Source organism: Gordionus sp. m RMFG-2023, chromosome 2 (assembly GCF_954871325.1).
Source record: "Gordionus sp. m RMFG-2023 chromosome 2, tfGorSpeb1-WG-v2, whole genome shotgun sequence".
Classification (NCBI taxonomy): domain Eukaryota; kingdom Metazoa; phylum Nematomorpha; class Gordioida; order Chordodea; family Parachordodidae; genus Gordionus; species Gordionus sp. m RMFG-2023.
In genome coordinates, this window is record NC_088776.1 from 51,089,570 (window position 1) to 51,161,658 (window position 72,089).

General features: G+C 24.3%; 2 protein-coding genes across 3 annotated transcripts; both read right to left on the bottom strand.

Annotated features, from left to right (window-relative positions):
- Nucleotides 1–2,277: 2,277 nt before the first annotated feature.
- On the bottom strand, nt 2,278–19,592 carry LOC135924430 (plancitoxin-1-like). Its single transcript, XM_065459487.1, has 9 exons — nt 19,529–19,592; nt 19,361–19,472; nt 15,887–16,070; nt 13,555–13,627; nt 13,117–13,308; nt 11,467–11,670; nt 7,211–7,374; nt 2,868–3,023; nt 2,278–2,394 (listed from the first exon to the last, which is right to left on the bottom strand). The coding sequence occupies exons 1-9, from the start codon at nt 19,590–19,592 to the stop codon at nt 2,278–2,280; spliced, it is 1,266 nt and encodes a 421-aa protein (XP_065315559.1).
- A 3,008-nt stretch (nt 19,593–22,600) lies between these two features.
- On the bottom strand, nt 22,601–38,668 carry LOC135923883 (plancitoxin-1-like). 2 transcript variants are annotated; one of them, XM_065458873.1, is made up of 8 exons: nt 38,534–38,668; nt 28,677–28,860; nt 26,204–26,276; nt 25,885–26,052; nt 24,752–24,961; nt 24,483–24,621; nt 24,070–24,220; nt 22,601–23,066 (listed from the first exon to the last, which is right to left on the bottom strand). In XM_065458873.1, the coding sequence occupies exons 1-8, from the start codon at nt 38,620–38,622 to the stop codon at nt 22,929–22,931; spliced, it is 1,152 nt and encodes a 383-aa protein (XP_065314945.1). In that variant the 5' UTR covers nt 38,623–38,668; the 3' UTR covers nt 22,601–22,928. The 2 variants fall into 2 exon arrangements, with proteins under 2 accessions (XP_065314945.1, XP_065314944.1); XM_065458872.1 differs by having other exon boundaries at nt 22,612–23,066; nt 24,070–24,223.
- Between the last annotated feature and the right edge of the window lie 33,421 nt (nt 38,669–72,089).

The following is a 72,089-nucleotide window of genomic DNA, read 5'->3' on the forward strand; positions in this document are numbered from 1 at the left end:
TAAGGTAGTAAAAACTATTTTAGATATAAATACTAATAACAATTATGATTCATAAAATGATCATCCATTACACAAATATTATATTTGCCCAAATTTTATTAAAAGAAAGGAGATAAGAAGGTTTGTAACATTAAATAAGGGCCATTTTTATTATGCTATTTGGCCTAGGATACGAGCGAAATGAAGAAAATTATATTATAGTAATAAAATGATTATGATACAATGAAAATAATATTTATTTAAAATATGTCAGTGGTTGGTATAGGAGAATAGAATCTCATCAAAATATTCGTTTTGTTTTATACGAATGGTGTTCTTAAATAACTCGATTTGAGCCGATTTTTAAAATCCTGAATAATATTGTATAAGTCTTGAGATTTAGCCAATAGACGTTCAAACCTTCGTAGTCCATAAGCAAAATCTTCAATCTTGCTTTAAATTTTTCTGGTGGATAAAATATTGATGCCGTTTATAAAAGTCGGCCCTAATTGAGCCGTTTAACAACACTATATATGAATATCATATTTTATATATTTGAATATGAATAATGTTATATATTGGATTCGATTTTCAAATTGTTTGATTTGAGTTATTCTATTTGCTCAAAATTATTTTATTTGAAACGAAAAATTAAACGATATTCCAAAAGATTGAGTTCAGATTTTTTTTTTAAATAAAAATTTGTTTTGGGACGTATAAATTTTAATTACCTTTTTGTCCTATATTGTCCCGAAAGCAATCAAATCAAGGTTGACTTTTTATAAGTGCATATTTTACATATATATTTATTATTAAAATATTTTGATATTTTTAATAAGTTACTTTTATGGGTAACAAAGTTATTTTCTCTTTAAAAAAATCTTGTATCTTTTTCATTTTCTTGCCAAAAGATACAGATACAAATTTACTATTGGCTTCGTAACATTTTTTCCCCTCCAGATTCTTGCATTAATTTTGTTGTTTTTCTTTCTTTCCTTCCTCTCTTTCGATTTTTAATTAATATTCATTATTATTTTATATTTTGACATAACAACTTTACTGTTTATACAATTTTAGGATTTCTTGTCCATATTTATACTAATCATTATATTAAAATAATCATTATTATCTTATTTTATAGGGTGAAAAAAATATATTTATTTATTATTTCAATGTCCAACATTTTGGGTTGCCCTTTGGACACAATACTGGCTATAAAAATAGTAATTGCAATATGTTGATTATATATTAGAAATCTGCAAAAGTAAGCCCGGCCCGTCCCGGGCTCGGGCCTTACATTTTTAAGAAAAATTCGATCCGGGTAAAGGGGGGGGGGGGGTCTTGGAAATTTAATTAAATATATTTTGATACATCAATTTTAAATTGAATTTTTTATGAAAAATAAAAATATTTGATTTTATTTATAAAACTAGACGCCATATAACATATGTCTTTTATTTTGATTAATTATAAAAATTAATTTACATATTTAAAATAAAATCGGGCCGGACCGGGCCGGTAAAACTTTTTTGAAAAAAATTTCGGGCCGGGCCGCGCTTGAAAAATTAGGCCCGATGCAGATCACTATTGTATATACTTATTTTTTAAAAAAAAATTTAATAATGATTATATAGTTTTTAATGATATCATATAAATGATATAATAAGAATATTTTATTATAGTTGTCTAATATCATGTGTTTGCTATTAAATAATTTTAAAGATTTTTTCTAAACGATTTAAATTTTGAGATGGTATTCTTGAGGAATAAACTATAGAATTCAATGTTTATCATCAGCTGGTTGAGGTATTTTTCTCTATGTGTTATGGGTTGGCATCCCTCTATTTCCCCTCTTGTTACTTGATCTTGCAATTCTTCTATAGAACATGGGTTCAAGGCGATGATATCGATTTTTCTCAAATCTCAAGATTTCTTAACTTTCTCATTAACGTTATGGTTTTTTTCCGAATAGCTAAAACTTCGTTAAAGATACCTTAGACCTAAAAAACTCTTATTTAGCAAAAATACAGGTATCTTATATCTTGTATGCTAGATGCTTAGTATCTGTTTCGAAGATACATTTTTTTATAAGTAATTTATGGGCCGTATATTATATTGAAGACCATGAAAATAACTGTTAACCTTGACCAAAAATACATATTAAATCATTATTTTTAATATTTTCAAATATCATTAAGAAAATAATTATATAAGATTGTTAATTATATCTTACATACAAGAATTAACGTTAATAAAAACTTATGTACTTTAAGAAATCGAACTATTAATATATTAAAATCAATGTTTTGGCTTGAGAGGGCAGGCTTCTATATCGCTGATAATTTTCATAAAAGACTTCCATAACTCAAGATTTTCCGTGCACACCATTCCACCCGATCTTTTTTTCTGAGGATACTAAAAAAATATATATAAATTAAATAAATGAAAGTTTTCCTTTCCAGCATTCCTAGTCATAAAATTTGCATTATAATTTAATATCCAATAATTAACTATACCTTGTAAAGCTCATTCTAATTATATTTTTGGTTATATGGCGTAATCGTGGAATTTTCTTAATTATAAATTAGCTACTCTGCATCTGACCAGTTCGCAATAGTCTGTCTTGGTGCAAAGATTAAAAGATTTTTGGCTGCTAAGTATGTGACCGTAATCTTTCGTTAAAAGAGATTAGAATTCGTCCACCCAGAATTTCAAAATAAAAAAATAAGCCCGATTCCTTCCAGAATCCGCTTAGGGATCGTTTGCATAATTATACAATCCACTTAAACTCATTATTCTAAATGTTTGTATATGCTTTTAAATTTCAAGCAAATTAACACTCAAAAGCTCAATTGGGCAGGATGGTCAAATTATGAAAATTTATTTACCCCCCTATTCAAATCCCCGATACATACAACCGGTCTGCTATCGCCACTGTTTTTGTCGTTTGTTTTAACAGCGTTGTTTGTATCAAATGAAGTTATGGCCCATTTGGAATGATCATTGAGTTCGGAAAAGGATATTTTCCTTTGACAATCTAATACCTTGATAAATAGATTTGATTGTAATGGAGTTAGGGTAGAATTTTTGTCCAGCCTTTGGAGAAAGCTGGAGAATGATTGAAAATAACCCCCACCCCTTCGCACCCTTAATCTTTTTGAAATATCTAGTATAACAAATAAAAATTAATAACCATACACCATCCCCTCTTTCCTCCAAAATGGATAATTAGTTATAATAAACAATTTTTTTAAATAATAAGTATATATTATATACTTATATATAATTTAATAAAATTTTATAAAAATGATTATAGTAATTATTATTCAAATTTTTGAGGGAAAAGTAATTATACCTTTAAAATTAACCAAATATAACTAGCTCTATATATTCGAATTAGCCCTATTCGAAATGAATATTAGTTGAGTAATATATTATTACCATTCGATTCGTTAGCATGCGATCAAGTCATTGAAATTAAAATGTATCTTATATTAATTTATATTACTGAGCCAATTTTTAAGGGGAAGGAGTTTTTTCTATTGTTTCTTCTTTATGCTACATGCGATTTTTTGACAGAAAAATTAGTTCCAACTGAGAAAAGCCTCAAGCTGTTGATGAACCTGTCAGATTGACAAGCTATCAAGGGAAATGAAAAATACAATTTGATTTGAATATTCGAATTATTTCTTTTAATAGAATAAAAGTTTATTCGTATTCAAACAAAACTAATAATATCCTTATTCGTTAATTCCATTTAATTAGGCTTATTTTGCATCATTGCTGGAGGAATAAATAGATAACAGCACGTGTGGTCCGTAGCCAACCCGCAATAAAAAAGTTTTTTGGGTTCGGGCTCGGGTCAGGTTGTAAGAGCTGTCCGACCCGAAATCAGTCCCGAAAATAAATATTAATATAAATACCATAATTAATCATTATAATTTATATTGTCAACTATAAAACCATAACATTTTTTTTGATCATCTTTTTTATCCTCAAAATGTCAATCAGAATAACATGTCATTTTTAATAATATTTTATAATTTACTTAACAACCAAATACCAAACTATTTTATGTGATTATATTTTAGTACTTTGCATTGCATAGTTAAAACGATATTATTACATACTTTACTTTCATCATATTCTAGTTGAATAAAACATATTTTACTAATATCTATTTAATTAAGTAGCCTCATATTTTTATATTAAAAAAATTATTTTAACGAATGCCAAATTAAAAAAAATTGGTGAAAAGATTAAATGCAATTATGAAGTGAGGGAAAATGCCAATGGCAAATCTGAGGTCTGGAAAAAGTTATCATTTATATATGATGAAAACTAAGAAAAACTTAATTATGTCCGTTGCAATTTTTGCAAATATATATAGGTTTATAATTCTATAACAGGTTAATATATTTATACACTAAATAGATGATATTATTAAATTATTTTAGGCACAAATCAAAAAGGCATAAATGTGTATTTACAATAGAGAGTAAAAAGACTCAATTAACAATTGATAGCCTTTTTTGGTACTGATCGCAGAAAACTCAAAAGTTGTAACAAATTAAAAAAAAGAGTTTACAAAGGTGCTTGCCATGTTTTATGGACTTGATTAAAGATCATTTGATACATTCATGGGGAAAGCTTTGTTGCATGTTGCCAATATTACGCCAAAATTGGCTCAATATATTAAAATATTAATGTTAAAAGCATCATTCCAAATCCTACGACAATTTCTAGAGTTGTATATACTGCTGATAGTATATGCAATAAATATTTTCCAAAATTAAGCGCATATATGAAAAAGGGTTGATGTCTGGTATCAAATATATGAAAATATGTTTAAATTATTTTTAATTTTTATAACAACCACAGACCTTTGTACTGATAACTATAAGAAAGTATTCTATGTAACTCTTACTATTAATTTCTTAAATGATTCTTGGAAACTTAATAAAGTTGTGTTATTTACATGCAAGTTTGAAGAAGAAGAAAAGACGGGTGAAAATTTTAAAAAAGAAATTATTAGAAATTTTATCTCATTAGATATTGATTTCATTAAAAATAAACATAAAAATCAGGTATTTTCTATGTCAGGATATGTTAAATCAACTATTTATTAAAATATAGCATTAGATTAATCAACTTGGCAAAACACTCCATTTGTGTATTGAATCTCGATGGAATAGCAGACTAAAGATGTTTGAACCGATTTTTAATCAATTCAATGAAATATTGGAGATTCTCAGTTATAGAGGCTGCAAATCTTATAATGCTTATAGATTCAGCAGATAGTTCTTTTAAATTCAGGTAATTATTACTTGTATTTAAAAATTAAAAATACGATTAGGCTTGAAAATATAAACTTAAAAATCATGAGGGACCATAACAATTTTTTACGCCTTTGCGAGTGATGAACTTGAAGGTGATTTAAAACCTACCAATCACAAAAGTTATATTGTGTTATCACAAAATATTGAGTTTTTTTTTAGCTCATTCAAACTTAAGCTAGCAGCTTAACCAGCAGTAGCAATGATGTTGTGAAATAATGATAAATTTCAAATAAATATATTCCACCAACTTTCGATATTTTTGTGCCCAAAATTTCTTGATACGAAACTGTTATTCCGAGAACATTATAAAGATTTGTGCCAACATATTAACATGTTGATTAATGCAGAGAAGATCAACAGAGATATGATTGGGCAAAAATCTATAAATACAAAATCGCCATCTAGCTCCTACTCAACTGATAGAGTAGTGAATAAAGAAAGGTTCATTAAATAAAATTATAGATTAAAAAATAATAAAGCAAATATGGTTCCCGTTCTAAATCGCTAAAACAAAAATCGCTAAAAATTGGGAACCTGGCTTATATCTCCTAGAAAATTTTTAAAGTAAATTTGAAATTAATATTAATAGATACTAGGGGATTAAATACTTGTATTTAAATTGAAAATTTAAAAAAAATCGCTAAAATGGAAGAAATATCATCCAAATTTTAGTATCTATTAATATTAATTTCAAATTTACTTTATAAATTTTCTAGGAGATGTAAGCCAGGTTCTTAATTTTTAGCGATTTTTGTTTTAACGATTTAGAACCTATCCCAGTAAATATATATTTTTTAAAATGATTATATATTATGAATATTTATTTTCTTAAGAAAATACTGAGGCAGATACTTTTTTGAATTTATCTCTGGCTGACAATACGTTTTCTGATGCTAGCGCTGAAGTTGACGAATTTCAAAAATACCTAGATGCTAAATTATATATTGAAGATGATAATATTTTAAATTGGTGGAGAAAACCATAATGACTTTCCAAATTTAAGTATTTTGGCTCTTAAATTCCGCTATCCCTGTTTCGTGGGCTAGCAGTAAAAGAGCGTTCAGCTGGTGGTAGGGCCTTTGAAAAGAAAAAGATTCTTTAGTCAGATTTATTTATATATTTACTTATATGTCTTTATTAAATTTTTTAGTCACTATATTAACTATTTCGACATAAATCATGCATATTATTTTTATATAATCGCTGTAATTTTTAAATTCGATTGTATTTCAACTTTTTTATAATATTTTTTACAAATTAAATAAAATGCGACTTAATATATATTTTGATTAGATTATGGCCATCAAATTAACTTTTATTTAAGGTGGCGATGAATTAAATACATATATATATTTATGGATATTATAATATTCAAACTCAAATTGTAAAATTATATTCGGGCTCGGGTCGAGCTCGGACATAAATTTTTTTAAATTCGGGCCCCTGCGGGCTCGGGCTACGAAAAAATCACTTTACAGACCTCTAGGAAGAAATATCATTGCAAGAATTTATTCAATTATTCCTGTCGCGATTAGTTGGAATTGCGCCATTTTTAGATTTTGGCTAGCTGAAAAAGGCTAAACCTAGTACATCACTAAACTTCGGGGTTCTTTTTAGAATATAAAGACTTATTTAAAGGAAGCCAATAAATTAACTCACGCCTTATTGCTTAGAAAATTTTCTTCAGTAAGCCCTTGAAGACTGAGCAGCCAGCTATTGTCCAACTATAATTGTGGGTATAAGCTTTTTATAACTAAGAAAGGTCTATTATATATTATATTTATATAAATAACACATTATTGATATCACCGAACTGTAGAGAAATCCCCATTACCTGAACAAGATAAATAATTGTGGTGAATGAGCAACAAAAAAATTTTTTTTAAATTAACTTGATTAGTATTATTGGATATGATATCGAAAGAAATTTCTTTGATATTTTGAACAGTAGGTTGTTTAAGGCAGGAAGAGTTGAGAGCCTGTTTGGAATTTAGTTGCCAGGTTTCGGAAAGCAAGTTAGAACCATAATAAGGAGCTATCATGTCACTGTAAATATCTTTATTTATAATAATAAAACAAAAAATTGACTAATGTACCTTTTAGTGTTCCCTTTTCAAATAAATCTCCTCTCTATTCTAGAAAAGAAAAAGACCAATTTAAAAAAATTTAAATTTATGGGATGCATTTTAGTTATATTTTATACCAATGATACTCGAGTTATTAAACAGGCAGAGGATACCCCTCCCCTCTCCCCACCCCCCGTAGCAAATTTATTTGAAAATATATAAAAGGGCTCAGGCGCGTAGCCAGCGGGAGGGGGTGAGAGAAGGGGAAAAATCCACAGGCTCATAGCATGAATATTTGGAAAAATATAAAAAGGTTTCATGAATTGTGAATTGTAAAGTATTCTATTTCAAATAGGTTATATTCTATAAATATTGGTAAAAAGTTAAAATTAATTTAAAAATTTATTTCTTGTATATTAATATTTTATCTCACGAAAATTTAGTTTATTTTTTTAAAATTTTTTAAATCTTAAATACTGTAAGATATAAGAAAATTTTATTGACCAAAAAAAATTATTTTAATTTATCTGTATTAATAACTTTGATTAGAAAATTTATAGAGTGTATGAAATGTTCAGATATTCAAATAGACAGAATTTGCTGAATATAATTATTTCGAAACTTCTTGTGCTACGGAAAAAAACCTGCAAAGGGCCTGCACGACAAGATGGAGCCCTGGATATCAAGCTGTTACAACATTTTTTGGATCTAGAAGAGCCTATTTTGTGCCCTTAGTGGAATATCAGGAAACACTTGAAAAACATATTTCATCTGAGGTTGATATATTATTAGATTTAATATGGCTGTCGATTTTTCATTGGAATGTATTAATAAATTTTTTATTCTGAAGTTATGAGAATAGTAAACATTTTTATATTAGAACTTAAAGGACCAAGAGATAATATCGACCAGAAATTTCTCGAGATTTATTTGATTGTTGAGGTGAAAGCGAAATTATATGATTTTGAGATTCACAAGCCTCGACTTTCACTAACAAATAAATCGTTCTAATAATAACGTGCACCCAATTGAGGATCATTATAAAATAAGCGTTTATATTCCACTTTTGGATTTAATTTTGACTCAAATAATGAACGATTCGTTATTTAGCAAATGGCTATATCTAATTTACAAATACCATATCTCATATCTCCTTCTTATCTGAGGATATATCAAATCTCGATATTGAAAAATTAAATATTTGGCTAAATCTTATTCAGAGGGTATAAATGTATCTGAAGGCCAATTAATTTCAGAATTTAAATGGTATAAAAAATTCATTTTTATAGATGATTCTCCAAGAAATACAGTGGAAGCATTGCATACTGTAAAATATATTTTATAAGTTTTCCAAAAATTTTAAAATTTATGTATATTTTGGCTATTGATACCAATTAGTACGAGCACAAATAGCTTATAAAATGTTAAATTTTATATTTTATTGTGATTTACATACCGGTTTATATAGCTATGATATTTTTTAACTGTATTATATTCGCTCTTAATATTTTGTATTTTCCAATATTTTATTATTTGTGGAAATTGTCATATTAAATTTTATATGATGATTAGTTCTAAAAAAATTTTAATGTTCCAAAAAAAATTCTTTCAATATAAAAAAAGGACTTCACCCCCCCCCCCTGTAGAAAATTTCTGGCTACGCGTCTGTAAACAGGTATGGCATAGTTTATATTTTATATCCTGCTGAGAATAATTTGTATAAATCCCCTCCCCCTAATCTTGATTAGAAAAGCCAGGTTTTGGACTTTTAAACGGTATTATTAGTGTTTGAAAATTTCATTTAAAAAGTTTCCTCTTTCTTTTTCTTTCATTCGAATTAGAGGTGGGCGCGGGCCTAATTCTCACGGTGGTAATAAAAAAATATCACGCCCATTCACGCTTAACACTAAAAAAATTTCGACCCGATCGGCCCGCTCACGACAAGCAATATTTTGATTCACGCCCGTCACGCCCGAAAATTCACGGTGTTTTTAAATTTTTCAAACCTATAGCTATAATTTTACACTTTTTTGAATTCATTCTATTTATTTCTCTAATTTCACAACCCATATTAATAACAAAAAATAAATACAATCTATAAATCGAAATTTATTTGGAAAAAGAAGAATGTCTATCTTTTTTTTATTTCAATTGTGTACGCCTTTCCTCTAGTAAAAGATTGGCTACAGAAAATAACCTTTCACTAGAAGCCGAACTTGCAGCTGATAATTTTTACTCGATAATTTTCTCAAAAAAGGAAATGAATATTCCTGCTTCCAAAACTTCAAAATAATGTCTTGTTATTTATCTTATATGAAACTTTTAAGTTCATCCTCACAGCTTTCATCGGTGTTGTTGATGCTTCATCAGAATCATCTAATAATATACGGTCTTTTATGAGTGTAGGATGAATTAAGAAAGTGACAGTTGGTATTGATCATTTAGAATATACGGTTTTTTATGAGTTTAGGATAAGTTAGGAAAGCTATAAATGGTAGTTGGCATCGATTATGCATATCATCTAATTTTATATCATTTAGCATTTTTAAGATTGTTTTATATATATCATTTTCTTCTTTTATTAAAAACTTAAGTCTTTTGAAATTCGGATCTAGAATTAAGCCTACTATAGTGACTGCATAATAATCTTTTAAATGAAATCTTGTTCTGAATTTTAAGGTTTTGATTATTATTGTATCACGTTCAGAAGGTTAACAAAATTTTATTAATTTTTGTTTCCATAAAAAAACTTTATTTATTGTGGGACGAGAATCTGCTCTCAGATTATCCGAGCATTCTTTAAATATTGATAAAAATTTATCTAACTCGCGTATGATGCTGATATCAATTGTGGCTAATCTATTTAATTCTTGCTTGCTAAACAAGTACACCTGTATTTCAGAATATGATTTTAAGAAACTCTGTATCATGATATATACAGAGTTCCATCTCTGTATCATGATATATACAGAGTTCCATCTCGTTATTCTCGCTATTACATATTGTTTAAGGGTGTGGCTTAGTTTGCTATTAGCTGTGTTTGAAATAGTACTATTTTTTTTTACACCATTTATATTTAAGGCTATTTCAGTTAAACAATTGTCAAAAATATAATCTATAATATTATTTAGTATATGGCAAACACATGCTAGCGTTTCGTCATCTTTGAATGCACTTATAAGATTTGCTCCGTTATCACTCACAACTATACATTTATTTAAGTAATTTTCTACTACTGTATATTCTCCTAAAATTGAATTGACTAAAATTTTAATTTTGACGTTTTTTTCATCCATTGCCCTTGTGGCCAAAACAAATGTTTTTAATTAAAATCCTTAATGATAAAATGTCCTATAATGGTTAAAAAACTTAGATTTTTATAGTCATCCATCCAAATATCAGTGATTATGGACAATGATCATGCTTTTAATCTTAAATTTTATTTCATGGTATATTTTTGGACCTATAGTATTCATGAAAGTTTTCCGGTTCACAACTTTTATATTTTGTTATCCATATGTAACACCAACATTTATCTCTCGGCCTAGCTTGTAAAATCCTTCACTTTCTGTTGCATTTAAAGATTGAAGATCTTTACAAATAAAATATAACTGACTTTTCTGTAAAAAATTTAAGCAAAATTTAGCATATAGTCTCGCGATAAAAAACACCTAAACATAAAAAGAAAATAGAACTAACAAAATGATACCGGATGTTGTTTATAAAATGCGGAAGATTTTTAGTTTTCATAAATTATTCTTTTCTAAAAAAGAACTAAATTAAATAAGAAAATATATAATATTATTATAAAATTACAAATTTATATTTATAAAAAACAATTTTAAAAATTAAAATTTCCGTGATTCACGGAAAATTTATGTTCACGCCCGATCACGCCCGCGGAAAATTTTGGGAAGGCCCGTCACGCCTTGGAATTTAAAATTTATTCACACTCACGCCGTGACCCACAGTGACACGATAATTTTACGGCCCGCGCCTACCTCTAATTCGAATTATAAACCTATTTCTTGAGAGGGGTTATTTTCGATCAACATGTTTAATATATAATAAATATTTCAAACCAGCATCGAATTTCTTGTATTTGGCGAAAGCCACGAATGGAGTTTTATTCCACAAGGAATAAAAGATCTTTGTAAAGGCCCAAGGTGGTTTCTTGTTAATATTCTTCTTTTGGCTTAACCATTGGAGATACTGATTTTCTGACGTAAATTCTTTGGGTAAGTTCTTGTCATAAATGTATGGAGAGTTGTAGTATATTAATTGGCCTTGTTTTTTTTTAGAAAAAATTAAATTGAAAGAATACTATTATTATTTCGTAAGTAAAATAAAACAACTAACAGGATATTTAAATAGTATTACAAGGTTTGCCAAAAAATGACGGTTGAGGGGGAGGGACATGCATGTCTAGGCATACAAAATAGGATCATTCAAAGTTCAAAGTTCCGAAAAAATTAAGGAATTGGTCCTTAAAGAAAATAGGTTTAGAGTTTATCAAAATTATTAAAAACGCGATATTCGAAAGCCAAATATAATATTTTTAATTTTTTTCTTTTATTCGATTTTCAGTGGGACCAATTTTTTTCTGAAATCAATCTTAGCGTTAAAAAAAGCCATAGAGATCTGAGTTGATGGCTTAATAGCTACCCAATTTATAGATTATATTAGGGGAGACCGGGGATCTTATGAGCCCTAGGTTCTTGCAAGTCTTGGTGGTCTCATCTAGAATTAACAACTAGAATGGTTAATTTTTTAACCAAAAATATAAACGAAATTATGCATATTGCTGTAATTTTTTTTAAAATATCGGATCACATATAAAATTTTTACAACATAATATACGATTTATACCCCCAAAATTAAATTTTTTAAATTCTGCAATTTATCAAATAATAAATAGTTAATTATCCAATAACTATCTTATATAAAAGATTAAACCCTATCATCCTATTCTATATAAAATTATTCCTTATTCGATTAAAAAATATTTTTAAACTACCATAAAATTAAAGTTTAAAGATATTCAGGGTCTGGAGCTATTTTTCAGCGTACGAGCTTTTTGAGCGTCATATTTTAAATTTATATTTGCTTATTAGAAAAAAGAAATAACTTACACGTGATGAATGAATATATTTAATGAAAATCCGTTTTTGCTAGTTGTTATTGAGAAAAACTTAAGTTATGCAACATTAAAAATATTGTAAATCAAGATTAATGAAACAACAAGATTTTAAATTATCTTCATCAAGACAGATAATTAAGAAATAACTAGAAACTATTAATTATTATATCTTATTATCTAATATGCATCTAAAATGAGCAATGCCGGAAATGCTTTTTTTAGGCATATAGATCCTATTGCAATTTTAATCCTTTCTTTATTTGTTTGAATTGTCAACAAATCAGTAATTATTTTTCATCATACCATATTTTTATCAATAAAGTAGACACAATAATATAAATAATGTTCAATATTTTACAGCTCAAAAGCCCCATATGGGAAAATTTGTCCTTTCAAGGGTGTAGCTCATTCTTTCCCAAATTTTTTCAGAAAAATTATTTTTATGTATACATAATAGGTGGAATAAAGTGAGAAATATATATTCATAAAAATCAAGTCGTTTTCATTTTATTGCCGTTTGCCTTTTAGGACTTGCATGCTCCCCGGTCTCCCCTACTAATATTTTTTAAAGCACATTTATATAAGATTCAACTTATATTGAGCATTTGAGAATAATCGAAGGACATGCACAGGAAATCTTGCCCATTAGAAGCTCCGTTTGGCGGATAAACATATTGGTTTCGTTTATTGCCAAATAACCGATATTTCTTTAGAACTGGAAGTGGAAAACGGGGCAAACTGTGCACCAACCAAGCTCCCGCGCTGTGATTGGACATCAGAACACCTAAATTTTTGTTGTTATAAAAAAAATCAAATTAAAATGATAAATATAATTTCTCAGCGATAAATTCAACACATTTATCCGATTTTTTGCTTCATTTAACTTCATAAAAAAAGGTGTTCTATTGTTATTTTTTAAACAAAAAATTTAGGGCTTGGGCCGAAATTAGAAATACTTCTTGCCAGATAAAGATAATAAGAAATTTCAACAAAATAATTGGTTTAAAAAAAATCGTTGAACTAAAAAAACCTTTGGTGTGTCCTGTTGATGAGTGAGATTTTTTGTCAGGAGTTTGGTCGTTGTAAGTTAGAAACATAAAATCCTTTTTTTTTAAGATTTGATTTTATAAGATGTTATGTATATAAAAAGGTTCCATTTCTATTCCGTAAGACACTTTTTCTTGAAACTTTCGTGAATGTTTATTATAGCGAATAGATTTTATACGTAAAACCATTACCACGAACTCTTTTTGAGTCGATTTTTAAAAACGGCCAACTCAATATTTCATCCAGAAAAATACTACGCAAGCCTGAAGATTTGGCTCATAGAGGGAACAAAGGTATAACGAAATCTCGAGCCTTCGGCAATATTTTTCTGGCTAAGATATCGAGTTAGCCGTTAAAAAAAATCGGCTCAAAACGAGCCGTTTAACAACACTTTATTACAGCTAAATTAATATTGAAAAGACAACATTGTGAATCGAATTCCGTGATAATAGTAACTATTTTATTTTGAACTATTTATTTTTTAAGACCATATTAAAAATAAATTTTGATTCAAAATATCTTTATTCCTTTTTTTTAAAATGTATTTAAAAGTAACATCAAAAAAAATTTCAAAACAGACAAATCTGACTGTCGGTGTGAATAATATCACTACTAAGTTACCGATAAAAAACAAGGATTTATTATATATGTTAGCGACTATGTGTTTTTTCATGCAGATTTTTTTTAAATTTAAAGATCTAATTTTACCGGAAATGTATTCCTGCAAGAATATCTATCCTATGAATTGTAGACAATTTTGCCATTAACCTTTGACTCATTTATAATTTATATAAGAATTCTATGGAAAATTAATATAAATCTTTTTTTGAATTGCGAAGTTCATGTTAGAGGGGAGAGCAATGCTACATATATACCAATAGATTGGCAATTCATTCATTACATACATTTAAAAGTGACTACAAATACAAGTCAGGTGTAGAGCCATTTTATGATTAGCAAGTCGATAAAATTATATTTGATAAAAAAAGACAATTAGTCGACGTGCAAACCTCAAATGGTGTTACAGCTTACTCTTATGTATGGACTCTTTTAATTAATCTCCATTACATCATTGGGATAGAAATGAATTTATCGGGGTAAAAAAAACTTGAACCCAAAATATCCCCTCCGTATTTACGACTATGAGTGAGACACCGGAAAGAAATTCTAAAGTTATTATTTTATCAAATCAAAATCGCATTTAGGCAAACTCTTATACTTGCTTTAATAGCCAATAAATAACATAATACGTGCAAAAGATTTCGCGCTTATGGTTTAAGAACTTATGCCAGCAATTTAGTATGTGTATTAAGCTATTTTTCTATTAGTACATTCGCAATATATTTATTATTTCGCGAAAATACATGCTGTAAAAAAAGAAATCGATATAATGGGCTTGCGATAAAAGTTCTGCTAAAAAATATTCAAGATTTGAGTTTCTCAATATTAAATTCGTGCTAAAAGTGTCGCTCTAATGCTTTGTTTCTAAAGTTTTCGCGGTTCAGGTTTCGTGAATTTGCAATAATGGGTTTTCGAAATTATCTTCGCTGTAAAAGTATCGACGAAAAAAATAATTGCGAAATTAATTTCAAAATAATATCTTTGCTTTAAAATATTCGCTTAAACGGCATTTGCAGTAAAAATATTTTTGTAAAAGTATAAAAATTACCACTGATTTGAGATGATACGATATAAAAATGAACGTTCAATTAAAAATATACTTTATTATAATGTGTTTTGATAATAAAATATACCTTATCTATCTAAATTATAAAGTGAAATAATATTTAATATTTTAGCCTATTTTTATATTTTTTTCTAAATGAAACATATTCTGACGCCATCAAAAATCCTTATATGCGGTTAGGATATTAAAAAGTTCATCCTTCTAGAATACTCTTAATGTTGCCTAGAGTCCATTTAAAAAAATGTCAGTCTATCTTCAATTTATAGAATTAAATCTGATCGCATATTCCGAACGATCCAAAAAAAATTAGATCATTTAACGTATAGCTATAAAAAAAACTACAAATTTTGTCTAATAGAAGCATTTCGAGGTTCTTCACCTATGAATATATAGTTAATGCGACGAATACCATTGACAAGCTTAAGAAAATCCTAAAACCCCCTCCCCCTCTCACCCTTAGATTGAAAATAATTTATCTGTAAAATGGATATTGACTCTGTTGGCTGCTAAGGGTCTTCCTTCACTTCGAATTAACCCTCCTAAAATTTCAATAATATAATAGTATGTCTTTAAAAGCAACAATTTCGGGCTTACATATTGATATAATATAAAACTTAAAATAATGAACTTTCGGATCATTATTGTCGTACAATTGCTTCATTGTGTAAGCTAAAGCGTTATCGCTATTTTCGATGGATTTTTTTGGGTATTTCCAATTAACATCCTCGCTGTCCAAATAAGCGTAGCCTAGTCCTTCTCTCAATACATTATCTTCGTGCCCTTCTATTTTCGGTATTTTGTAGATAATAAACCTTAATATTTTATTTTTAAAAAATAGAAGAAAAAAATTCGACTTTCGAATGCTATTTTATTAATCAAAATAAGTGTATTAAAATTAAATGGTAAATATAAAAATAATTTGGTAGGATTTATAATATAAATTTACAAAATTTTTAAATAATTTTAATGGAAGATTTTGGACATGTTTCGTAATTTTTTTAAAGGTATAAAAATTTTAAGATTTTTTAAAAAATATTTAGGACATACATAGCTTAAATAGATTATAATTGATACTTTTGAAAAATAAATAAATTAAATTATAGTTCAATCAAAATATTATTCTAGAACATCTTTTAAAAATAATTTTATCTAAAATTTGATCATTTTACACCCAATAATTTTTAAAATTTGAAATGGTTAATCTAAAATATCGCTCTGTACCATGTTTGTAATTTTTTTTGACAAGATCAGGATTTTTCAAAGAAAATATTTTCGGCTCGTTTCAGGCCTTCCAGTGACCCCTACAACGGGGGGGGGGGGTCCGAAGCAACTGGTTCAGTAAATTTGAGTGGGGGTACTTTTTTTTTTTTAAAAAAAAATTTTTTATAAATTTTTTATTTTAAAATTTTGAGTGGGGGGTACTTTTTTTTAAAAAATTTTTATTTTAATATCTGAAAATTTTTTTTTTATTGTTTTGCTACATCCATCCATAACCAATTGATTTCTGGTTTATATATGTAATAATAAGACCCCCCCCCCCCCCCGACTTATTTATTAATTTAATATGTATTGACGGAAATTTTAGATCGATGTTTAGTAAATTAGGTTGTTATCCGAGATTTCTTGTCATAAATTATTTTTCCAATTTCAAAATATGCCAAAAAATATTAACCAAAAATAATAAAATGTTGTTAGAAAAAAATAAAATATCTGACTCTTTTCATGATCATGAAATTTAATAGCGATATTATTGTGCATGAACACAGACACATATGATGGCCGATTATAGCTTTCACACACAACAAAAATTCTATATTACAATTTATAATACCCCAGAAAGAATGTGTGGATAATAACCGTTCTATCGTAAGAATATTAATAAGATGTCTAGGTTATTTAATATCTCGTAACCAAGCCTTCTGGGGAACAGGCTACAAGAAGGCAATATGACGGGCCTTATTAAACTCATTGCAGATTCTGAACCTGTACTGGGAGAAATACAATAAGGGATTAAAAACGAAATCATATGCAAATCTATTAACATATAATAACATAAATATTCTCATTAAACCATGAAAAATATGGTTATAAAAAAATTCAAAATGAGATTGAATTTAACAGGTGCTTTTCAATCATAGTTGATGGCACATATGATGTTTCGAAATCAGAAGCAATAGCTTTGACTAAGATGTGTTGAAAATAGTGAGATGCCGAAGCCTGTTGAAAGACTGATTGACATATATTGTACTGGAAATACCACAGGTCTCGATATTAAGGATAATATAATGTCCAAACTTGGCTCGATGAATTTACCCCTTGAATTCCTAGTTGGGCAAAGTTATGATGGCGCCTCAAACATGAGTGGAAGAATCAATTGTTCAGGCCTTGATTAGAGCAGAGGCACCAAAGGCAGCTTTTATTTGGTGTTATTGTCATTGATTAAATTTAATCATTGTTCAATTATGCCAATCAGTTAAAGAACTTCAAATGTTCTAGGAATACTAGATGAGATTTATATCTATTTTAATGGTGTAAAAAGATATGAGGTACTCAAAATATTTCAGTGTAATGATCTGAAAAAATCGCAACGATTTCTACGCATCAATAATACCACTCGGTAATAGTACCTTATTTATTTATATTTAAAATGTTTTTTTATTTAGAAGCTGATCGTCATATAAAGCTATTGTAAATTTTTTTCTACTTTATGATGCCTTGAGGGCAGCTTTAACAAATTTAAAGGATTCTGAAGATCCTGCCACTTCCACTATGGATAGTGCTATAGTCTTTAGAATATAAAAATTTGATTTTATCTTATCACTTAGTGTTTTGGATAAAATATTGTTAATAACAAATTTGGCTTGTACAAAATTGCAAACCATTTCGAAGGATATAGGGTTTGCAATAAATCAAATTCAATTGGCAAAAGATTGCTTGATTAATTTTAAAAGTATAATATAAATTATTGTCTTAATTATTTTTTAATCTAATAGATAATAACACTGAATTTTTGGATGTTTTTTCAAAGGCACAAGATTTTATGAAGAAGAGAAATCTACCTTTTGATTTTAAAAGTTCTAAACTTCAAACATTACAATCCAAAAAGGAGAGGAGGTATATATACTTTCATCATTAAATATAGAAATTTTTTTTAGCTTTAAAATAGGTGTGTTTTATGCTGCACTCGATTTAATTATTATACAGTTTAACGAAAGATTTAATGATGATTCGATAAAATTTTTACATCAAACATCATTTTTTACGCCAAATAATGTGGCAGAAAAATCAATTATTAAAGAAGATATCGAGGATATCTGTGAATTTTACAATTTAAATTCAAGTCAAATTTTCGAAGAAATGTTGAAGTTTAGAAATATTTATAAGATGGCCAAAATAGGGAATGTAATTATTACTCATAACCTAGAGGTTCAAGAATCTAAAGATTTGTCAGATTCTGATAATTGTAAATTTATTTAATTAAAATATTTTTACCAATACATTATTTAACTTCTTCTGATGATGATGATAAATCAGGGGCTTACGATTCAGATTGGAAAAACTATTCATTTACTTTACATTGTCGTCTACTTTTAAATTTTTCTGCTTTCCTTAATTTAAGAATTTTATATAAATATTTATTAACCATTCCTACAACCTCATGTACTGCCGAAAGAGTCATGAGTAAAATTAAATTAATTAAAAGACTTCGTAGTACCATGAAAGATTCATTTCTCAATAATTTAACCATATTATCAATAGAAAAAAATTTATTTAAACAATTAAATATTGATGAAATTATAAATTCTTTCGCTTTCTCTTTCCCTAATTTATCTAAATTACTAATTTAAAAATAATATTTATAAAGTATATATTTTTTGCATTTTATTTATATATATTAAAAATTGATGCAAAGAAATTATTTTTGAAATTTATGGGTGTCATAAAATAATTATAATTTTTTCGAGGAAGGGGGGGGGGGTACTTTTCAGGGGAGTATTCTGCTTCATTCGCTCAGAAAGTGTAGGGGCCACTGAGGCCTTCAGGTTTCGGATATATAAATGAAACAACATTTAGAAGAAAAAAAAATATATTTATTAATTACCAATCTACATCATTATTATATTCATTTTTGCAATTCGCGGCTTGAACATGCTTGCCAAAATTTGAATTAAAAAGCCCATTTATCGCTAAAGATACTAATGTCAATGTAATAGCTTTTATAATGGTTATTTTATTATATTTAAATTTATACTATCGCATGATTAATTACCTTTGTTAACTACTTTAGATATGCAGTGTTGTGCTTGTGAATTGAAATTAGCCACTTTCTTCATTTTTAAATAAAAAATATTATTATGAATAATATGAGGGTCAAAACAAAAAAATCATTGAAATAAAACCATTAAAATTAAATAAAACATTTTATAAAAAATCCTTAAATTTAAAATTATTAAAAATCTTTAAAATAAATAAATAATAATTGTTTTTTTAGAACCAAAACCAATATTTCGAACCATAATAGTTGCAACCTAAAGGACTCATTTATAGTAAACGCGTTATGTTAAGCGTAGCGTACAAAATTAAGCCATTAAACAGGTATAAATTTATAAATATGAAACGTTATGATATAAACTCTATGAGAAAGAAAAACATGTTGCTATGCGTTGATAAAAAACATGCGATACGATTATAAAAATAATTATGAATTCGATAAAAAAGGTATATGATTTTTCATATTAATTATTTTATCACTATTGCTTTATCTTAAATTAATCGTTAATACTGAATCAGCTGTAATAACATTGCATTAAATAACAATGCTTAAAGATAGCGCGTTTACTATAAATGAAGCGCAAATGTGCGTCGTTTCGTAATGCAAAACCCACACAATGCATTTTAAATGGTATCGTGCAAATTGAAAAACAATTTATAAATGTTAATAAAAACGCAAGCTGGTATTCTTTTTTTCGAAAACGCTCATTTCAATTAGGTCACTATATTGATTTTTTTTTAATTGTTTTCCTTTTTTTTGGCGCAATAATTTTTTTTTATTGTTTTCTTCTTTTTTTTGGAGCAATAATTTTTTTTATTGGTATTGTAATTATTAAATATATTAAAATCTCGAAACTCATTTTAAAAAATAGTTATTCCAAAATTTAATGAGTTTCAAAAACTTATATCATCTAAGCGGTTCCCAATAAAATCTAATATTAAATTTTTTTTCCTTTTAATTGCCTAGAAATATTGATCTGAAAATTATAAAATTTATTATTTATAGAAATAAAATAAATAGTGTTGGTAAACAGCTCATTTTAAGCCGATTTTTACAAACAGCTAACTCAATATCTTAGCCAAAGAAAGATAGCCTAAGGCTCCACTTTTCGCTAATAGATGTCTAGACCTTTGTGCCATCTATGAGCAAAATCTGTTGGGTAATATTTTTCTGAATAAAATATTGAGTTCGCCCTTTTTAAAAATCGGCTCAAATCGAGCCTTTTAACAAAACTAAAAAACTATTATGTAAAATACCATGTTATCGCCATCCATTGTTTTAAATAAAATTTGGTTATTTTAAAATGAAATAAATCCACAGGCGTAGATATGGAGGGGGCTAGCAAGGGGAAATCTCTTACCCTCAGAAATATGTCTTTTTGTGAGTATCATTTTAGGGAAACAAAAAATATCATATTTAGCAAATGTAGGCAATTTTTAATAATAATTTGAAGGAAAGAATGTAAATATTTTTTTTAGGAAAAGCATTTATATATAAAAAAAATGATAAACAAAAAATATTATTTAAGAAATAAAATATAAACCAAAGGCTAATATTTAAAGTGTCATTTTAATTACTCTTAATGTGTCCTTAAAATCACGAAATAATTAATATATATAAAATTTAATTTTTATTCTAATAAAAGTAAAAACTTAATTAGTTCCAGGTTTAGATTAGTTTTTGATACCATTTAAAAAATGGCCTGATTGAGATATATGCCAAAATAATATTATGCAAGCCTCTATATTTGGCAGAGGCCCAAACCTTTGTGTTATCTTAGAGCAAAATCTTCAGGCTTACATAATTTTATTTTGGCTAAAATCTTATTCGTTTAATAATACTACTTGGTAACCAATTTCGTACATGTTTAAAATAATGATATGTTGTTAAAATTAAGCTCTTATCCTGTAAAAAATTTTCAAGCTATAATACTTAAAAGCTAAGAAAACCTGGTCGAAGGTTGGGCAAAAGCGGCCGAAAACCTGTCAAATGGCGCCTAGAAATCATTAATTCCTCCCCTGCCCCCTTAAGAAAATCCTGGCTAGGATTAAACTCGGACATATTATTATGGAATCCTCGTCAAATTTGCAGACATTATATATGGATAAGCACATCATTGGAATGCAAATTAAATGAGGATGGATTCCAAATATATAAGAATATTCCTATTTACTAAAACTGCTCATAATAGTCGATCAAAAAAAATAATTTGTTTACAAGTGGCTGTAATTTTTTATAAAAAATAGCAAGCTCTTATTTATAAAATTAATCTATTATTCGTCAAAGATTTAATTAATCTTAATATGTATTCCGAATTTTCAAACAAAATAATTTTCGATAGGCCTAAATTACTCGAGAAAATAAGGGATTTAAAGTCAGAAAATTTTATATCTTAGAAATACCAATTTTGTGATGGTGTTATTGATGCATCACTACTAAGTACGTTTTTTTAACAATACTATAAAATTTTTCCTATAATGTTGGAAAAAAAAGATGCAGAAATTTAAAATCAGCTTGAAGCCAGCATCCAAATCATGAATTGTAACAAATTTGGAACCCAAAACCAGAAGCTCACAGCCGGAAACTATTTTATAATTTTCAGCAACGGGTTCCAACAAAAGTGTAAGTAAAATAAATATATATTATTAAAATGTTGTGATTCCCTTAGATTTATTTATTGTATTAGTTTAACAGAATTTGAAACCGGAAATAGAAACTCTAGGAACTGCGTCAAATTTAAAAAGAGGAAACAGAACTAGCTCTTCAAAATATTAGGAACTAGAACCGGAATTACTATTTTTTAAAAAATAGTTAGAACAGTAAATCCTTTTAATCCAGGTTTAGAGCTATTATTTTAATTCTAGGCAGGCGATATTTATAATTTTAAAATATATTTCGTTAAATTCTTATATGAAGTAGCAGGAAGCTACTTTTAATATTATATAAATCATTACGCAAATATCGAGAAAAGATTTTAATAATTTCTAATTTTAAGATTCAATAATATAGTTGTCAAGATAAATAAATGATAAAATCAATCACATAATTATAATATTATATGTCATGTCACATTCCAAATTACAGCATATACAAATAAATTAATTCAAAAATAATTTTAAAAAAGTGTATAAAATGGTGAATTTTAATAATAATGCTTCAAATTTAGAAAAATACAATAAATATGTAAAATAAAAGATATATTTTTAATTATAAATTTAAGATAATTTTTTTAAAAATCACAGATTGAATTAAGTCATTTCAAAAATATTATTATAAATATTAAATACTATAATTTAAAAATATTATTATAAATATTAAATACTATAATTTAAAAATATAATAAATAGTCTTTTGCATTATTTTAAAAATGGCATTTTGGAAAAATGGGGTATTCTCTTTAAACGGAATTGTTAACGATTATATCATCTAAAGGTAAAGGACATGCTTCAATATCACTGATGATTTGCTTAAAAGATTCCCATAAATTAGGATTATCGATGCAGACCATTCCTCCAGATCTTTTTGCTTGAGTAATCTTTAACCATAATAATTTTAAATTAAATTTTAAAAAGGAACTAGTATTGAAATTTTTTTTATATTGTAAAATATTTTATCTTGTAAAGTGTATTTTAAACTTACGAAGTTATACTTTAAGTAAAATGCATAGTGCTGTTAAACTACTTATCTTTAGTCAACTATAACAGCGTAGCCATCCAAAAATATTCCAATCAATCCTCAAGTTAAGACTCAACTTAGAGACTTAATTCAATTTTTTAGGCTTAAAAGCTTGACTAAGCCATAATTGAGATGGTCAAAGTTAGGAAATTTAACAACACTAAAAATTCAATATCATGTTCTCAAATACTTAATTGTAATCTGAATAAACAATAATAGTGGTAGAGTTATGATTAGTGAATTTGTAGTACCTATAAATTAAGTAGAAGTGTTTACGCGTGTCTGTTTCTGTAAAACGCTACGTTGCTTAAATTAGCACGGTATTTTTAATTAATAAAGCAAAATAAACGTTTTCTATTTCGAATGCAAAATAAAACGTTTACCAATGTGGACGATAACATTTGTAATTTATTTTTTTTAAAAAGTCCGTAAAACGCTTCCTTTTGTAAGTACTATAAGATAAGATATCTCAATTATTTATCTTCTTTTCTTTTTTTTAAAAAAATAATTTTTTAGAATGATAATTCAAACTTTCATAGGTTTTCGGCTCAAAGTTCGAGCTAGACCTGCAACTTGGCTTGATTTATTGGTACGGGTCTTAATCTTAATATTTTGAAACCCACCGCGGACATAAATATTATACAAATCAGGACCGGGCAAGATAAAATAAAAAGCAAGATCAAAAAATTGCTAAAATATTTTTTTTAAAAAACCTGATCGGTCCAAAAAATGAGAAAAATTTTAAAAAACACTATAAAATTAAGAAATTTGATTTTAAAGTTGTATTCTCATTTTTTTTGAAGATTTAAAAAAATAACAAAGGAAGAAATGTAAAATATGTTGTCTGAATTTATAAATGTTACTTCTCGGTTTAAATCTCCCACGCAAACAACTGATCCAGAACTTGCGGTGATTGTCCATTTGGAATGATCAATCAATTCCGAAAAGTGAATTGCATCTAGATTTGACGGGAGATTGTAAGGGTGCCGAGAGTTCATATCTAGATGGGAATGGCTGCTAAACAAAATAAATCGAAAATAGGAATCATACATAAATTAATCATTTAGTTAAATATAAAAATATTGTTTATGAATCCAAGTAAGAATCGAAAAATAATACACTACACCTGCGATATTTGATCATATCTAATCGTGAGTATGAGTTGGTATCATTACAAAATAGAAATCAAGTTTACTTTGATTTCTATTATGTAAAGTTAGGCTCATCGGTAACAACCATTTTTTCATTATGAACGTTATGATATCTATTCACAAACCTGAAAGATATGCCTTTAATGTTTTCAACCCTAGGAATTTTGATGCAGGATGAATTGAGGATATGTCTTTTGTCAACTTGCCACGTTTCGGTCAGCAGATCAGCATCGTAAAAAGGTGCCAGGATGTTCGTGTAGATATCTGCCAAGATGGAGAATTTCAAAATATAAGAGATAAAAATAATTGAGTTTCCGGTTCCCTCCTCTCTTACCTTTGATTTTAAAATTATCTTACTTACTTTGTCTCCTAAAATACTTTATAATATAATAACCGGCATTGAATCTCTTATATTTGGCGAAACCGGTGAAGACAGTTTTAGTCCACAAAGAGGTAAAAAGATTGTTGAGAGTCCAAGGGGCGCTTTTGTTAGAAACGACGTCCTCGTTTTGGTTTAACCATCTAAAATACGAGTTTTCATCCATAAAACTTTCCGGAATGTATTTGTCGTGGATGTAAGGGGTGTCGTAATATATCAATTGACCTTTTTATTATATTTATTTATTTTTTTTGCATCAAACTGTAAAAATTGGGTAACCTATCACAGAGGCCTGATAAGCCTCTGTGCAAATGGGACTCTACTATCTTAACAAAAATTAAAATTTTAAATGGGCAAAATAACTAATAAATAAGTTGCAGACTTTAATTTACTAAATATGCCATAAAATAAAGTGCGAAACGAATTGGCGAGACTGGAATTCACAAGAGTACGAACATTGTTATATTAAAGAATATACACCATTTCGCTTAAAATATTGGAAAGTGAAATATATATGACAATGAGATATTATTCTCTTATACCTACTTTGGGAATATTAACAAAAAAATTAAAATAAACTAAAATATTGCAAACCTCTAGTTGATTCTATAATCAATCATAAATTAATGCTTTGATTATGTTATTCACAAATAAATCATGATAATCATATATTAAATAGCGACTGTGTAAAAAAATAAGTTAAAAAAAATTAAAGTTTCATCCTTTATTATAACATTCTTATAATAGTCATTTCTATATCATCACTATCAAAATGGCGATCACTAAATATAAGTTAGGTCAAGTAGCGTTGAGCGATTGTTTAACAAATTAAAATGTTATATTTTGATATCACCAATATAGACACATGAATGATAATATAGAAATGACTCTATTATTAAAATGTAATCAATAGATAAACCGTATTTATTTTAAAAATATTATCTTATACAGTCACCTATTTAAAAAAATCCTAATTAATAGCTGTATTATATTAGCAGTTTCGTACTACTGGATTTTGGTCAAAAAAATTTGCTATGAATCTTGTCCTATTTATTTTTTAAAAAACTCCTATTTTTATAGAGATAATATGAATAGTTTTTTATTTATCTAACAATACAATTCAAGGGAATATATAAAAATATCGTTACTTATATTTAACAGTTGAGCATGGTCTATGGAAATGCAAAGAAAAATCTGCCCATTCCAAGCTCCGTTTGGCGGATAAAAATAATGGGAAGATTCCTGAACGGAGATTGGGAATCTGGGCAAGCTATGGACTAGCCAGACACCATTGGTTACGTTGGACATCAAAACGCCTTAAAAAATTAATTATATTTATAGGGAGACATGCAAAGTATAATTTTTTTTTTAAAAAAGAAAAAAGTAATATAATAATATCGATTAAAGTAAATTAAAATAAAGTACAAATATTTTTTTTTAATTTGAGGGAAATTTTTGCAAAAAAACCTTTAGTGTGGCCGAAATCAAAATGCTCTTGTCCATCGGGACTTGCGTCGTTGTAGCTCATGCGCATAAAATCCTTTCATATTTTCAGATTTTTAAAAAAAGGGTTTTACAAATATATGAATTTTAATGAACATGTTCACGTGATAGAAGCATACTCAAAATTTTTTTTTTTAAATTATTCAAAAAAAAATTAATCTAAAATATTCATTTTGTTTAAAAAAAGATATATTTTACCGAAACCAGATATAGGATAAGGTCAGGTGACCTATCAAAAATTTATTAGGTATTCTCAATCCGATACAAAATTTATCAATCAAATACGAATATTTCATTGTTCGATTCGATTTTCAGGTCAGGGTGGAGTTAGGGTTAGCAAGATGCCATCCATGGTTATATTTATAGTAGAGATATGCAAAGCCGAGCCCGTACCTGGCAAATTGGCCCATCATATTTTAAAAAATTATTGCCAAATTGGGCTTAACTTTTTAAACATCATTACATTTTGTGAAATAAATTGATATATTTTAAAATTTATGCAAGAAACAAGGGGCCAATATATTTTTCTTGTAGAATATTATTTTTACAATTAAAAATATATTTAATTTTTCTATATTTAAATAAATTTTGGGCCGAGCGGATAAATCATTTTTATTTTAATTTCGGGGCGGACTTTATGGGTAAATAAATAAAAAAATTTGTTCGGGGTATTTTTTTTAAAAAAAATTTAGAGGCGGGCCTAACTAATCTCTATGTTATATCGAATACACATGGCTGACCTGTGTCAAGCTCTCGAATTAGTATATATGTTAGCGACAAAGTGTTATTTTTTCAACTTTAAATTATTTTTTAAGCATGTTTTTAAAATTTAAATCTGATTTTACCGGAAATGTATTCCAGCATGTTTAGAATTATCCTATCTTATGAATTGTAAATAATTTTGCTGCGCTAACCTTTGAGTTATTTATAATTTATATTTAAAAAAATCTATGGAAAAACTAATTTAAATTATATTAAGTTCAGATGTTCATGGCAAAATTGCCTGAAATACATAGAACAGGTATTCCAAACATGATGGAATACATTTCCGATAAAATCAGATTTTTGCGCTCAAAAAATGATTTAAAGTTATAAAATAAAAAAATGATACATTGGCGAAAAAAAAACATTGCGGATAAAATATATCAGGTGGTTGAGGTTAGAATAATATTTATCAATAAATTTGTGCCTAATTTCAGTTAACTTTTAAGGTGAGTTCTATAAACCCAACTGGAGTATTGAAGAGGAAATATATTTTTTTACATGTAACCTTATTCCAGCGCTAATCATAATGGTCTTTTAAGTTAGGGTTAATAAATATTCTATTACTTTACGCGCATGAAATGTCGTGTAAATAAATGTAACCATATTTATCAAAGACCTGTAGGCCCGGCCCTAAGCCCGACACGAGCCAGACCGAATTTTAATTTTTTTAAAATATTACCGGGCCTGGCCTAAAATTTTTTTTATTTAAAATACCCGGGCCAAGCCTAAAATTTTTAAAAAAAAATACTCGGGCCAGGTTGTATATTTTTAAATCGCCATTAACTATAAAAATTAAAAATAAATGTGATATATTTTTAAAAAATCCGGGCATGAATGGTATTTTTTTTAAAACTTGATAAGTAATTTTATATCACATTATTTAACTATAGGGACCTCGAACGGACTTCATAGGGAAAAAATAACTAAGAGATAAAGGGAAATGGTTATTTCCAAAACTCTTCTGGAACATTAAGAAAATAAATATGAATTAGATTATAATATTATATTTTAAATCATAGGGATAATACGTTCGTTTTTTTCTTTGATTTAACCCTTTTATTAATTCCATTTTGTTTGATGAATAAAATATAAATAATTCATTGTCACTTAGTATATTTAATTCGTCATTTATTATTGCCAAAAAAGGAACTAATCAAAATGGATAAAACTATATTTGGCGATTAAACGTTAAACGCAAAGAGTATATATAAAATTCATGTTATAAAATATAGTAATACTATGATTAGTTGTAAAACATTTCCATATATTTTAGACAACTTTCTTATAAAATGGTTGGTTTAATTTGTCGTAATTATTGTTTTTTAAAAAATTTTATCAACACATTTTTTTTACAATAATTACTGGAAAATCTTAGATTTTTTAAGAAAATTGCTAAAATTATAGGGAAATATTTTACAATTTCTATATTTAATATTATAGTTTTAATTAAATAACAATAGATAATTTAGCTGACAAGTTTGCATTGAAAGGTATTCAAATGTATGCAAACATCACTAAAATGATAATAAAAATTTAATAAATTAGAAATAAAACTCAGGGGCCCTTGCTCTTGCTCCTGGCTAATGTTTTAATATACACAAATATTAATAAAAGATTTAATTATTTAACCATGATTGAGATAAGAATCATTTGTATATTCAATCGAAAAAACCTTGTCATTAGTATTTTCATACAATTGTGTCATGGTAAAAGCAAGAGCATTGTTTGATTCTTTGATGTCTTTCTGTGGGTATAACCATTGAGTGTTAGTGTTATCTAAGTACACATATCCATGACCTTCTTTTAATATGACATCCTCACTATATTCTAATTTCGGTATTTTGTAGATTATAAACCTAAGTGCAATAAATAGATAATTAAATAATTCAATTTTTTATAAAAAATAATAAATATATAATATTTAATGTACAATGAGAATAACTGAAGAATTTTTGTTCATAGTTGAAAAAGTCATCTATTGATTAAAACGAGGTGAATGATGGTCATACCCCCAGATATTAATGCAAAATCGCTCCATTTGAGCCGATCTTTAAAAACGACTAACTCAATATTCTATCCAGGAAAATATTACGCAAGCCTGAAGATTTTGGTCATAGATGGCACAAAGAAATTTAATCCCTTGACAAAATTCGTTATATAAAAATAAACGCGAAAGAATTCGTGAGGTGAATAGAGAGATGCTAAACGGCCGATTTTTAAAAACGGGTAACCAAAATAATATTATGTAAGCCTGGAGATTTTGCTCATAGATTGCAGTGAGGTTTGGAACCCTATATGCCAAATCTCGAGGATTGCATAACAATATTTTTGGTTAAAATCTTAATCGATCCGTTTTTTAAAATCGACCCATTAATAAGAACCAAAATTTTTAAACGCCCACTCTTTCTTAATTTGATAATAAATTCCACCCTCCCCCCCCCCCCCATTGATTATAATATAAGTATTTTTTTATACTCGACGCACGTGATATCAACTAGCCTTTGGACAATCCTCATTCCAAAAAATAGTGAGTAAACTCACCCCCTCTAGGGATACAAACTTACGAATGCATGATTCTTATCAAATATTATTTAAGAGTCATATCGAACCTGTTTCCTGCAAGAAAGATTATTCGTGACGTAACCCAAAACAGAGAAACCATACATCAGATTTCTCAAATATTCAAGAACCTCCCAACTTCACCCTCGGACTAACACCTTTCCGAAATGAAGAATATTAAAATTCTCACATGCGAAGCTACAAATCTATTAAACAGTGTACGAGATTTATTAAATATTAATTGAGTTATATTAAACATGTTTTCTGCAAGAAATATTATTAGTGGTTTAAACGGTTATTTTTTAAAATATAATTTCTTATTTATTTCGGTCAGAAAATAAAATTCAACGGCTTGGATTTCATTAATGTTACATTTGCTTTTGAATATAAAACATGTACGTTGGATTTTTCTTAAATTTTTTTTTTATCTTCGTTATTAACTCAGAGAGGCCCTTAAAATTAGGTATAAAACCAAATTTTATAAATCCCCATTATCTATGAAAATAAATGTAATATATATTTTTTTTAAATCCAGGCCAAGCTGATTTTTTAAAAAAAAATCGGGGCAGGTCATGCAAATGGAGCGAGTCTATACATTAAGGAGTCAGGAATATTTTTATCAACACGAAATATCGATATGGGTATCAAATAAAAGCCTATTTAAATATATTTCTACTGATAATAGTATTTAATCTCAATCTTAAATTGCTGGACTTGGTTTAAGGGAGGGCAATTAAGCCTTAAGCCATTGCTTCCTGGTTAGCGAGGTCGTGAATGTGGAAATATTGCATTGGGAAAATCGTCTTTCAACATTGATTAAATAATTTTATTAACTTTTAAATCCTCCTCCATTATCACTTTGAAGAATTTTTGGTGGACCGTAAATATGAAACAATTTGCATATAATTTTAACTAATTTTTCCCTTGCTTTTACCTCAATGGCTGTGCATAAGTAAATTTAAATATATGCTCTTTGAAGAGTATAATATTTTCGAAATTCTTAGAATATTAACAATATTTTTTCTATAATTATAATAAATGGGATTAAAAGTTATTGAAATTATTTGAATTGTACAAATAATGTATGAATGTGATGCAAAAAAATAAAATATGATTAATAAAAATGCAGTACTAGTTTTAAAATATTCTGGAATATAATCTTTTTATTTATTCAAAAATTTAGGAATAAACACAAGAATCAACTAGATTGGAACAATATATGCCACAGTTCCAGTGAATAAACTCAAGGATTACATATAAAATTGTATAGTATGTTCAATGAAGACAAGATAGCCAAAGGCCCCAATTGGTAAAGTTTCCATGTCCATGGCAATATGAGGTGGAGTTGTAATGGCTAGTATTGATTTTAGTAGCACTTCTGATGGAGAAATTAAATACATTTGTCTACATTTACATATGCAAAGGGTCTGATATCAAAACAAGCAAAATAGTTAAAGTTATAAGTAAATTGTTTTATACTTTTGTTCTCCATAAAAAATTCTACAGTGATAAGGGAAAAGAATTTAAAAATAAATAAAATGATTGATTTGTCTAAAAAAATTATAGATAAAATGCTTGAATCAATTTTAAGGGATGATTTTTCCATTGTAATATTTGCACATTCATGACCTTGCTACTTGGTTTAATTAAGCTAGTAAATGGAATCAAGAATAAGCAGATAAATGCTGGAGACAAGAAAACTTGATTGGGCAACTGCATTCCTCAAATTGGTATTTAATAATCTAGAATATTCTAGAACAATTAAAAACACTGCATTTAATGTTTTCATTACAACACTTTATTTGATAAGTAGCGAAGTTGTAGTGTAGTGCCCCAAGTAAAAATTAGAAATTATTAAAGATTTTTTTAAATAATAATGCTGTAGTTTCTATAAAACCTAAACATCAATCATTTTCATACAGGCCATACATCTTCTAATTTCATCAATCAAAAGATATTCACATGGATTTACAATATTCGTCATAATTAATGTATACAAATTAGAGACCAGCCTGGGTATAAGGGCTGGTCTGCATTTTATTGAAATTTTTTTTTAAATATCCAGGATGGGCCTAAAAAAAATTTTTTTAAAAAATACCAGGGCAGGATATTTCAAATCCAAATATTTTAAATCACCATTATTAACTATAAAGATTAAAAATAAATATATTTAAAAGAATGACCAGACTGTGCAAATAGTACCTCTGCAGATTTCTGGCTTAGATAAACAGTATTGGAAATATTTCATGAATTTTCCTTGTGTGGCATTAGAAAAATGTATACCTTTAATATGCCCTTTATCATATTTATAAAATTGTAAAGAGGGAAGTATTGATCTGAATAAAATGTTTTAGGCTTGCCTTGGCAACTAATATTTTTAGCGTCATCTATGCCATTTACAGGCCCTTATTTTGATATTAAATGCTAAAAATGATTTTAAAAAATAGTGCATTTGAATTAAAATACATATAAACTAAAATTCTCCTTTTTAATGATTAAATTGTGACTGTTTAAATTAATTAAAAATTAGGTGAGGGGGGGGGGAGGTTTGTGTTCAGGTTTTTTGTTGTAAAAAAAGAAATTAAGAATTCATTAGAACAAGATTAGCTGTATATAAATGAGAGATGAGATGTGTTGGACAAAGATTATTAATTATATATAAATATATAGTGTTGCGTAATCGGCTAATTTTAGCCGACTAAAAACGGCTTAGCCGAGATTTTAGGTGGAAAAATCGGCTAAGCCTAATTAGGTATAGCCTAAAAATCGGCTAAACCTAATTAGGCTAAGCCTAAAAATCGGCTAAGCTTAAAAATCGGCTAAGCCTAAAAATTGGCTAAGCCTAAAAATGGGCTAAGCCTAAAAATTGGCTAAAAATAAATTATTCAAAATTCTGCATCGATGCTTAGCATTAATTATTATTTATTTATTTTAGTAAAATAATTTATTTTATTTATATTTAATGTAAATATTTTATTATTATCAACAAATAAACATGATAGGATTTATTTTTTATTTATATTATTATATTTTGAAATGAAAATAAATTTATTTATTTGATGTTTTTTTAATAAAAAAAAATAATATGCTGCTATATTGTAAAAATGTAATATTCTTTAAATATAATTTATTAGTGATTTTCACAATCTTCTTTGTAAATACATCTTTTATTGAGGAATTATATTGTAAATTTTATTAGATAAATACACAATCTTTTAGGTGAAATCTTTTATCATTTTTTTTAAAATTATCTATTTATTATTAAATGAGGTGGATTTTATGAAACTTTTTTGATGTTATTTTATATGATCTTTTTAAGGATAATATTTTAATGTGACAATTGTCATAATCGTTCTTTTATAAGTTTTTTGAATTTTTTGAAGAAAGTATGTTAAAATAAGTATTAATAACATGTGTAAATACAAATTTAGTGAAGATGTACCAATGAAAAGTGACAATTGTCATAATGGTTAATTTTAAAGTTTTTTGAATTTTTTTGACGAAAATTTGTTAAAATAATTATTAATAACATGTGTAAATATAAATTTAGTGAAGATGTACCATAGAAAAGTGACAATTGTCATAATTGTTATTTTTAAAGTTTTTCGAATTTTTTTGACGAAAATATGTTAAAATAAGAATTAATAACATGTGTAAATATAAATTTAGTGAAGATGTACCAATGAAAAGTGACGATTGTCATAATAGTTAATTTTAAAGTTTTTTGAATTTTTTTGACGAAAATTTGTTAAAATAAGTATTAATAACATGTGTAAATATAAATTTAGTGAAGATGTACCATAGAAAAGTGACAATTGTCATAATCGTTATTTTTAAAGTTTTTCGAATTTTTTTGACGAAAATATGTTAAAATAAGAATTAATAACATGTGTAAATATAAATTTAGTGAAGATGTACCAATGAAAAGTGACAATTGTCATAATGGTTAATTTTAAAGTTTTTTGAATTTTTTTGACGAAAATTTGTTAAAATAAGTATTAATAACATGTGTAAATATAAATTTAGTGAAGATGTACTATAAAAAAGTGACAATTGTCATAATCGTTATTTTTAAAGTTTTTCGAATTTTTTTGACGAAAATATGTTAAAATAAGAATTAATAACATGTGTAAATATAAATTTAGTGAAGATGCACCAATGAAAAGTGACAATTGTCATAATGGTTAATTTTAAAGTTTTTTGACGAAAATTTGTTAAAATAAGTATTAATAACATGTGTAAATATAAATTTAGTGAAGATGTACCATAGAAAAGTGACAATTGTCATAATCGTTATTTTTAAAGTTTTTCGAATTTTTTTGACGAAAATATGTTAAAATAAGAATTAATAACATGTGTAAATATAAATTTAGTGAAGATGTACCAATGAAAAGTGACAATTGTCATAATAGTTAATTTTAAAGTTTTTTGAATTTTTTTGACGAAAATTTGTTAAAATAAGTATTAATAACATGTGTAAATATAAATTTAGTGAAGATGTACCATAGAAAAGTGACAATTGTCATAATCGTTATTTTTAAAGTTTTTCGAATTTTTTTGACGAAAATATGTTAAAATAAGAATTAATAACATGTGTAAATATAAATTTAGTGAAGATGTACCAATGAAAAGTGACGATTGTCATAATAGTTAATTTTAAAGTTTTTTGAATTTTTTTGACGAAAATTTGTTAAAATAAGTATTAATAACATGTGTAAATATAAATTTAGTGAAGATGTACCATAGAAAAGTGACAATTGTCATAATCGTTATTTTTAAAGTTTTTCGAATTTTTTTGACGAAAATATGTTAAAATAAGAATTAATAACATGTGTAAATATAAATTTAGTGAAGATGTATCAATGAAAAGTGACGATTGTCATAATCGCTATTTTTAAAGTTTTTTGACGAAAATATGTTAAAATAAGTATTAATAACATGTGTAAATATAAATTTAGTGAAGATGTACCATAGAAAAGTGACAATTGACATAATCGTTATTTTTAAAGTTTTTTGACGAAAATATGTTAAAATAAGTATTAATAACATGTGTAAATATAAATTTAGTGAAGATGTACCAATGAAAAGTGAAAATTGTCATAATCGCTATTTTTAAAGTTTTTTAAATATAAATTTAGTGAAGATAGTGACATTTGTCGTAATCGTTAATTTTAAAGTTTTTTGATTTTTTTTGAAGAAAATATGTTAAAATAAGTATTAATAACATGTGTAAATATAAATTTAGTGAAGATGTACCAATGAAAAGTGACATTTATCATAATTGTTATTTTTAAAGTTTTTTGAAGAAAATATGTTAAAATAAATATTAAAAACCTATTTAAATAAAAATTTAGTGAAGATGTACTATAGAAAAGTGACAATTGTCATAATCGTTATCTTTAAAGTTTTTTGAATTTTTTTGACGAAAATATGTTAAAATAAGTATTAATAACATGTGTAAATATAAATTTAGTGAAGATGTACCAATAAAAAGTGACATTTGTCATAATTGTTATTTTTAAAGTTTTTTGAATTTTTTTGAAGAAAATATGTTAAAATAAATATTAAAAACATGTTTAAATAAAAATTTAGTGAAGATGTACTATAGAAAAGTGACAATTGTCATAATCGTTATCTTTAAAGTTTTTTGAATTTTTTTGACGAAAATATGTTAAAATAAGTATTAATAACATGTGTAAATATAAATTTAGTGAAGATGTACCAATGAAAAGTGACATTTGTCATAATTGTTATTTTTAAAGTTTTTTGAATTTTATTGACAAAGATATTTTAAAATAAGTATTGATAACATGTTTAAATAAAAATTTAGTGAAGATGTACTCTAGATAAGCGACAATTGTCATAATCGTTATTTTTAAAGTTTTTTGATTTTTTTTGACGAAAATAGTTAACTTGCATCGATATTGATTTCAAAATAGAAAAAAAAGTTTACCCAAATTTTAAACAAGATTGTCTGATGAAAATTGGTAAAAAAAATAATAATTTCTAAATTAGGATTAGATATTATGATATAAATTTTGCATATTAATTTCTGACCCGATGAACAAATGTAATAAAATCCCAATTTGCTCCTGTTTTTGGGGAAGAATCTATTATTACCATATGTGTTTCTATGGCATATACTCAGGCAATTTTAATTTTACAATCTATATTTTTACCCATTTACATCAAAGAAATTTTAAAAATAACGATTATGACAATTGTCACTTTTCTATAGTACATCTTCACTAAATTTTTATTTACACATGTTATTATTTCGTCAACAAAAATCAAAAAATTTAAAAAATAATGATTATGAAAATTGTCGCTTATCTAGAGTACATCTTCACTAAATTTACATTTACACATGTTATTAATTTAATACTTATTTTAACATATTTTCGTCAAAAAAATTCAAAAAACTTTAAAAATAACGATTATGACAATTGTCACTTTTCATTGTCTTCACTAAATTTATATTTACACATGTTATTAATACTTATTTTAACATATTTTCGTCAAAAAACTTTAAAAATAACCATTATGACAATGTCAATTTTCTATGGTACATCTTCACTAAATTTTATTTAAACATGTTATCAATACTTATTTTAACATATTTCTTCAAAAAAATTCAAAAAACTTATAAAATAACGATTATGACAATTGTCACTTTTCTATGGTACCTCTTCACTAAATTTCTATTTACACATGTTATTAATACTTATTTTAACAAATTTTCTTCAAAAAAATTCCAAAAACTTATAAAATAACGATTATGATAATTGTCACTTTTCTATGGTACATCTTCACTAAATTTTTATTTAAACATGTTTTTACTACTTATTTTAACCTATTTTCTTCAAAAAAATTCAAAAAACGTATAAAATAACGATATGACAATTGTCACTTTTCTATGGTACATCTTCACTAAATTTTTATTTAAATATGTTTTTAATACTTATTTAACATATTTTCTTCAAAAAAATTCAAAAAACGTATAAAATAACGATTATGACAATTGTCACTTTTCTATGGTACATCTTCACTAAATTTTTATTTAAACATGTTTATAATACTTATTTTAACATATTTTCTTCAAAAAAATTCAAAAAACGTTAAAAATAACTATTATGACAATTGTCAATTTTCTATGGTACATCTTCACTAAATTTTTATTTAAACATGTTATTAATACTTATTTTAACATATTGTCGTCAAAAAAAATCAAAAAACTTTAAAAATAGCGATTATGACAATTGTCACTTTTCTTTGGTACATCTTCACTAAATTTATATTTACACATGTTATTAATACTTTTTTTAACCTATTTTCTTCAAAAAAATTCAAAAAACTTATAAAATAACGATTATGACAATTGTCACATTAAAATATTATCCTTAAAAAGATCGTAAAATCATCAAAAAAGTTTCATAAAATCCACCTCATTTAATAAAAAATAGATAATTTTAAATGATAAAAAAATTATAAAAGATTTCACCTAAAAGATTGTTTATTTATCTAATAAAATTTACAATATAATTCCTCAATAAAAGATGTATTTATAAAGAAGATTGTAAAAATCACTAATAAATTATATTAAAAAGAATATTACAATTTTACAATATAGCAGCATATTATTTTTTTTATTAAAATAACATCAAATAAATAAATTTATTTTCATTTCAAAATATAATAATATAAATAAAAAATATTAAATCATATCATGTTTATTTGTTGATAATAATAAAATATTTACATTAAATATAAATAAAATAAATTATTTTACTAAAATAAATAAATAATAATTAATACTAAGCATCGATGCAGAATTTTGACTAATTTAATTTTAGCAGATATATATATGCTTAGCCAATTTTTAGGCTTAACCTAATTAGGCTTAGCCGATTTTTAGTTTTAGCCGATTTTTAGGCTTACCTAATTAGGCTTAGCCGATTATTAGGCTTAGCCGATTTTTAGGCTTAGCCTTATTAGGCTTAGGCGTAGTTTTTAGCCGATTACGCAACACTATATATATATATATAAATGGTCTATATGAAAACAAAACTTTCAATTTATTCATAATATTAGCACCAACATCAATAGGGTATACATATTACTTTAGAGAAAAAAAATCTCTATTAATAAAAAGAAAATATTATTAAACATGACCCAAAAAAATGAGATGTGATGGACAAAAGTGATAAATTATTCAATTATATATGCTTTAGATGGTCAGCAAGATAAGGAGATTTTTAATTTATACATAATACTATAACAGTAACACCAACAGATCTACTTATTCAATATATACATTTAATAAAAAGCCCTTGCCCTGCCCCATAAAGTAATGAAATATATGAGAAATTGAAGTGAGATAGTGGTAAATGAACACTGATAAATCTCCGTTTATATAACGATTAAGGGAAGGATAGATTAACTTAAGGACTCTATCTACCAGGACTATAAGGCTTCCAGAGTGTGAAACATGTTTAGATAAATATATATTGGTGCAGAATAAAGTACATGCATTATTTTTAGAATAAAGAAATTCTTAGTCTGGTATAAAATAAATCAAAGGTTTAGTCTTTATGTAATAATTTCAATTCTCCTTCTAATTGATGAGCCAATCAGTGATCTCTCATATAATTGAAAGAAAATATTAATGCAAGAAGGGGGGATTAGTATAATTGTGTATTTCAAAAATTAACTTATAACTAAAATATGATTTTTAACCCCCCCCCTTCCCCATGCAAAATCTCAGAGAGCCACTGGATATGTAAGTAGAATTCATACTCAATGAAACCCTAAATATATGCTCCATTCCAAATAATTTATGAATGTGGCATTGCTAATATTTCATAAAAATATATTATTTTTATTAATTCTTGAATTAAAAAATATTAAATATAATTATTGATATTGACTTTTATATAGGATATGACATATAATTTTATTCATATTATTTACCAATCAACATCTTCATTCTTTTCATTTTTGCAATTGACAGAGTAGCTAGCATGTATACAAAGTGATAAAAGAAATATAAGAAAAATCATTCGTACAATTTAATTGAATATACCACTACATAAAAAAGATGGACATCCGTCTATTATTGTAACCACAATGACATAATAGTAATATTTTTAATGTATGACACGATAGTAAACGTTCATTTAATAATGATAACATATCGAAACCCATACAAATTTTTTAAAAAATCCGTCGATGCTAATATAAATCCATCTTTCACAGATATATACCATGCCGATATATCATATATCAACAATATGCATATTCCTATACAATTTTTTTTAGCACATATTGGATATAACATATTTACAATATAACATATATAATAAATTTTCTTATTTATTTGATACTTCTTCTCCTAACAGTGAATACACCTGCGATACATAATAACCTATTACCATTGTCAAAGTATTGTTAGCCAAAGGGGGGGGGGGGTGGGGATTCTCCATTCGGAAATTAGTCTATTTACGCAAATATCCCCCTCCTCTTCTTCAAAAATGTATATAATATGCAGAAGCATGTGAAAGAAAAATTAGTAAAAGTTAATAACGTTTAGAAATAACGACTACAATTGAAAAATTTTAGAAAAAATGCGATTATAAGAAAAAGTAAAAAACCAAATTATTTTGAAATAAACAATATAGTTAAAGGCTTATAATAGCTTTTATTTTACAAATATTCTCATTATTTTTATAAAATAAATAAATTATACAAAATCTAATTTTTTAAATATAATGGTTAGTTTAATCAGGCAGTGGATAAAATTTAAATTTTAGTCTATTTAGTTTAAAATGAGATTAATTTGTTTACCAAGCCCAGGGATTTACTAGCCCAGCCCCCCCCCCCCCCCCCCGCACTAATTTTTAAAATATTGTATCTTATACAATTTTTTTGGGCATTTTGATTAAGTTCTCCCGCCTTTGTTTATGAATCTAACAACCCTGGTTACAAATCTATTTGGTTTTAATTGATGAATATAATTTTATCGAAGAAGCATAAAATGGCTGAGAACAGTTTTATCTTTTAATAATTTATATTTTATATTATATCTTTAGGGATATAAGAAGCAATTAATGTTGATCAGCAAATCTATTGAGCACTTGAAAAAGAAAGAAATCTAATAATAAAATATTACACAGATTATTTTCTTAGGAGATTAACTAATTAAATAATGGAGTTCATTTCTAGTTAAGAGATAAAATAGTCTATATTTATTTTTCGAAGTAGGAAAATTTAATATTAAATTTTTAGGGATAAAAAGAAGATTAATGATGGATCATCAAATCTATTAAAAACTTTTAAAAGGAGGGGTATCCAATAGTAAAGGTATACAATATTTCTTTCTTTCATATACTATTATTATATATTTATTAGGAGATTAAATAATGAAATCTATTTAATACATAAAAAGGAGGGAAATCTAATAATAAAAGTAAGTATTTGGGGATAAAATAGCCCATATTTTAATTTTGAAGGAGCGGAAAATTGAAAAGAACGGTATAATCATTTAATTTTTATATTAATTATTATATTTTTGGCATAACTGGCGATTAGCGATGAATTATAAAATCTATTGAATACTTGAAAACTAAGAGAAATCTAAAATTAAACACATATATAATACTACTCTCCCATAGGCGTAGCCAAGATTTTCCTAAGGGAGGGGGGGGGGAATCAAAAAATTACTGGGGCTTTGCCCCCAGACCCCATTTTGGGAATGTAGGAAAGTTATAATAAATTTCAAATAACGTAACCTTTAAAATATATAAAGTAACCTTTAAAATATATAAGATAATATTAACCAATGTCAAATTTAAATCATTGGAGCAATCTCTTCACATTCCCTTTCAAATGCCTCTCAATCCCAAAAGATAACAAATCTATCTCACTACCTAACCTAATAAAAGACAGACTTAAAAATTTGGAAAATTTAACACTATTAGAATACGGTCAAAATTCCAATTATTTTAATGAAAGTTTCAGTATTAACTACAACAAAATATCCAAAAAAATAAATGAAGGCGACATATGCGGTGCACAAGAATTAATCTCTTCACAAACAAAACTCGCCCCATCTAACGACGTGATCCTTGACAAACTAAAATCCCTTCATTTATATGCCTCTTATACTAGCTACCTTAGTCTATATATAGTCATAAAATATTTTTACAAGATAGGAGGTTAATTTTAATAAAAAAAATTAGCCTGGAACAAATAGGAAATATATTTTTATTAGTTTATATAAAATATAATAAATAACTTATATATACATTAATATAAAAGCATAGTAATAATTTATTCCAAACAAGTATAAGAAATTTATTTATAAAAAGTAAGTAGACATCTAGTGATATTCCCCCATTATATAGAATTAGTTACGAAATACAAGGTAAAATTCCACTTTTACAGACATGTTTGACAGTTAGAGAATATATTACAGTTAATATTTTAACAAATTTTACTAATCAATGCTCTTGATAATAAATATAGCAGCAATATGCAATCAATTATTTAACGCCATCTATATAGTAAAAATTAATTTTCATATTATTCATCCCACAATGTCTTTAAAAGATATTTTTTGATGTCCTTATCAATATTTTATAGTTTTCTGTAAAATATATAATTCGCTATATTGGTAAAAATAACTAGATTGTCATTTCATAATTGATATATGTAAATCTACGACATATAATATTCCACTGTTTGTATTGTGCTTTAATTTTTTATTTAATTTATGATTTAATTTTATCAATAGTTTTATAATTATATTTTACTTTTATTAAGATAAATAAAATTACTCACTTTATAAAAAATTATATTTGATATATTATATTATTAGTAATTTTATGGATCTATTATTAATAATTATAATACATTTCACTTTTGTCTTAAGACTTATCTTTGGCTTATATTCCATTTTTTAAAAAACATTTTTGGTTCACTTTTTTTATATATAAAGACTTTTTCCAAAAATGTATGAATTATGATGAATAGCTTTATAGAAAAATATCAACTTTTACATTCTTTCTTTCAAATTATTGTTTAAGATATATGCATACATTTTTGGGGGTCAGGGAGTGGGGAGAGGACTAAGGGGGATATTTTTTATTAGCTTAAAATGATATTCACAAAATATGATAAATTTCTGAAGGGGGGGATTTCCCTTTGTCCACCCCCTGGCTACGCCTATGTACTTTCCATATATTTTATAGGGGATTAAGTTGATTTTGAGATAAAATTCCGCATATCTTGATTTCAAAGGAGTGTAAAATGGAAAACAGGTAACGGCCTATGAACAGCTGGCTGGGCGGGCACATAAAGGCCTCAGATCTACGCTAGATAGATATCTCAAGAATTTAACCATTATATATTACTAAAGCCTTAATAAACTTATCTGGTGGGCGCTACGCCACAAAAAAGTTACCGAAAAATATATAAGAATAATAGAGGATATGTATATGGGACATACAACAATGGTCCGCAGCACAACAGGTACTTCAGCAGGCTTCACAATAGCCGAAGGAGTTCATCAAGGGTCGGCTCTCAGCCCACTTCTCTTCATTACAGTAATAGATGTATTAGCACAGTCTATACCTCAAACAGTCCCGTGGAATATGATATTTGCAGATGATATTGTTATACTTGCCGAATCCAAGGATGAAATGAAAGAAAGGTTAGTGAATTGGATAAATATCCTAGAAACGCACGGATTAAAAGTAAAAGAGAAAAGACGGAGTATATGGTGATAGGAGGAGATGAAACGGAGAGTATTGATATAAATGATTGGCAGATATCCGCAATTGAAAGCTGCAAATATTTGGGCTCCACTATACAAACAAACGGCACAATAGAAAAAGAGATAAAGAATAAGATTAATCAAGGGTGGTTTAAGTGGAGATCTTTATCTGGAGTGCTATTTGACAAAAGAATCCCACACAAATTAAAGGGAAAAATTTACAGTTCCATAGTACAACCAACTATTCTTTATAGTTCGGAAACATGGCCAACCAAAGAATCAGACGAGAGAAGTCTACAAACTATGGAGATGAGAATGCTGAGGATGATTGCTGGGGTAACAAGAAAGGATAAGGTGCGCAGTACAAGAATACTAAATAGTTTAAAGGTAGTGCCCATTAAGACTAAGTTAATGGTAAACAGACTTAGGTGGTATGGGCACACAATGAGAAGGCTTATGAACTACATAGGAAATAAAGTTGAAAGATTGGAAGTGATGGGCAAACGTAAAAGAGGAAGGCCAAAACTTCAATGGGGCCATAAAGTTAGAGCCAATATAAAGAAGTATAAAATAGATAAAAGAGATTGTACGAATAACATAAAGTGGAGAGAGATGTTGAAGGAGCTTACCACCAGAAAAGGTGAAAGCTAGAGAGAAAAAAAAAATAAAAAAATATTACTAAAGCCTCGAGTTTTGGTCAAAAGATGGTCATACTTATACTAATTTAGTGAGAAATCATGGCTTAGTTATTTTTTATAACTGGTCATGACTTATCTGTTAAAAAAAAGCTATAACGGAAGTTTTCGCCAGGCTCTAGATGAGATTATATATCTAATTTAGTTTGATTGTAATTATTTTCGATGAATATAATTTTATAGATGTAAAAAGATGGTCAGAATATTTTAGAAATATATACAAAGTCATATAGAAAGATTTATTAGGTGTACTAGGGATATAAAAATTTTTGTTACAAAAATTATTTTACAAATAGGGTGAATAATTTTAAGTTAGCCTAATACTAATGACTTAATATTAATTTTGAAGGAAAATTTTCGAATTGATTTTATAAGATAACTAAGAAAGTGGATAAAAACTTTCTGATATTTTTTAATTCTTGGAATCTTTTTAATCTATTTTGTTGATATAGATCTTTATTTAACAATTAAAAATATATTTTGCATAAAGAATATAAAAAATTTAAATCAATAATCGTTATCAACAAAAATGGTAAACAAAAATCAAAAAAGATATTCTGAAGTTCTATTCTGTACTGAGAAATCTATGGTATGTTACTTAAGAATACTTAATTTTAGGCATAAGGTTATTTTATTTGTTGGTTTTACTTTTCGAAATAATAGCAATAATATCAAATATATTTATTGTTACGATACACAAAGTTTCTCTTAGATTTCACACTGCAAATACCAGCTATTACATTAAATGCTTCCCATTTCGTTTTTTTGAAAATATTTGATTCTTAATGGGTTCTTTATACCTACAACACTATTCAAACATAGCTAAAGCTCTTAATAGCCATTTTACTTTCTTCATAAGTAGTGCCTGTATTTCATTTATTATTTGAATGAAATGGCATTACAAATGTTTCAAAGTTATTTGGTTGAGCTTGAATTTTTTATTATGCTTTTATGTTTTAAGGAGACCTGTGTATCAATTATATACTATTGGTGGGATCTATAAATATTTTTTAATATGTATAATCCTTCATCATTAAATTTTACTTTTTGTGATTTGTGTTTATTTTCTAATATATTTATCAGTAAATTGAAAATTAATAGGGTTGATTAGAAAAAAATACAGCCCATATTTAAATCTGGAAAAAAACCCAATATGGCTAAGAACAGTATTATTATCCTTTAACATTTAATATTATATAATATATTTTTAGGGGTAAATAAGATATTTATTATGGATCATCTATATATCGAATAATTGAGAAAATGTAAATGTAAGAAATCTAATAATCCATGTATAAAGAAGCACGAATCATTTTTTTACAACAAATATTATATTAAGGGATAATTAGCTATCAATGATAGATTATCAAATTTATTGAATATTTGAAAACTATGAGAAATCTAAAATTAAAGGGTTTATACTACTTTCTATATTTTTCTTGTGGAATTAAATAAATTATGGAGTTGATTTGGAGATGAAATAGCATATATTTTGATTTTAATGAGCTCTAAATGGCAAAGAACGGGTATGAGCTTATAAGTCCCTGCCTATCTCACGAGTTTCAGATCTACACAAGATATGTATCTCAAATATTTAATCAAAATATACTAATGAAGATTCGACAAGTGCTCAAAAGATGGCCAAACTAATCTGTCATCTATTTGGGAAGTCTTGATAGTTTTTATTTAACCGTTTATAAAAAAGCGCCTAAACCGAAGTTCTCGCCAGGCGCTAGATGGGATTATATATAGACACAAATCCAATTTGGTTGATTGTAATTATTCTAGAAGAATATAATCTTATCGATGTAAGAAGATTTCAGAAATAATTAGCAAACGCTAAAAAATTTTTGTATAATATAACTAATTTCGGATATAAAAATAATTATTTTGTTCGTTAATTTACTCATTTTTGTTACAAAGATTATTATACCAATAGGGTGAATAATTTTACATTAGCTTAATATCTAATTGCATTCTTATTTCAATTTATCACCTTTATGTACGTTCTTTTTATAAATAAGATTTTCTAACTAATTCTATTAGATAATTAAGAAATAGGATTAAAACAATTCTAAATTTTTAATAATTCTTGGAAACTTTTGAATCTATACTAGAATAAATGTTTTATTAGTTATTAGTTATATAACAATCAACAATATATAATGTTCTAAAAATTTAAAGAAAATCAACAAGTAATCTTTTTTAACAAACAACAATATATAATGTTTTAAAACAAAAAATCAAAAAAGATTTTATGAAGTTCAATTTTATAATGACAAATCTATGATTATAAAATTTCAGAATATTTTGTTTAATGAGAAATATATTCGTCGCGTAAAGTTATTTTATTTATACATTAGTTTTAAACTCTCTTCGAAATAATAGCAAGCTTATCATATATATTTATTGTAATGGTACATGATGTTTCATTTAGATTTCAAACTGTAAATATCAGCTACTCGATATCTGAATGCTGATAGAATTCGTTTTTTGAAAATATTTTATTCTTAATGGATTTCATAGCACAACGGGTGATTATGTGCTAAGTATAATTGATGCTCGTAATAGCCATGATACTTTCTCTATCATTTGGGCCATCAGAGATTACATTTGACATTCTCTTAAATCTTGAATGTGGTTACTTTTTAAATGTTTTATAAAGATATTTAATTAAGTTTGAATTTTTTCTTATGCATTTTATAGTTCAAATATAATTTATATATTTGAGATCTGGGCTTTATAAACTAGTTTATTTTTATATTTTCAATATATTCTTTTATTTTAGAAAACCTATGTATCAATAGATATTTTTAACTATTAACTATTTATAGGAATTTTAAATATAAACCTGTATTACTATTTATTTTAAAGGTGTCTTTTAACTTGCGTTTACTTTGCTAAAATATTTATCTGGAAATTTAAAATAGGGTTTATTACAAAAAGATTCAGCCCATATTCAAATCATTACTGGTTGTAAAGTGGATAAGAACAATATTATTATTTAATTTTGTTGTTAGTAATTTAAAGATAAATGACGATTAATTATGGATAATCAAATATATCAAATGCGTACAAGAAATCAAATAATAAAGGTATACAAAAATTCTTTTTTGTATATGCTATAAATTTCTTAGGTCTAGATAATGAACTTAAATGGAGCTGATTTAATGATAAAATATCCCATATTTTGACTTCGAAAGAGCCTAATATGTCTAAGAACGTATTATCCTTTAATATTTATAGAAACTACTAGATTTATATGGATAAATTATGATTAAATATGGATCATAATATATATATATACACTTGAAAATTAGAAGAAATCTAGTAATAATGGTATAATATACTTCTATCTAACATATGCTATTATATTTTTCATAGGAGATTAAATATTGAAATATAATGGGATTGATTTGGTGATGAAAAGGCTTTATTATGATTTTGAAGGAGCGATAAATGGCTAAGAAATTTTTTATCGCCTAATATTTAATATTATAATTTTAGAGATATGTAGCAAATGTTGAATCCTTATATTTATTCAATATTTGAATGTGAGAAATCTAGTAAGCGTGCTATAAAATATTCTTTCTCTCATTACTAATATATAGGAGATTAAATAGTGTAGCGAGATAAAAGGAGATGAAATAGCCCATATTTCAATATCGAAGGAATGTAAAATGGCTTAGATTATTATCTTTTTTTTATTAAATATTATATTCTTAAGGATTAGTGGCGATTAATTATTGATTCATCAAATCAATATTAGAAATGATTAAATCTATTAATAAGGGTAAATAATTTTTTCTCTCATATACTATTATATATATTTTAGGAGATTAAATAAGGAAATAAAAAGGAAATAATATGAAATAATCCAGATTCAGATTTCAACGAAATGTAAAATGGCCACGTTATTTAACAATCAACAATTTTTAATGTATTATGAAAATTTAAATCAATAATCGTTGTTAACATGCAATTATATAGATTGTTTAAAAAAATATATAAATGATATTCTAAGTTCTATTCTAAAATGAGATATCTATGATTATGTTATTTTAGATTATTATTTTTTTACATAAAAATATATTCGACATCAAGTTATTTTATTTGCAAATTAGTTGTAAACTCTCTTCGAAATAATAACAAGCATATATGATACATTGATTGCAATGATACTCAACTCTTCTCTAAAATTTACTAATTCTGATCCAATTTCATTTTTTAAAAAAATATTTAATTATTAATGATCTCTTAATTGCTATTAACGAAAGTTTAGTGTAAACTAAATTGCTCTTATTAACCTTTTCCTTCATTTGGCCCATCATCTGTTACATTTGCATTACTCTTATTATTTGAATGGGGTGTAATTTAAATGTTTTAAAAAGATATTTGGTTGCGTTGGAAGTTAACTTAGCTTTTCATTTCATAGTTCAATATAATTTATATATTAGATTTATCAGGAAATTGAAAATGAATAGGTTTGATTAGAAAAAATTTCAATACAATTTAAATTTGCAAGGATTGTAATATGAATAAGAACACTATTATTATTTACAACTAATTGTTATTAATTTAGTGATTAATGACGTTTAATTACGGATCATCAAATCGATTTATGAAAATTAAAATAACAAAAAGTTATTTAATAATTCTTTCCTTCATATACTATAATAAATTTTTAGAAGATCAAATAATGAAATAAAGGGGGATTGATTTCGAGATGAAGAATGTAAAATATATATCCTTCTGTATTTTATGTTATATATATATTATAATTAGGAATTAATGGCCATTAATTATGAATAATTGAAATCAATTTATTGATAATTGAATGATATCTAATAGTAAAGGTATATAATAATTCTTTCTCGCTTATACTATTTAATATTTATAGGAGATTAAATAATGAAATAAATGGGAATTGTTTGGAGATGAAATCGGACATATTTTGATTTTGAAGGAATGTAAATAGGCTAAGAGTATTATTAACCTTTAATTATTTATAATAAATAAAATATTTTTAGGTTTCAATGGCGATTGGTTATTAATTCATCTAATGAATATAATAAATATTGAAAATTATCTATTAATAAGGGTATAATAATTTTTTCGCATCTATATTATTATATATCTTTAATAGATTGAAATAATATGGAATTTATTTGGAGATGAAATATCTCATATATGATTTCGAAGGAATATAAATGGCTAAGACCATTATTATCCTTTATATATTTATAATAAATAAAATATTTTTGGGTTCAATAGCGATTGGTTATTAATTTATCCGATCAATATAATGAATTTTGGAAGATATCTATTAATAAAGGTATAATAATACTTTCGCATTTATATTATTATATATCTCTATAGATTGAAATAATATATTAATTCATCCGATCAATATAATGAATTTTGAAAGATCCCTATTAATAAGGGTATAAAAATTCATTCGCATTTATATTATTATATATCTTTAATAGATTGAAATAATATGGAATTTATTTGGAGATGAAATATCTCATGATTTCGAAGGAATATAAATGGCTAAGACCATTATTATCCTTTATATATTTATAATAAATAATATAATTTTAGGGTTCAATAGCGATTGGTAATTAATTCATCCGATCTATATAATGAATATTAAAAGATGTCTATTAATAGGTATAATAATTCTTTCGCATTTATATTATTATATATCTCTAATAGATTGAAATAATATGGAATTTATTTGGAGATGAAATATCTCATATTTCGAAAGAATATAAATGGCTAAGATCATTATTATCCTTTATATATTTATAATAAATAATATATTTTTAGGGTTCAATAATGATTGGTAATTAATTCATCCGATCAATATAATGAATTTTGAAAGATAACTATTAATTAGGGTATAATAATTCTTTCGCATTTATATTATTATATATCTTTAATAGATTGAAATAATATGGAATTTAATTGGAGATGAAATATCTCATGATTTCGAAGGAATATAAATGGCTAAGAACATTATTATCCTTTATATATTTATAATAAATAATATATTTTTAGGGTTCAATAGCGATTGGTTATTAATTTATCCGATCAATATAATGAATTTTGAAAGATATCTATTAATAAGGGTATAATAATACTTTCGCATTTATATTATTATATATCTTTAATAGATTGAAATAATATGGAATTTAATTGGAGATGAAATAGTCCATATATGATTTCGAAGGAATATAAATATCTAAGACCATTATTTCCCTTTAATTATTTATAATAAATAATATATTTTTAGGGTTAAATAGTGATTGGTTATTAATTCATCCGATCAATATAATGAATATTGAAAGATACCTATTAATAAGGGTATAATAATTCTTTCGCATATATATTATTATATATCTTTAATAGATTGAAATAATATGGAATTTAATTGGAGATGAAATATCTCATGATTTCGAAGGAATATTAATGGCTAAGACCATTATTATCCTTTATATATTTATAATAAATAATATATTTTTAGGGTTCAATAGCGATTGGTAATTTATTCATCCGATCAATATAATGAATTTTGAAAGATATCTATTAATAAGGGTATAATAATTCTTTCTCATTTATGATATTATATATCTTTAATAGATTAAAATATTATGGAATTTAAGTGGAGATGAAATAGTCCATATATGATTTCGAAGGAATATAAATATCTAAGACCATTATTTCCCTTTAATTATTTATAATAAATAATATATTTTTAGGGTTAAATAGTGATTGGTTATTAATTCATCCGATCAATATAATGAATATTGAAAGATACCTATTAATAGGGGTATAATGATTCTTTCGCATTTATATTATTATATATCTTTAATAGATTAAAATATTATGGAATTTAATTGGAGATGAAATATCTCATGATTTCGAAGGAATATTAATGGCTAAGACCATTATTATCCGTTATATATTTATAATAAATAATATATTTTTAGGGTTCAATAGCGATTGGTTATTAATTTATCCGATCAATATAATGAATTTTGGAAGATATCTATTAATAAAGGTATAATAATACTTTCGCATTTATATTATTATATATCTTTAATAGATTAAAATAATATGGAATTTATTTGGAGATGAAATATCTCATGATTTCGAAGGAATATTAATGGCTAAGAACATTATTATTATTTATATAAATATATTTTTAGGGTTCAATAGCGATTGGTAATTAATTCATCCGATCAATATAATGAATTTTGAAAGATACCTATTAATAAGGGTATAATAATTCTTTCGTATTTATATTATTATATATCTTTAAAGGATTGCTTTCTCATTTATATTATTATATATTTTTAATAGATAAAAATATTATAGAATTTATGTTAAGATGAAATATCTCATATATGATTTCGAAGGATTAATGGCTAAGACCATTACTTTCCTTTAATTATTTATAATAAATAATATATTTTTAGGGTTCAATAGCGATTGGTAATTAATTCATCCGATATATATATAATGAATATTGAAAGATGTCTATTAATAAGGGTATAATAATTCTTTCGCATTTATATTATTATATATTTTTAATAGATTGAAATAATATGGAATTTTTTTGGAGATGAAATATCTCATGATTTCGAAGGAATATAAATGGCTAAGACCATTAATATCCTTTATATATTTATAATAAATTATATATTTTTAGGGTTCAAAAGAGATTGGTAATTATTTCATCCGATCTATATAATGAATATTGAAAGATGTCTATTAATAAGGGTATAATAATTCTTTCTCATTTATGATATTATATATCTTTCATAGATTGAAATATTATGGAATTTAAGTGTAGATGAAATAGTCCATATATAATTTCGAAGGAATATAAATATCTAAGACCATTATTTTCCTTTATATATTTATAATAAATACAATATTTTTAGGGTTCAATAGCGATTGGTAATTAATTTATCCGATCAATATAATGAATTTTGGAAGATATCTATTAATAAAGGTATAATAATATTTTCGCATTTATATTATTATATATCTTTAATAGATTGAAATAATATGGAATTAATTTGGAGATGAAATATCTCATGATTTCGAAGGAATATAAATGGCTAAGAACATTATTATCCTTTATATATTTATAATAAATAATATATTTTTAGGGTTCAATAGCGATTGGTAATTAATTCATCCGATCAATATAATGGATTTTGAAAGATACCTATTAATAAGGGTATAATAATTCTTTCGCATTTATATTATTATATATCTTTAAAATATTGAAATAATATGGAATTTATTTGGAGATGAAATATCTCATGATTTCGAAGGAATATAAATGGCTAAGACCATTATTATCCTTTATATATATTTATAATAAATAATATTTTTTAGGGTTCAATGGCGATTGATAATAAATTCATCCGATCAATATAATGGATATTGAAAGATATCTATTAGTAAAGGTATAATAATACTTTCGCATTTATATTATTATATATCTTTAATAGATTGAAATATTATGGAATTTATGTTAAGATGAAATATCTCATATATGATTTCGAAGGAATATCAATGCTAAGACCATTAATATCCTTTATATATTTATAATAAATAAAATATTCTTAGGGTTCAATAGCGATTGGTTATTAATTTATCCGATCAATATAATGAATTTTGGAAGATATCTATTAATAAAGGTATAATAATACTTTCGCATTTATATTATTATATATCTTTAATAGATTCAAATAATATGGAATTTATTTGGAGATGAAATATCTCATGATTTCGAAGGAATATAAATGGCTAAGACCATTTATCCTTTATATATTTATAATAAATAATATATTTTTAGGGTTTAATAGCGATTGGTAATTAATTCATCCGATCAATATAATGAATTTTATAAGGTATCTATTAATAAAGGTATAATAATACTTTCGCATTTATATTATTATATATTTTTAATAGATTGAAATATTATGGAATTTATGTTAAGATGAAATATCTCATATATGATTTCGAAGGAATATTAATGGCTAAGACCATTATTTTCCTTTAATTATTTATAATAAATAATATATTTTTAGGGTTCAATAGCGATTGGTAATTAATTCATCCGATCAATATAATGAATTTTGAAAGATACCTATTAATAAGGGTATAATAATTCTTTCGCATTTATTATATTATTTATCTTTAATAGATTGAAATATTATGGAAATTATGTGAAGATGAAATATCTCATATATGATTTCGAAGGAATATAAATGCCTAAGACCATTAATATCCTTTATATATTTATAATAAATAATATATTTTTAGGGTTTAATAGCGATTGGTAATTAATTCATCTGATCAATATAATGAATTTTGGAAGATATCTATTAATAAAGGTATAATAATACTTTCGCATTTATATTATTATATATCTTTAATAGATTGAAATAATATGGAATTTATTTGGAGATGAAATAGTCCATATATGATTTCGTATTAATCTAAAATAGCTAAGACCATTAATATCCTTTATATATTTATAATAAATAATATATTTTTAGGGTTCAATAGCGATTGGTAATTAATTCATCCGATCAATATAATGAATTTTGAAAGATACCTATTAATAAGGGTATAATAATTCTTTCGCATTTATATTATTATATATCTTTAATAGATTGAAATAATATGGAATTTATTTGGAGATGAAATATCTCATGATTTCGAAGGAATATAATGGCTAAGACCATTATTATCCTTTATATATATTTATAATAAATAATATTTTTTAGGGTTCAATGGCGATTGATAATAAATTCATCCGATCAATATAATGAATTTTGAAAGATACCTATTAATAAGGGTATAATAATTCTTTCGCATTTATATTATTATTTATCTTTAATAGATTGAAATATTATGCAAATTATGTGAAGATGAAATATCTCATATATGATTTCGAAGGAATATAAATGGCTAAGACCATTAATATCCTTTACATATTTATAATAAATATAATATTTTTAGGGTTTAATAGCGATTGGTTATTAATTTTTCTGATCAATATAATGAATTTTGGAAGATATCTATTAATAAAGGTATAATAATAGTTTCGCATTTATATTATTATATATCTTTAATAGATTGAAATATTATGGAATTTAAGTGGAGATGAAATAGTCCATATATGATTTCGAATTAATATTAATGGCTAAGACCATTATTATCATTTATATATTTATAATAAATAATATATTTTTAGGGTTAAATAGTGATTGGTTATTAATTCATCCGATCAATATAATGAATATTGAAAGATACCTATTAATAAGGGTATAATAATTCTTTCGCATTTATATTATTATTTATCTTTAATAGATTGAAATATTATGGAAATTATGTGAAGATGAAATATCTCATATATGATTTCGAAGGAATATAAATGGCTAAGATCATTAATATCCTTTATATATTTATAATAAATATAATATTTTTAGGGTTCAATAGCGATTGGTTATTAATTTTTCTGATTAATATAATGAATTTTGGAAGCTATACTTTCGCATTTATATTATTATATATCTTTAATAGATTGAAATAATATGGAATATAAGTGGAGATGAACCATATATGATTTCGAAGGAATATAAATGGCTAAGACCATTAATATCCTTTATATATTTATAATAAATATAATATTTTTAGGGTTCAATAGCGATTGGTTATTAATTTTTCTGATTAATATAATGAATTTTGGAAGATATACTTTCGCATTTATATTATTATATATCTTTAATAGATTGAAATAATATGGAATTTATTTGGAGATGAAATATCTCATGATTTCGAAAGAATATAAAGGGCTAAGACCATTATTATCCTTTATATATTTATAATAAGTAATATATTTTTAGGGTTCAATAGCGATTGGTAATTAATTCATCCGATCAATATAATGAATTTTGAAAGATACCTATTAATAAGGGTATAATAATTCTTTCGCATTTATATTATTATTTATCTTTAATAGATTGAAATATTATGGAAATTATGTGAAGATGAAATATCTCATATATGATTTCGAAGGAATATAAATGGCTAAGACCATTAATATCCTTTACATATTTATAATAAATATAATATTTTTAGGGTTTAATAGCGATTGGTTATTAATTTTTCTGATCAATATAATGAATTTTGGAAGATATCTATTAATAAAGGTATAATAATAGTTTCGCATATATATTATTATATATCTTTAATAGATTGAAATATTATGGAATTTAAGTGGAGATGAAATAGTCCATATATGATTTCGAATTAATATAAATGGCTAAGACCATTATTATCCTTTATATATTTATAGTAAATAATATATTTTTAGGGTTAAATAGTGATTGGTTATTAATTCATCCGATCAATATAATGAATTTTGAAAGATATGTATTAATAAGGGTATAATAATTCTTTCTCATTTATGATATTATATATCTTTAATAGATTAAAATATTATGGAATTTAAGTGGAGATGAAATAGTCCACATATGATTTCGAAAGAATATAAATATCTAAGACCATTATTTTCCTTTATATATTTATAATAAATAAAATATTTTTAGGGTTCAATAGCGATTGGTTATTAATTTATCCGATCAATATAATGAATTTTGAAAGATATGTATTAATAAGGGTATAATAATTCTTTCTCATTTATGATATTATATATCTTTAATAGATTGAAATATTATGGAATTTAAGTGGAGATGAAATAGTCCACATATGATTTCGAAGGAATATAAATATCTAAGACCATTATTTTCCTTTAATTATTTATAATAATATATTTTTAGGGTTAAATAGTGATTGGTTATTAATTCATCCGATCAATATAATGAATTTTGAAAGATACCTATTAATAAGGGTATAATAATTCTTTCGCATTTATATTATTATATATCTTTAATAGATTGAAATATTATGGAATTTAATTGGAGATGAAATATCTCATGATTTCGAAGGAATATAAATGGCTAAGACCATTAATATCCTTTATATATTTATAATAAATTATATATTATTAGGGTTCAAAAGCGATTGGTAATTATTTCATCCGATCAATATAATGAATATTGAAAGATATCTATTAATAAGGGTATAATAATTCTTTCGCATTTATGATATTATATATCTTTAATAGATTGAAATATTATGGAATTTAAGTGGAGATGAAATAGTCCATATATGATTTCGAAGGAATATAAATGGCTAAGACCATTATTATCCTTTATAAATTTATAATAAATAATATATTTTTAGGGTTCAATAGCGATTGGTAAATAATTAATCCTATAAATATAATGAATTATGAAAGATACCTATTAATAAGGGTATAATAATTCTTTCTCATTTATGATATTATATATCTTTAATAGATTGAAATATTATGGAATTTAAGTGGAGATGAAATAGTCCATATATGATTTCGAAGGAATATAAATGGCTAAGACCATTTATCCTTTATATATTTATAATAAATAATATATTTTTAGGGTTTAATAGCGATTGGTAATTAATTCATCCGATCAATATAATGAATTTTGGAAGGTATCTATTAATAAAGGTATAATAATACTTTCGCATTTATATTATTATATATTTTTAATAGATTGAAATATTATGGAATTTATGTTAAGATGAAATATCTCATATATGATTTCGAAGGAATATTAATGGCTAAGACCATTATTTTCCTTTAATTATTTATAATAAATAATATATTTTTAGGGTTCAATAGCGATTGGTAATTAATTCATCCGATATAGATAATGAATTTTGAAAGATACCTATTAATAAGGGTATAATAATTCTTTCGCATTTATATTATTATTTATCTTTAATAGATTGAAATATTATGGAAATTATGTGAAGATGAAATATCTCATATATGATTTCGAAAGAATATAAATGCCTAAGACCATTAATATCCTTTATATATTTATAATAAATAATATATTTTTAGGGTTTAATAGCGATTGGTAATTAATTCATCTGATCAATATAATGAATTTTGGAAGATATCTATTAATAAAGGTATAATAATACTTTCGCATTTATATTATTATATATCTTTAATAGATTGAAATAATATAGAATTTATTTGGAGATGAAATAGTCCATATATGATTTCGTATTAATCTAAAATAGCTAAGACCATTAATATCCTTTATATATTTATAATAAATAATATATTTTTAGGGTTTAATAGCGATTGGTAATTAATTCATCTGATCAATATAATGAATTTTGGAAGATATCTATTAATAAAGGTATTATAATACTTTCGCATTTATATTATTATATATCTTTAATAGATTGAAATAATATGGAATTTATTTGCAGATGAAATATCTCATGATTTCAAAGGAATATAAATGGCTAAGACCATTTATGCTTTATATATTTATAATAAATAATATATTTTTAGGGTTTAATAGCGATTGGTAATTAATTCATCCGATCAATATAATGAATTTTCGAAGATATCTATTAATAAAAGTATAATAATACTTTCGCATTTATATTATTATATATTTTATAAAGATTGAAATATTATGGAATTTATGTTAAGATGAAATATCTCATATATGATTTCGAAGAATATTAATGGCTAAGACCATTACTTTCCTTTAATTATTTATAATAAATAATATATTTTTAGGGTTCAATAGCGATTGGTAATTAATTCATCCGATCTATATAATGAATATTGAAAGATGTCTATTAATAAGGGTATAATAATTCTTTCGCATTTATATTATTATATATCTTTAATAGATTGAAATAATATGGAATTTATTTGGAGATGAAATATCTCATATATGATTTCGAAGGAATATAAATGGCTAAGACCATTATTTTGATTTAATTATTTATAATAAATAATATATTTTTAGGGTTCAATAGCGATTGATAATTAATTCATCCGATCTATATAATGAATATTGAAAGGTGTCTATTAATAAGGGTATAATAATTCTTTCGCATTTATTTTATTATATATCTTTAATAGATTGAAATAATATGGAATTTATTTGGAGATGAAATATCTCATGATTTCGAAGGAATATAAATGGCTAAGACCATTAATATCCTTTATATATTTTTAATATATTATATATTTTTAGGGTTCAAAAGCGATTGGTAATTATTTCATCCGATCAATATAATGAATATTGAAAGATATCTATTAATAAGGGTATAATAATTCTTTCGCATTTATGATATTATATATCTTTAATAGATTGAAATATTATGGAATTTAAGTGGAGATGAAATAGTCCATATATGATTTCGAAGGAATATAAATGGCTAAGACCATTATTATCCTTTATAAATTTATAATAAATAATATATTTTTAGGGTTCAATAGCGATTGGTAAATAATTAATCCTATAAATATAATGAATTATGAAAGATACCTATTAATAAGGGTATAATAATTCTTTCTTATTTATGATATTATATATCTTTAATAGATTGAAATATTATGGAATATAAGTGGAGATAAAATAGTCCACATATGATTTCGAAGGAATATAAATATCTAAGACCATTATTTTCCTTTAATTATTTATAATAATATATTTTTAGGGTTAAATAGTGATTGGTTATTAATTCATCCGATCAATATAATGAATATTGAAAGATACCTATTATAGGGGTATAATAATTCTTTCGCATTTATATTATTATATATCTTTAATAGATTGAAATATTATGGAATTTAATTGGAGATGAAATATCTCATGATTTCGAAGGAATATAAATGGCTAAGACCATTATTATCATTTATATATTTATAATAAATAATTTATTTTTAGGGTTCAATGGCGATTGATAATAAATTCATCCGATCAATATAATGAATATTGAAAGATATCTATTAGTAAAGGTATAATAATACTTTCGCATTTATATTATTATATATCTTTAATAGATTGAAATATTATGGAATTTATGTTAAGATGAAATATCTCATATATGATTTCGAAGGAATATAAATGGCTAAGACCATTAATATCCTTTATATATTTATAATAAATAAAATATTCTTAGGGTTCAATAGCGATTGGTTATTAATTTATCCGATCAATATAATGAATTTTGGAAGATATCTATTAATAAAGGTATAATAATACTTTCGCATTTATATTATTATATATCTTTAATAGATTGAAATAATATGGAATTTATTTGGAGATGAAATATCTCATGATTTCGAAGGAATATAAATGGCTAAGACCATTTATCCTTTATATATTTATAATAAATAATATATTTTTAGGGTTTAATAGCGATTGGTAATTAATTCATCCGATCAATATAATGAATTTTATAAGGTATCTATTAATAAAGGTATAATAATACTTTCGCATTTATATTATTATATATTTTTAGTAGATTGAAATATTATGGAATTTATGTTAAGATGAAATATCTCATATATGATTTCGAAGGAATATTAATGGCTAAGACCATTATTTTCCTTTAATTATTTATAATAAATAATATATTTTTAGGGTTCAATAGCGATTGGTAATTAATTCATCCGATCAATATAATGAATTTTGAAAGATATATATTAATAAGGGTATAATAATTCTTTCGCATTTATATTATTATTTATCTTTAATAGATTGAAATATTATGGAAATTATGTGAAGATGAAATATCTCATATATGATTTCGAAGGAATATAAATATCTAAGACCATTATTTTCCTTTATATATTTATAATAAATAATATATTTTTAGGGTTCAATATGCGATTGGTAATTAATTCATCCGATCAATATAATGAATTTTGAAAGATACCTATTAATAAGGGTATAATAATTCTTTCGCATTTATATTATTATTTATCTTTAATAGATTGAAATATTATGGAAATTATGTGAAGATGAAATATCTCATATATGATTTCGAAGGAATATAAATGGCTAAGACCATTAATATCCTTTATATATTTATAATAAATAAAATATTCTTAGGGTTCAATAGCGATTGGTTATTAATTTATCCGATCAATATAATGAATTTTGGAATATATCTATTAATAAAGGTATAATAATACTTTCGCATTTATATTATTATATATCTTTAATAGATTGAAATAATATGGAATTTATTTGGAGATGAAATATCTCATGATTTCGAAGGAATATAAATGGCTAAGACCATTTATCCTTTATATATTTATAATAAATAATATATTTTTAGGGTTTAATAGCGATTGGTAATTAATTCATCTGATCAATATAATGAATTTTGAAAGATATCTATTAATAAGGGTATAATAATTCTTTCTCATTTATGATATTATATATCTTTAATAGATTGAAATATTATGGAATATAAGTGGAGATAAAATAGTCCACATATGATTTCGAAGGAATATAAATATCTAAGACCATTATTTTCCTTTAATTATTTATAATAATATATTTTTAGGGTTAAATAGTGATTGGTTATTAATTCATCCGATCAATATAATGAATATTGAAAGATACCTATTAATAGGGGTATAATAATTCTTTAGCATTTATATTATTATATATCTTTAATAGATTGAAATATTATGGAATTTAATTGGAGATGAAATATCTCATGATTTCGAAGGAATATAAATGGCTAAGACCATTATTATCATTTATATATTTATAATAAATAATTTATTTTTAGGGTTCAATAGCGATTGGTAATTAATTCATCCGATCAATATAATGAATTTTGAAAGATATCTATTAATAAGGGTATAATAATTCTTTCTCATTTATGATATTATATATCTTTAATAGATTGAAATATTATGGAATTTAAGTGGAGATGAAATAGTCCACATATGATTTCGAAGGAATATAAATATCTAAGACCATTATTTTCCTTTATATATTTATAATAAATAAAATATTTTTAGGGTTCAATAGCGATTGTTTATTAATTCCGATAAATATAATGAATCTTGAAAGATATCTATTAATAAGGGTATAATAATTCTTTCTCATTTATGATATTATATATCTTTAATAGATTGAAATATTATGGAATTTAAGTGGAGATGAAATAGTCCATATATGATTTCGAAGGAATATAAATATCTAAGACCATTATTTTCCTTTAATTATTTATAATAATATATTTTTAGGGTTAAATAGTGATTGGTTATTAATTCATCCGATCAATATAATGAATATTGAAAGATACCTATCATAGGGGTATAATAATTCCTTCGCATTTATATTATTATATATCTATAATAGATTGAAATATTATGGAATTTAATTGGAGATGAAATATCTCATGATTTTGAAGGAATATAAATGGCTAAGACCATTATTATCATTTATATATTTATAATAAATAATACATTTTTAGGGTTCAATAGCGATTGGTAATTAATTCATCCGATCAATATAATGAATTTTGAAAGATATCTATTAATAAGGGTATAATAATTCTTTCTCATTTATGATATTATATATCTTTAATAGTTTAAAATATTATGGAATTTAAGTGGAGATGAAATATCTCATATATGATTTCGAAGGAATATTAATGGCTAAGACCATTAATATCCATCCTTTACATATTTATAATAAATATAATATTTTTAGGGTTTAATAGCGATTGGTTATTAATTTTTCTGATCAATATAATGAATTTTGGAAGATATCTATTAATAAAGGTATAATAATAGTTTCGCATTTATATTATTATATATCTTTAATAGATTGAAATATTATGGAATTTAAGTGGAGATGAAATAGTCCATATATGATTTCGAATTAATATAAATGGCTAAGACCATTATTATCCTTTATATATTTATAGTAAATAATATATTTTTAGGGTTAAATAGTGATTGGTTATTAATTCATCCGATCAATATAATGAATTTTGAAAGATATGTATTAATAAGGGTATAATAATTCTTTCTCATTTATGATATTATATATCTTTAATAGATTAAAATATTATGGAATTTAAGTGGAGATGAAATAGTCCACATATGATTTCGAAAGAATATAAATATCTAAGACCATTATTTTCCTTTATATATTTATAATAAATAAAATATTTTTAGGGTTCAATAGCGATTGGTTATTAATTTATCCGATCAATATAATGAATTTTGGAAGATATCTATTAATAAAGGTATAATAATACTTTCGCATTTATATTATTATATATCTTTAATAGATTGAAATAATATGGAATTTATTTGGAGATGAAATATCTCATATATGATTTCGAAGGAATATAAATGGCTAAGACCATTATTTTCCTTTAATTATTTATAATAAATAATATATTTTTAGGGTTCAATAGCGATTGATAATTAATTCATCCGATCTATATAATGAATATTGAAAGATGTCTATTAATAAGGGTATAATAATTCTTTCGCATTTATTTTATTATATATCTTTAATAGATTGAAATAATATGGAATTTTTTTGGAGATGAAATATCTCATGATTTCGAAGGAATATAAATGGCTAAGACCATTAATATCCTTTATATATTTATAATAAATTATATATTTTTAGGGTTCAAAAGCGATTGGTAATTATTTCATCCGATCAATATAATGAATATTGAAAGATATCTATTAATAAGGGTATAATAATTCTTTCGCATTTATGATATTATATATCTTTAATAGATTGAAATATTATGGAATTTAAGTGGAGATGAAATAGTCCATATATGATTTCGAAGGAATATAAATGGCTAAGACCATTATTATCCTTTATAAATTTATAATAAATAATATATTTTTAGGGTTCAATAGCGATTGGTAAATAATTAATCCTATAAATATAATGAATTATGAAAGATACCTATTAATAAGGGTATAATAATTCTTTCTCATTTATGATATTATATATCTTTAATAGATTGAAATATTATGGAATTTAAGTGGAGATGAAATAGTCCATATATGATTTCGAAGGAATATATATATCTAAGACCATTATTTTCCTTTAATTATTTATAATAATATATTTTTAGGGTTAAATAGTGATTGGTTATTAATTCATCCGATCAATATAATGAATATTGAAAGATACCTATTAATAAGGGTATAATAATTCTTTCGCATTTATATTATTATATATCTTTAATAGATTGAAATATTATGGAATTTAATTGGAGATGAAATATCTCATGATTTCGAAGGAATATAAATGGCTAAGACCATTATTATCATTTATATATTTATAATAAATAATATATTTTTAGGGTTCAATAGCGATTGGTAATTAATTCATCCGATCAATATAATGAATTTTGAAAGATATCTATTAATAAGGGTATAATAATTCTTTCTCATTTATGATATTATATATCTTTAATAGATTGAAATATTATGGAATTTAAGTGGAGATGAAATAGTCCATATATGATTTCGAAGGAATATATATATCTAAGACCATTATTTTCCTTTAATTATTTATAATAATATATTTTTAGGGTTAAATAGTGATTGGTTATTAATTCATCCGATCAATATAATGAATTTTGAAAGATACCTATTAATAAGGGTATAATAATTCTTTCGCATTTATATTATTATATATCTTTAATAGATTGAAATATTATGGAATTTAATTGGAGATGAAATATCTCATGATTTCGAAGGAATATAAATGGCTAAGACCATTAATATCCTTTATATATTTATAATAAATTATATATTATTAGGGTTCAAAAGCGATTGGTAATTATTTCATCCGATCAATATAATGAATATTGAAAGATATCTATTAATAAGGGTATAATAATTCTTTCGCATTTATGATATTATATATCTTTAATAGATTGAAATATTATGGAATTTAAGTGGAGATGAAATAGTCCATATATGATTTCGAAGGAATATAAATGGCTAAGACCATTATTATCCTTTATAAATTTATAATAAATAATATATTTTTAGGGTTCAATAGCGATTGGTAAATAATTAATCCTATAAATATAATGAATTATGAAAGATACCTATTAATAAGGGTATAATAATTCTTTCTCATTTATGATATTATATATCTTTAATAGATTGAAATATTATGGAATTTAAGTGGAGATGAAATAGTCCATATATGATTTCGAAGGAATATAAATGGCTAAGACCATTATTATCCTTTATATATTTATAATAAATAATATATTTTAAGGGTTTAATAGCGACTGGTAATTAATTCATCCGATCAATATATTGAATTTTGGAAGGTATCTATTAATAAAGGTAAAATAATACTTTCGCATTTATATTATTATATATTTTTAATAGATTGAAATATTATGGAATTTATGTTAAGATGAAATATCTCATATATGATTTCGAAGGAATATTAATGGCTAAGACCATTATTTTCCTTTAATTATTTATAATAAATAATATATTTTTAGGGTTCAATAGCGATTGGTAATTAATTCATCCGATCATAGATAATGAATTTTGAAAGATACCTATTAATAAGGGTATAATAATTCTTTCGCATTTATATTATTATTTATCTTTAATAGATTGAAATATTATGGAAATTATGTGAAGATGAAATATCTCATATATGATTTCGAAAGAATATAAATGCCTAAGACCATTAATATCCTTTATATATTTATAATAAATAATATATTTTTAGGGTTTAATAGCGATTGGTAATTAATTCATCTGATCAATATAATGAATTTTGGAAGATATCTATTAATAAAGGTATAATAATACTTTCGCATTTATATTATTATATATCTTTAATAGATTGAAATAATATAGAATTTATTTGGAGATGAAATAGTCCATATATGATTTCGTATTAATCTAAAATAGCTAAGACCATTAATATCCTTTATATATTTATAATAAATAATATATTTTTAGGGTTTAATAGCGATTGGTAATTAATTCATCTGATCAATATAATGAATTTTGGAAGATATCTATTAATAAAGGTATTATAATACTTTCGCATTTATATTATTATATATCTTTAATAGATTGAAATAATATGGAATTTATTTGCAGATGAAATATCTCATGATTTCAAAGGAATATAAATGGCTAAGACCATTTATGCTTTATATATTTATAATAAATAATATATTTTTAGGGTTTAATAGCGATTGGTAATTAATTCATCCGATCAATATAATGAATTTTCGAAGATATCTATTAATAAAAGTATAATAATACTTTCGCATTTATATTATTATATATTTTATAAAGATTGAAATATTATGGAATTTATGTTAAGATGAAATATCTCATATATGATTTCGAAGAATATTAATGGCTAAGACCATTACTTTCCTTTAATTATTTATAATAAATAATATATTTTTAGGGTTCAATAGCGATTGGTAATTAATTCATCCGATCTATATAATGAATATTGAAAGATGTCTATTAATAAGGGTATGATAATTCTTTCGCATTTATATTATTATATATCTTTAATAGATTGAAATAATATGGAATTTATTTGGAGATGAAATATCTCATATATGATTTCGAAGGAATATAAATGGCTAAGACCATTATTTTGATTTAATTATTTATAATAAATAATATATTTTTAGGGTTCAATAGCGATTGATAATTAATTCATCCGATCTATATAATGAATATTGAAAGGTGTCTATTAATAAGGGTATAATAATTCTTTCGCATTTATTTTATTATATATCTTTAATAGATTGAAATATTATGGAATTTAATTGGAGATGAAATATCTCATGATTTTGAAGGAATATAAATGGCTAAGACCATTATTATCATTTATATATTTATAATAAATAATACATTTTTAGGGTTCAATAGCGATTGGTAATTAATTCATCCGATCAATATAATGAATTTTGAAAGATATCTATTAATAAGGGTATAATAATTCTTTCTCATTTATGATATTATATATCTTTAATAGTTTAAAATATTATGGAATTTAAGTGGAGATGAAATAGTCCACATATGATTTCGAAAGAATATAAATATCTAAGACCATTACTTTCCTTTAATTATTTATAATAAATAATATATTTTTAGGGTTCAATAGCGGTAATTAATTCATCCGATCTATATAATGAATATTGAAAGATGTCTATTAATAAGGGTATAATAATTCTTTCGCATTTATTTTATTATATATCTTTAATAGATTGAAATATTATGGAATTTAAGTGATGAAATAGTCCATATATAATTTCGAAGGAATATAAATGGCTAAGACCATTATTATCCATTATATATTTATAATAAATAATATATTTTTAGGGTTAAATAGTGATTGGTTATTAATTCATCCGATCAATATAATGAATATTGAAAGATATCTATTAATAAAGGTATAATTATACTTTCGCATTTATATTATTATATATCTTTAATAGATTAAAATAATATGGAATTTATTTGGAGATGAAATATCTCATGATTTCGAAAGAATATAAATGGCTAAGACCATTATTATCCTTTATATATTTATAATAAGTATTATATTTTTAGGGTTCAATAGCGATTGGTAATTAATTCATCCGATCAATATAATGAATTTTGAAAGATACCTATTAATAAGGGTATAATAATTCTTTCGCATTTATATTATTATTTATCTTTAATAGATTGAAATATTATGCAAATTATGTGAAGATGAAATATCTCATATATGATTTCGAAGGAATATAAATGGCTAAGACCATTAATATCCTTTACATATTTATAATAAATATAATATTTTTAGGGTTTAATAGCGATTGGTTATTAATTTTTCTGATCAATATAATGAATTTTGGAAGATATCTATTAATAAAGGTATAATAATAGTTTCGCATTTATATTATTATATATCTTTAATAGATTGAAATATTATGGAATTTAAGTGGAGATGAAATAGTCCATATATGATTTCGAATTAATATTAATGGCTAAGACCATTATTATCATTTATATATTTATAATAAATAATATATTTTTAGGGTTAAATAGTGATTGGTTATTAATTCATCCGATCAATATAATGAATATTGAAAGATACCTATTAATAAGGGTATAATAATTCTTTCGCATTTATATTATTATTTATCTTTAATAGATTGAAATATTATGGAAATTATGTGAAGATGAAATATCTCATATATGATTTCGAAGGAATATAAATGGCTAAGATCATTAATATCCTTTATATATTTATAATAAATATAATATTTTTAGGGTTCAATAGCGATTGGTTATTAATTTTTCTGATTAATATAATGAATTTTGGAAGCTATACTTTCGCATTTATATTATTATATATCTTTAATAGATTGAAATAATATGGAATATAAGTGGAGATGAACCATATATGATTTCGAAGGAATATAAATGGCTAAGACCATTAATATCCTTTATATATTTATAATAAATATAATATTTTTAGGGTTCAATAGCGATTGGTTATTAATTTTTCTGATTAATATAATGAATTTTGGAAGATATACTTTCGCATTTATATTATTATATATCTTTAATAGATTGAAATAATATGGAATTTATTTGGAGATGAAATATCTCATGATTTCGAAAGAATATAAAGGGCTAAGACCATTATTATCCTTTATATATTTATAATAAGTAATATATTTTTAGGGTTCAATAGCGATTGGTAATTAATTCATCCGATCAATATAATGAATTTTGAAAGATACCTATTAATAAGGGTATAATAATTCTTTCGCATTTATATTATTATTTATCTTTAATAGATTGAAATATTATGGAAATTATGTGAAGATGAAATATCTCATATATGATTTCGAAGGAATATAAATGGCTAAGACCATTAATATCCTTTACATATTTATAATAAATATAATATTTTTAGGGTTTAATAGCGATTGGTTATTAATTTTTCTGATCAATATAATGAATTTTGGAAGATATCTATTAATAAAGGTATAATAATAGTTTCGCATATATATTATTATATATCTTTAATAGATTGAAATATTATGGAATTTAAGTGGAGATGAAATAGTCCATATATGATTTCGAATTAATATAAATGGCTAAGACCATTATTATCCTTTATATATTTATAGTAAATAATATATTTTTAGGGTTAAATAGTGATTGGTTATTAATTCATCCGATCAATATAATGAATTTTGAAAGATATGTATTAATAAGGGTATAATAATTCTTTCTCATTTATGATATTATATATCTTTAATAGATTAAAATATTATGGAATTTAAGTGGAGATGAAATAGTCCACATATGATTTCGAAAGAATATAAATATCTAAGACCATTATTTTCCTTTATATATTTATAATAAATAAAATATTTTTAGGGTTCAATAGCGATTGGTTATTAATTTATCCGATCAATATAATGAATTTTGAAAGATATGTATTAATAAGGGTATAATAATTCTTTCTCATTTATGATATTATATATCTTTAATAGATTGAAATATTATGGAATTTAAGTGGAGATGAAATAGTCCACATATGATTTCGAAGGAATATAAATATCTAAGACCATTATTTTCCTTTAATTATTTATAATAATATATTTTTAGGGTTAAATAGTGATTGGTTATTAATTCATCCGATCAATATAATGAATTTTGAAAGATACCTATTAATAAGGGTATAATAATTCTTTCGCATTTATATTATTATATATCTTTAATAGATTGAAATATTATGGAATTTAATTGGAGATGAAATATCTCATGATTTCGAAGGAATATAAATGGCTAAGACCATTAATATCCTTTATATATTTATAATAAATTATATATTATTAGGGTTCAAAAGCGATTGGTAATTATTTCATCCGATCAATATAATGAATATTGAAAGATATCTATTAATAAGGGTATAATAATTCTTTCGCATTTATGATATTATATATCTTTAATAGATTGAAATATTATGGAATTTAAGTGGAGATGAAATAGTCCATATATGATTTCGAAGGAATATAAATGGCTAAGACCATTATTATCCTTTATAAATTTATAATAAATAATATATTTTTAGGGTTCAATAGCGATTGGTAAATAATTAATCCTATAAATATAATGAATTATGAAAGATACCTATTAATAAGGGTATAATAATTCTTTCTCATTTATGATATTATATATCTTTAATAGATTGAAATATTATGGAATTTAAGTGGAGATGAAATAGTCCATATATGATTTCGAAGGAATATAAATGGCTAAGACCATTTATCCTTTATATATTTATAATAAATAATATATTTTTAGGGTTTAATAGCGACTGGTAATTAATTCATCCGATCAATATAATGAATTTTGGAAGGTATCTATTAATAAAGGTATAATAATACTTTCGCATTTATATTATTATATATTTTTAATAGATTGAAATATTATGGAATTTATGTTAAGATGAAATATCTCATATATGATTTCGAAGGAATATTAATGGCTAAGACCATTATTTTCCTTTAATTATTTATAATAAATAATATATTTTTAGGGTTCAATAGCGATTGGTAATTAATTCATCCGATATAGATAATGAATTTTGAAAGATACCTATTAATAAGGGTATAATAATTCTTTCGCATTTATATTATTATTTATCTTTAATAGATTGAAATATTATGGAAATTATGTGAAGATGAAATATCTCATATATGATTTCGAAAGAATATAAATGCCTAAGACCATTAATATCCTTTATATATTTATAATAAATAATATATTTTTAGGGTTTAATAGCGATTGGTAATTAATTCATCTGATCAATATAATGAATTTTGGAAGATATCTATTAATAAAGGTATAATAATACTTTCGCATTTATATTATTATATATCTTTAATAGATTGAAATAATATAGAATTTATTTGGAGATGAAATAGTCCATATATGATTTCGTATTAATCTAAAATAGCTAAGACCATTAATATCCTTTATATATTTATAATAAATAATATATTTTTAGGGTTTAATAGCGATTGGTAATTAATTCATCTGATCAATATAATGAATTTTGGAAGATATCTATTAATAAAGGTATTATAATACTTTCGCATTTATATTATTATATATCTTTAATAGATTGAAATAATATGGAATTTATTTGCAGATGAAATATCTCATGATTTCAAAGGAATATAAATGGCTAAGACCATTTATGCTTTATATATTTATAATAAATAATATATTTTTAGGGTTTAATAGCGATTGGTAATTAATTCATCCGATCAATATAATGAATTTTCGAAGATATCTATTAATAAAAGTATAATAATACTTTCGCATTTATATTATTATATATTTTATAAAGATTGAAATATTATGGAATTTATGTTAAGATGAAATATCTCATATATGATTTCGAAGAATATTAATGGCTAAGACCATTACTTTCCTTTAATTATTTATAATAAATAATATATTTTTAGGGTTCAATAGCGATTGGTAATTAATTCATCCGATCTATATAATGAATATTGAAAGATGTCTATTAATAAGGGTATAATAATTCTTTCGCATTTATATTATTATATATCTTTAATAGATTGAAATAATATGGAATTTATTTGGAGATGAAATATCTCATATATGATTTCGAAGGAATATAAATGGCTAAGACCATTATTTTGATTTAATTATTTATAATAAATAATATATTTTTAGGGTTCAATAGCGATTGATAATTAATTCATCCGATCTATATAATGAATATTGAAAGGTGTCTATTAATAAGGGTATAATAATTCTTTCGCATTTATTTTATTATATATCTTTAATAGATTGAAATAATATGGAATTTATTTGGAGATGAAATATCTCATGATTTCGAAGGAATATAAATGGCTAAGACCATTAATATCCTTTATATATTTTTAATATATTATATATTTTTAGGGTTCAAAAGCGATTGGTAATTATTTCATCCGATCAATATAATGAATATTGAAAGATATCTATTAATAAGGGTATAATAATTCTTTCGCATTTATGATATTATATATCTTTAATAGATTGAAATATTATGGAATTTAAGTGGAGATGAAATAGTCCATATATGATTTCGAAGGAATATAAATGGCTAAGACCATTATTATCCTTTATAAATTTATAATAAATAATATATTTTTAGGGTTCAATAGCGATTGGTAAATAATTAATCCTATAAATATAATGAATTATGAAAGATACCTATTAATAAGGGTATAATAATTCTTTCTCATTTATGATATTATATATCTTTAATAGATCGAAATATTATGGAATTTAAGTGGAGATGAAATAGTCCATATATGATTTCGAAGGAATATAAATATCTAAGACCATTATTTTCCTTTAATTATTTATAATAATATATTTTTAGGGTTAAATAGTGATTGGTTATTAATTCATCCGATCAATATAATGAATATTGAAAGATACCTATTATAGAGGTATCTTAATTCTTTCGCATTTATATTATTATATATCTTTAATAGATTAAAATATTATGGAATTTATGTTAAGATGAAATATCTCATATATGATTTCGAAGGAATATTAATGGCTAAGACCATTATTTTCCTTTAATTATTTATAATAAATAATATATTTTTAGGGTTCAATAGCGATTGGTAATTAATTCATCCGATCAATATAATGAATTTTGAAAGATATCTATTAATAAGGGTATAATAATTCTTTCGCATTTATATTATTATATATCTTTAATAGATTGAAATAATATGGAATTTATTTGGAGATGAAATATCTCATGATTTCGAAGGAATACAAATGGTTAAGACCATTAGTATCCTTTTTATATTTATAATAAATAATATATTTTTAGGGTTCAATAGCGATTGGTTATGAATTCATCCGATCAATATAATGAATTTTGAAAGATATCTATTAATAAGAGTTAAATAATTCTTTCACATTTTTATTATTATATTAGATTAAATATTGAAATATTATGGAATATATTTGGCGATGAAATAGCCCATATTATATTTCGAAGTAATATAAAATAACTAAGACCTTTATTATCCTTTAATTATCTATAATAAATAATATTTTTAGGGTTCAATGGCAATTGGTTCTTATTTCATCATATCAATTTAATAAATATTGAAAACTATTAATTAGATAATTCTTTCGCATTTATATTATTATATATCTTTAATTGATTAAATAATGAAATATTATGTAATTTATTTGGAGATGAAATAGCCCATATATGATTTCGAAGGAATATAAATGGCTAAACTATTATTATCCTTTATATATTTATAATCAATAATATATTTATATGGATCAATCGCGAATGATTATTATTTCATCTAATCAATATAATGAATATTAAAAATTATCTATTAAAAAGGGTATTTAATAATTCTTTCTATATTATACTAATATATATTTTTATTAGATTAAATTATTAAATAAAATGGAATGAAATTTATATGCTATAGGTCATATTTTAATTTCAAAGGAATATAAAATGGCAAAGACCATTATTATCCTTCAATTTTTTATAATAAATAATATATTTTTAGGGATCAATAGCGATTAGTTATTAATTCATCCGATCAATATAATGAATATTGAAAGATATCTATTTATAAGGTTTATATTAATTCTTTCTCTTATACTATTATATATTTTTAAGAGATAAAATAATGAAATAATATGGAATATATATGATGATGAAATAGCCCATATTTTGATTTTGATGGAATATAAAATAACTAAATCCATTCACATCCTTTAATTATTTCAATTAATAATATATTTTTTTAGAATAATGGCGATTAATTATTGATCATTGAATCTAATTTGAAAAATGAAAAATATAATATAATAAAGGTAAATTATAAATCTTACTATCATATAATATTATACCATTTTAAATGTAAAAAAGGGCATGTATTTCAAGATAAAATAGAGCATATTTTGATTAAGTAGGAATCTAAAATGGCTAAGACCTTATTA

Bases quoted from the DNA above. Each gene is read 5' to 3' on its own strand.
- LOC135924430 (XM_065459487.1), bottom strand. From the start codon at position 19,592: ATGAAGAAAGTGGCTAATTTCAATTCACAAGCACAACACTGCATATCT. The intron at 19,473-19,528 runs GTAATTAATCAT...CCATTATAAAAG, and splicing joins ATCTAAAGTAGTTAACAAAG to CTATTACATTGACATTAGTA. The intron at 3,024-7,210 runs GTTAATTTAAAA...CTATTTATCAAG, and splicing joins TATCCAATAATACTAATCAA to GTATTAGATTGTCAAAGGAA.
- LOC135923883 (XM_065458872.1), bottom strand. From the start codon at position 38,622: ATGATTTTTCTTATATTTCTTTTATCACTTTGTATACATGCTAGCTAC. The intron at 24,622-24,751 runs GTTATTATATTA...CCATCTTGGCAG, and splicing joins ATATAAGAGATTCAATGCCG to ATATCTACACGAACATCCTG. The intron at 24,224-24,482 runs GTTTGTGAATAG...TATTTTGTTTAG, and splicing joins ATTAAAGGCATATCTTTCAG to CAGCCATTCCCATCTAGATA.